The sequence below is a fragment of the Delphinapterus leucas genome, unplaced genomic scaffold (assembly GCF_059928025.1).
Source record: "Delphinapterus leucas isolate spDelLeu-1000000601 "Yukka" unplaced genomic scaffold, BTC_Dleu_Yukka2 spDelLeu_asBTCV2_sq31, whole genome shotgun sequence".
NCBI lineage: Eukaryota > Metazoa > Chordata > Mammalia > Artiodactyla > Monodontidae > Delphinapterus > Delphinapterus leucas.
The window spans coordinates 14,091,580-14,163,668 of NW_028322240.1; the positions used below are offsets into that span (position 1 = coordinate 14,091,580).

Below are 72,089 nucleotides of genomic sequence, written 5' to 3' on the forward strand. Positions count from 1 at the left end.
GTGGCTTTGGACATGCATACTGAAATCTACATGTTCTCTAAGGCCTGGCGAGGTGTGCATGATTGCTGGGACTTCTTGGCTATTGCTAGCATGCTGCCGTACTTTTAACAAAGGATTGGTAATTGGATCACCCAAGCTCTGAAGCCTAGCTTCTCACTGTTCCCCTAGCTCCAAAAAAAGGAAGAAAAAAAAAAAGGACAATTTAAGAAAAGGAACCAAATCCTACCTACGAATGAATGCTTTGGCTTTATAGTGTTGGTCAGTCCATTGCAAAGATGACTTAGGTTGGCGGTAGTAAGGAAATCCTCGCATCCCTGCCCCTGGCTTAATCATGGGAAGGATCTGCCCAGCCTAGCATCACTTGTGATTCCTTTCTGCCTAAAGAAAAAAGACCCCCACCATCACCTCAGCAAAAGGGATTAAATAGGGCAGAGTATAGATCTCCACTGTGCCGCTCTTGCCAACAACTTGATTTCTTGAATTCTGGGCGACCTATACTCCCTGCCTACTCCATCCCCTACTGGACTGGAACCTGCCTAAACCTCAGGTAGTCACTTGGCAGAAAACCCAGGACAACTCCAAAACCACCCATATATCCACATGATAAATGTTTCTTCTTGACAAAGAAAACACAGAATTCCAACCAAACGATGATAATATAAGAAGTGATTTTCAACAGTGAGTTCTATGAAGGCAGAAACCACTGTATTTGCTGGCACAGAAGTTGCAGAGATACTTTGGATATTTTGGATAGAGATTCTCCAAGGGAAAAATTTTTAATTATCTTATCACATAGGAGTTAAAAGTAACTCTAAATTGTAATTACAGAGGAAAATATTGTTTTGTTTTATAAATACATCATATTATATACAAGAATCCAGTAGGAAAGTACATATTCTGGGTTTTCAGTAATATGCTATTAACTTTGAGAAAATTATAATTCAAATGTCCAGAAAATTTACAGTGGTATCACTGAATATGGGCATACAGCAGGGTTATGGTAAAGAAAAAGGTCCTCATTTTCATATGATTGAGACTGGTAGTTGACCAATTTTTTAAGTCAGTTAATAATAAATAATTGCAAAGAATAGTATTTAGATAACAGCAATTTTTTTTAACTTTAGACATGTTAAGTGTACATTCGTTCATTCATTCATACATTCTCATTCACTGAGAATAGGTCTGTTGATTGAAATTGGTCATTTTCTTTTTTGCATAAACTAAACTCATAATGTGATGTCTACAATCTCCAGTTTAGGTTTCCTTAAAGAGTGATGAGATCTTAAATACATTTACAAAGAATCCTCCTTGGTCTTTACAACATCGTTACACCAATCGTTTGCAGCTATCTCTTACACTCCAAATTCAACAGCAACATACATAGTTTTAATGATCACGTTAATGAGCCTTTACAAAGTATCCAACCTTATCCTCACAAATACACTAACTTTATTTTTATACATATATCTCATTGTATTTCTCACTAGCAAACATGGATAATTTCTCCGCATTCCGTGAAATAGTACATGGAAAAAGAAAGGGCAGTTATATGTCAATTAAATCTCAATAAAACTGAAAAAATAAACAATCATGCAAGCACACAAACAGTACCCTTGCAGCCCTTCCTTAGAATGAGAAGAAAATATAATTAAACTGAAATGTGTGGTTTCCAAAGAAACTAACAGGAAGGCAAGTGTGGACTTATTTGTTAAAATAGACATGACAGTGTGAAGTAAAAAATGAATAATAGGGCTTCCCTGGTGGCGCAGTGGTTGAGAGTCCGCCTCCCGATGCAGGGGACACGGGTTCGTGCCCCGGTCCGGGAAGATCCCACATGCCGCAGAGCGGCTGGGCCCATGAGCCATGGCTGCTGAGCCTGCGCATCCGGAGCCTGTGCTCCGCAGCGGGAGGGGCCACAACAGTGAGAGGCCTGCGTACCGCAAAAAATAAATAAATAAAATTCAGCAGGTGAAAAAAAAAAGAGCAGAGTGCTCAGAAACATAAGATCTCATTCAAGAGCTTGCTCCACCTCTTTCTAGGGGTGTGACCTTGAACAACTCAGTGCGGCTTTCTGGAACTTGGGTTTTCCTTAATGAAAAGAGGTGGTCCAAGATCTGTAACTTTCAAACTATAATCCTAAGAGTTCTGTGTAGCTGCTCCCAGCTGACAAATGTTCTGTCCTAACAGAAGAATGAATGTGAGGCACACATGCACCCACATTCACATGCACAGCCGCTCAAGGTTATCTGCTTTACGTATCAGGCTTCAAGGTAAGATCGTCTTTGTTTTCTGGCCTAAAAAAAATAATTGGAAACCACTGGGAATTCAGGCAAGCTCTAAATTTCTCTGATTCTTCCTTCCATACCATCATTTGTGCAGAAGGCACCCAAAAATATGAGCTGTTGATGATGTCTATTGTGAGCACTGAAACACTGAACACTCAGCTATCAAGAGCTGCTGGAATTAAGCCTCTCTCTACACGCAAGATCCCTCACAACTCTGCACATGTTTAAGATTTAAAACGTGCAGCCTAATTAGCAGAGAGGAAAAAACAATAAAACCTGGCTGCTTTAACTTTGGTGCTGCCTTCAAATTGTATTCCCATTTGCAAATTTTACCATTGGATTTTTTTTTTTTTCCTGATGTATTTGACATTTTATTTCTCTGTTAAGACTAAGCTTAAGAAAAAAGAGAGAGGAGGAGAGAGAGGAAAAAAAAAAGAAAGAACCAAACAAGCAGCCAAGTAGGAGGACAGAGAACAGCTTGATAAAGATCACCGGAAGACTGCTGCCTCTAGAAAGTTCAGGAGCCTTGTAATAAATAACTCTGTATAAATCAAAAGAGGTTTGAAATGTTTAGCTAGTTTTAAAATGTAGGCAAATATATATACACACAGCAGTCGAATATGCTTTAGCTTCATATCCTGAACACTATAAAAATGTTCTATTATTGGTGTTCACAACAGTTTAACAGCTTGAATAGATTATATTCCATAGAGGCAGAAGGCAGTTACAATGCAAGGCTCAAGTTCCTGAAGTTCAGATTGGTTTAGGGCATTAAAAAAATTTCCCATAGGAAGAATTAATTTCTCTGAAGCAAAAAAAAAAAAAAACAAGGAGTGAGAATTTCTTCAATTAATCCCATGTTTTGGACAGAGACAGTGGAAATTTTCAGTTTCATAGGTGACTTTTGCAAAAAGGCTTAAACCAGCATTCTCCCAAGAGGCCACATCCAGGTCTGTTAGAAGTGTATAAGCACAAAAATATGTAGGACATTTGCATATTCACTGCACAAAGTTTACATAAACTGACCACGTCTGTACAGATGATTCTCAGGCACTGTTCAAGTTGACATTTTATTCCTGCTACCTTCAAGTTAGTCAGTTGGAAAGTTCAACTATATTCTTTTCACTCAGCTAATATTACTGTCTTGGGTCGCCAGACAGGAGGAACATTACTTAATTCACAGATTCATAGGTAAGATTATGAGATGGTAGAGTTGAAAGGGTTTTGTCCTCCACCTCTCTGACATACAGAATTAGGGACATATCGGCAAGGTCATCTGAAATTTTCCTTTGGCCCCTCAGAGCTGACAAACCACAGTTTGGAAAACGGTGACCTAAAGGGGGGAAATGCACAGAAACCCTCTAAGGGTGAGTTAGAGAGTAGGCTTTGGTGTCAAATAGTAATGGGTCCTTATCCCAGCTCTGCTTTTTGCTGATGGAAATCTGGCAAGTTATTGAAACTTTCAGATGCTTTATTTTCCCACCTGTAAAATGGGAATTATGTTAAAGACTGGCTCATAGGGTTGTACAAATTAAAGGAGATGCCTGTAAAGTGTTCACTGTAAGGCCTAGACCTAGTTCATTATTGTTTTAGAATCAATAACTCTATCCTTTGCTGATGATTTTGATGTTTAATAGCATCAAAGGGGTCCTTACAAATAGAAAATTTCTCTTTAGTAAACTTCCATAACCAAACTTTTCATGTTCCACATCAGCACAAGAACTAAGATTATTTATGGAGTAGAATTCATATACCCTAAAAAAAATTTCTTTTTTGCAAACTAAGGTTATAGGTCATTAGTCCAGTTGCCAATCACCAGCGCCTCCTGCCCATCATCCTTCAATAGTAAACTAAGGTCACCATGCCGTTCTGTACTACCTCATAGCCCCCCCTCGTACTTTTCATGGTCATTACCCTTACCCATACCCACTTTAAAAAAAGAACCACATGGATCTAAGCCATTTCAGGAACAAGAGTACAATTAGGCGTTATTTTCCCCTTCTCAGCTCTTCCATGTAAAGAGAGAGGATAAAGAAACTAAACTCAGCAGCTAGGAGGAGAGAGAATGTTAGACCCAGCCCCTGACTGATTTTAATTTGAGGCATTTCAGTATGGTTATTTCTCAGAGTCACTGAGAGCTAATGGTGCAATTCAATTTTGCCTAGATGAATTTCCCATGACAAACGATATTGGCTCATCATTTGTGGTCATGACTGAGTGCCAATATTTTTCTTCCTCCAAAGCTTGGGTAGGACAGCATGGAGCTCTTATGTTCCTTGGGACATTTGTTTCCAATTTTACAAACACTGTGAATGTGGTTATTTTTGTAGCTCTGTTAGGAAAGTGCATGGCATTTGGTTTTTCTTGTTGGAGTTAATTATAAATCATTAGGGTTCCAGTGCCCACAACAAAGGCCTTGGACCTTGAAGCTCAATCACTGGTGATTGCGATGGTCCTACCCACAGCCCTCCACCTCTTGCTTAATCTCTCATTTCTCATTATGGACTAGGAGGGAGGAGGGGGCGTTATTTTAAGATGTTTGTGTTGGCTTCTAAATGTGAGGCTTTGGTTTCAAGGTCTTCTTTTTTCCCAGAGCAAGATAAACTTCTTTGGGTTGTAAATCATGGGAGATTTGCATCACTTGATGGAGTCCATGTTTAAAAGTCATTCCAATCGCCTCTCTGATGACTTAGGAAGCAGAGAGAGTTGCCCACGCGTCATTAAAAAGACCCTTTCAGTAGCACTGGGCCTATGCCCAGATTTGTTGCTTTAGGACGATAAATTATTTCTATTTTCATCCCCTCCCCACCTCCATCACCCATTTATAGAAAAAGCATTGTGACCTAATTGGTAACTTTAGGAGGAGCCATTGGCAAAACTGGGAGACTCAAGTTGGGGGGCCCTTCCTCCACCTCTGAACTGACCCTTCTTCCTGTCCACAGCCAAGCATTCATATCCTTGGACTGCCCTAGGGCCCTGCTAATTACCCATCCTATTCTCACTCTCCAGAGTGGCACCCTTAGTCCCAAGTTTTTCTCATTAAAATATCCCTTTCCTGAATATCATTTTCCCATAGGGCTCTGTTTCTTGCTAGAGAGCAAATGGATAATCTAATTTTAAAACAAACAAAAAAACGAAAAACCCTGCTTTCATATATCAATAGGTGCCCACTGGCTAACAAAGTGAGGAGGAGACTTGTTTTCTCCTTTTTTTAACACCCAAACCCTCTCTTCACTCAAGGTCCTTTTGGTTGAATCAGAGTGGGCAGCTGACACTCTGCCTTGTTCACCTCTATCCTCATCGCCTGGAACGGCATCTGGCACCCGGCATGCTTCAAGAACTATTTGATGAATAAGTGAAAGCCCATCCTACTTTTCCTTCCTTCCCCTGCCCCTGGCTGACCTGGAAGGAGGCCTTCGGAGCAGAGCTTCCCCACCAGAACTCAATGAAATATATTCAGAGAGCACCAAGGACGTTAACTCTGAAGACCACTTAGTCCCAACTTGCCACTTTATAGTTAAGGAAACTGAGGCACAGAGAATGGAAGTTTCCTACCCAAGGTCACACAGCCTGTAAGGCAACTGTCTGCAGGTGTCCCACAGCAGGCTGATGTACCACCACCAAAAGCATATGCTGCAGAGAACAAACAGGTGATCAAAAACCACCACAACTCCAAAAAATGAGTGACTTACTCTTGAAAAAGCCCCGTGCAGAGTTGGAGGTGGAGTTTTAGAGGCACAAGGAAATCACACGAAACACAGCAAGCAGGAGGCTTCCCCCTTCCTCAAACATTAATCTTATTCCTAGAGGGCTCTCCCCTTGCTCATTCTTCACGACTCAGCTTTAAAACCAAAAAAAAGTGTGATAGGGAGGTCTTCCCTGACTCTTCTGCCCTTCCCCTTGGTAACACTCTTGCTTATAAACATGTATGCCATGTCCATCTTCCCCATAGACTCTACATTGTAAGTGCAGGAACATGTATGTCTTACTCACTTCCATGCTGCCAGCCCTTAGCACAAAGCCTGAACACAGAAGATGTCCAGTGAATATCTGTTATGTGTGTTGTTAAAGTTATATTGAATGCAACTGGATTGTGGGTCATATTCGCTTAGTATGAATGGATTGAGTTAGGCCTCCTGGTTTGTTTTTGCCTGTTTTTACTTGGTCAACTGAGCTTCTTCTCTTGATGGAAGGTGAAGCTGCTCCTCAAAGAAGCTTAAGTCAGTAAAAACTCAGGCGAGAGGATCTGATCCAGTTTCATTAAAGGAAATTTGCTAAAACTTCCTCCCTCTAACCTCTTTACTGTCAGGACCCATTTATATAGCACAGGGTTTCTACTATAAAGAAGTTAATCAGGTTTCCTCTTTTCCTGAGAGGATAAAAATTTAGCTTCTGTATAGAGTAAGCTGTATGATGTTATCACTGCCTGTTCTGGGAAGGACAAGCGTACTCCACCTAATGACTGGCATTTTCTCTAGCTTTTTTTTTCTCAGAGCCTTTCACAGCAGCTGGCAATAGCCATAGGGAGAGGACTGGCAGGTTAGCTGCCTCCAGACACAGTGGAGGGGGAAGGAACATCAGAAATGGAGAGCATGAGTCACTTTTAGGGGACCATCCTCCAATTTTCTGCCAGTGTGTTTTGGTCAAGACAATTAATAGTAACTGACTCATAATAACAGTAATAAAGAGTGGAGGTAGTTACTGTAAGGATAAAGAAATGTGTCATGGGAAGGCAGGAGAATGTGAACAACCAGGAATCAGGAAAGGCAAGAAATAAGGTAGTTTTGGGGGGGTTTGACCTCTTAACATGTGCTCCCTATTCTCTCTCTCTCCTTTTTTTTTTTTTGCGGTACGCGGGCCTCTCACTGTTGTGGCCTCTCCCGTTGCGGAGCACAGGCTCCGGACGCGCAGGCTCAGAGGCCATGGCTCACGGGCCCAGCCGCTCCGCAGCATGTGGGATCTTCCTGGACCGGGGCACGAGCCTGTGTCCCCTGCATCGGCAGGCAGACTCTCAACCACTGCGCCACCAGGGAAGCCCTCTCTTCTTCTCCTTTCTCCACATTCCCCTCTCTAGCAACCAGCTTGTGCATGGTTTCTGCTTGAACATAGCTATCATGTTTCTCTCTTCCTACATTAATATTTTAATTCTAGCTCCTACTGCTAACTGGCAAGTGGCTCTTTGTTTCTCAATTCCATATCCCCAGAAGAGGAACTGGATCTGCCCTGCTTGTTTGAATTGGGACAAACTCTAATAACAAGTCATAGGTAATTGGCAAGCCCAAAAACAATGCACACTTTGATTGACTCTGGTCCAATCGTGTGGTAGGAATGAGAATGGAAGGAGTGACTTCCAAGGTAAAGCACAGACCTGCCCATTGGGGAGAAGGTGAAGGCAGAATTTCCTAAGAAATCAGTATAGATGGTACAAACAACCCAAAATATTAACTGCCCTAATCCTTTCCCAACAAGGGCAGGCAGCTGGTGTCTAAGGATGCAGAAATTTAAGTCTTTCTAAGACAGTTTTATCAGAGCCTCTGCCTCACTGTTCCTATGAAGGCTGACCATTCCCATGCACCAGCATCTGTGACTCTCTGATTGGGCTTTTGCAGTCATAGATGCATGCTCAAGGCAAGCCAGAGGTGCCTGCGAGTTGATGGCACCAGAAGCAGCATTCAATCAACAACAAATGGGAGTTGGTAAATACCCCACATGCTCTGGCTCTTAGGTGGGATAAGCCTGAGGCACATTCTACCCTTTATGCCAGAGGTCCAGAGTATGACAGCCACAGTCGCCCACAGAGATAAGCCGCTCAGTAACAACCGTCTGTACTGGCTTCCCTCCTTCCTTGTCTCACTTCTCCACTCTAGTGTCCATGCCTCTAAGATTCACACATCCTAGTTCAGGACGTGCTTCTTAAAAACTCAACCTAAGAAAAGAATATTCCAGATATAAGAGTTTGAACCAACACTTTCTTCAAATCTATGCTCCCTCTGTGTCATAGTCTCCTTGTCCTATTCTATGAAGCAATCACCACAAACACTTAAGGATGGCAAGGCAGTGACAAAATTCACAAATTTATCATTCCCTACAGTAAGGTGTGTTTGCTCTGTGAATATCATAACACAAGTAAGTGGTTAGCTCCTAGACCTTCTGTACCTGTGGAACAGGTTTTACTCCAGGAATAAAAACAATAATTTAAGCCAGTTTAAGAAATGAACCAGGTGGTCAGTCTCAGAAATCTGTCACAGTCAGGAAACCTCAGTCAATAACCAAAAAGGTAACTTAAAAACAACACAAGTTCTTCAAATGGAAAGGAACACTACGCCCATGCTTTAGAACTCAACATTGACATCATAAAGATATCAGTTCTGCCAAGTCAATATATAAATTTAATACAATCCAAATAAAAATTATCAGCAGTGTTTTTGAACTATTTTCATATGGAAAAATAAACAAGTAAAACTAGCCAGAAAAGTCCTATTAAAAAAGGACTTATATGAAAAAAATAATGAGGACTAATTAGCCCTGCAGATATTATAATATGATATAAATGTACATTAATTAAAGCAACATAATACTGGCCCATAAATAAACATGGAATATTCAATAATAGACCCAAAACAATACAGGAAATTAATATATGATAAAGATGTATTATTAAAGTAATGGTGTTCACCGAATGGATAGCCATTTAGCAAAAAAATTGAATCCATTCCTCCAACCTTAAAACAAAATAAATTACAGATGGAGCGAACATTTAAATACAAAAACTGAAAACCACAAAATTATTAGGAAAAAATAGAAGAAATTTTTGTACAGTCTTGGAGTGGAAAGGCCCCCTAAGCATAATATATAAATCCGTGAATCAGAAGACTGCTCAATTTGACTACACAAAAATTTCTTTAATTTGCACAGCAAAAACCTCCATAAGCAAAGTAAAAAGAATACATTTAAAAATGGGGTAGAAAAAAAATGGTGTAGATTTGTGCAATTCATATCATAAATGCTTTGTTCCCTAGCATATAAAAAGCCCCTAAAAATTATTATACAAAATCAACAACTCAATATTTGCCAACAGATGTGCAAAGGATAAGTAGATAGTTCACAGGAAAAAATAGTACAAATATTCTTAAAATATGATTAGCTTCAATCACAATTAAGTCTAAAGGAAAAAAACACACTCCTATATGACTCTCACACTACTCTACTATACCTCACTTCTGACACCAAATGTGTGTGTTTTCCAAACATTAAGCAATTCTTCCACCCCAGTTGAGTGTCTTACAACATAGACTCAATTCTGACACTATCTACCTAGAGATAGTGTCAAATCCTACAGCTTAAGGGCTGAGTCCTACAAGACTTCAGACACCACTTCATCATTTCTGATGCCAATGTCGCCTGTACTTCTGACCCACTGGCTATAAAATCAGAGGGTCCCAAGAGCCCTTCCTTGGGTGCTATTAATTTACTAGAGCAGCTCACAGAATTCAGCAAAACTGTTTACTTACTAGATTACCAGTTTATTATAAAAGGATCTAACTCAGGAACAGCCACATGGAAGAGATGCGAAGGGCAAGGTATGGGGAAAGGGGTGCAAAGCCTCCATGCTGTCCCACCCAGCACTTCCCTGTGTTCACCAATCCAGAAGCTCTCCAAACCCCATTCTTTCAATTTTACTGAAGCTTCATTCGCTAGGCATGATTAATTGATTCAACCTCAATGCCCTCTCCCCTCCAAGGGGGGAGGGGGAGAGTGGAAGAGACTGAAAGTTCTAATCCTCTAATTCTGGTTGGTTCCCCTGGCAACCAGCCCCTTCCTTAAAGGCTTTCCAAAGGTCACCTAATTAACACAAACTCAGGTGTGGTTGAAAGGGTTTTGTTATGAATATTAAAAGACACTCCTATTACTCTGGAAATTCCACTGGTTTTAGAAGTTTTATGCCAGGAATGAGGGCCAAAGACCAAATATATATTTTATTATACCTACTCTCTAATACTAAATCTTACTACTAATAAGGTAAGTACAATTAAAACTATAGTGAAATACCATTTTCACCTTCAAATTGGCCACATGGAAAAGTGTGATATTACTCTGTGTTGGTGGGGATACTGGGGAGCAGACAATCTCATTCACTGCTAGTGCAAGTATGAAGGGAAGCATCTACTGAAATTTTCAATGCACATTTCCTTTGATCCAGCAAGTCCCCTTTTGTGGGCAGTTCAGAACCCTCTCTAGAATAGGGGTCAGCAATTTTTTGTTTTCTACAAAGGCCCAAAAGTAAATATTTTAAGCTTTGGGTCATGTGGTCTCTGTCGCAACTACTCAACCTTGTTAGTGTAGTGTGAAATCGGCCATTCACATTGCAAAAATGAATGAGCATGGCTTTCCAATAAAACTTTATTTATACAAACAGCTGTGGGTAGGATTTAGCCTGAAGCCCATAGTTTGCCAATTCCTGCTCCAGAAGGCAGTAGGTGCAGAAAAGCTGGGCACACCTTCATTGCGGCAGAGACCACTACTGTCCGCAAACCCCATTTCTTCCCCATAGTAAAAGATGTGCAGGCAGGACTTGGATGCCCAGTCAGTGATGGTATTTCTCAGCCCTACTGGGAGCTTGATGGCCAGGTAACTAAGCTCTCAATGAGGTGGGAGCAAAAGCTCTGTTTCTACCTCTGGCTCATTTGCTTAGGCAAGATTTCTTCAAAAGAAATCTCTGTTCTTTTCCCCTTTCTCACTGGCTGCTGCCAATGACCAGTATGGTATTAAAGCCATACACTGAAAATACTGAAACTGGCAGAGCTGCCTTCAACCAGACTGCCTGAATGACTAGAAGGGACAGAGCTGGCCCATGGTCCCACACATAAGAGAAATTGTTCCAAACATGGTCTGAGGGGCAGAACTTTTTGCTTCACAACCTCTTTCTGAGAAGTTAGCATTCCTGATAAAATGCTTAAGCAATTTTCTGTGAACTTTAATGGGATTAAGGTTTGCTCTAGGAAACCAATTACCCACATGCCCAATTAGCCACACACTCAGTTGCCAACTGTCAATCAAGGGTCTAGTGACCTTTACCAGACTTTCTTTTCTTTCTGTGTCTAGCCTAACAATGATTATCTAACTGAACTCTTTTCCTATCAAATGTCCCTGCCAAAAGTAAATTTGGGAAGTGGCCTTCTAGGGTCCATTTCCCTACTGTGCCTGATAGTAATAAAATTTTGATACACGCTCACAGCTAAATTGTCTGAAAACTTTTCTTTAACACTTGGAACACTCACCTGGTACAATAACATGAGTGAAAAATGAATTTATGTTTCTTTGAGCCATTAAATTTTGTTCTCTATTTCAGCAGCCAAATCTACCCTAATGTGTTCATATTTGATAAATGTGCTTAAATTTACTATATGCTTTCTTTGTACCAGAGACTATACTAAGCACTTTACATGCATTATATGTCACTAAACTCTATTTCCTTCCCATAGTAAATACCCACAGCTAGGATTGGATGCCAGGGCAGGGACCACCACCACTAATAATAATCGTAGTTGTAGCAGCAATAACAACAATAATAATACTAGTTAATACTTACTGAATGCTTTCTATGAGCCAAGCACTGAGCAAACTCTTTATACCTTATTCTTTACAACCTTATGGGGATTCTTCTTAGAAAAAACAAGCAACCGATCCAAGTTTTATCACTAGTGTTAATTCACTGCATTTAGAAAATGAAAGGAAATTTACTACTTTCCTAAGACAAATTCCTGACAGTAAAGCTCAAGACAATCACCTTGGCTGAGGAAGATCCAGAGAAAATGAAGCTCCTCTTAAAAGGGATATGATTCCCCAGAGCATATCAGCATCATTGAGACAGAACTGGTGGTGGGATTTTTTTTTTTTGCTTTCCTCAAAGGGACACTATTTTTATAGCCTGAGAAGCACCAGACACTTTTGTTGTTTAGGGCTATCTCACTGGTCCTTCCGAAGGCAAAAATTTGAAGGTGATCTTCAAGACTTTTCTCCTAAGTGCCCCTACCCTTCAGGAGAGAGAAATCATCAAATTCTGTCCCCAAAGACTTGACTGTGTTCTAAACCAACCTCAGATTACAGGCACAGGAGGAAGAATTCGATTTTGATTTGAAGAATGGGCTGGGCCTGGAATACTTTTCCAGCCTTTTTTCTAAGGAGGATTTAAGAATTGATATATTCATGTTGCACTTCAGTGGGGTTGAATGGATTTTTTTGGTTTTGGTTTTGGTTTTGGTTTTGCTTTTGTGGTTGTGTCCATGAACACAAGGAGAGGCTCAGTTCTGCAGAGCTCTGCACATGCACTCACCCTGGTCCTGAAGGAGTGGGGTGTCCTCCCTAGAGAACCTCTGTGGCCCTCTCTGGTGAACCAACCTCTTGAGACTGCACAGAACTCAGCTTCTCCAGTGACACACTCAGGCAACAAGAAAGAAACAGCTGAAACAATGTAGAGATGCCCCCCGCCCAGTGTCAAGAGAGGACTGATTGCCCCACCTGTCTTTTGAAACTAAGAAAAAAATCCTGGAATTTATAGACATTTTCAAGTTACGGAAGTCTCAAGAGAAAGATATTTGGAGTCCCTGCATAGGAGGAAGAGTTTAAGCAATATTAGAAAAAGAATTCATCCACCTATGCATCCATCCATTCATTTTACAAATAATTATTGAGGACTTACTATATGCCAGGCCCTGTTCAAAATCTAGGGGAGGAGGGAGAATCAGGGAAGTACTGGTCAAGGGTACCAAGTTTCAGTTACGCAAGATGAATAAGTCGTAGAGATCAACTGTACGCCACAGTGCCTATAGCAAGAGTGCCCAACCCCCAGGCCGCAGACCCATACCCGGCCGAGGCCTGTTAAGAACCAGGCCACACAGCAGGTCAGCGGTGGGAGAGCCAGTGAAGCTTCACCTGCCACTCCCCATTGCTCGCATTACCGCCTGAATCATCCCCCACCCCCACTCTCACCCCCAGGCCGTGTAAAAAGTCTTCCACAAAACCAGTCCCTGGTGCCATAAGGTTGTGGACTGCTGGTCTATAGTTAACAACAATGCATTGCACACTTCAAAATGTGCCAAAAGGGTAGCTCTTACGTTAAGTGTTTTTATCACAAAAATAAGTAAGTAAAGAGCGTGGGAGGAAACGCTTGGAAGTGATGGATATGTTTATGACACTGATTGTGGGAATGGTTTCACAGGTGTATATTTATCTCCAAACTCATCAAGTTGTATACATTAAATATGTACAGCTTTCTGTATAACGATCACACTTCAATAAAGTGGTTTTAAAAAACCCTAGGGATACAACAGTGAACAAGGTAGTCAAAGAGATGTGACTACATTTGTAACCCTTGTTGTGGTTCATGCAAGCATCAAATATAGATTTTGTACTGGCACATGTGTTTTTTTTCAGCTTCCACTTGCGTTCTCACTCACCCAGCCATCTTGAGAAGTGCATCTAGCCCTCACCCAGGAGTAGGGGCATCCACGTACAATGTTGGTTACGTGCAGCCAAGCGCTTGCCTCATTGGCCCTCCCCCAAGACTGAAATTCTCCTCAAGAGGTCATCCCTTAGGGTTCAGACTTGTGTAAATGTGGGGAATTCCCTGGTGATCCAGTGGTTAGGACTCCACACTTCCACTGCTGGGGGCCCAGGTTCACTCCCTGGTCGGGGAACTAAGATCCCACAAGCCTCGCAGCACGGCCAAAAATAAATAAATTAATTAATCAATTAATTAAAAATACACAGACTTGTGTAAACGTTAGAGTCCCCATTTAAATGCAAATATCCCTGCAGCCATGACACATTTACATCATTGTCATTCATTATCACCTTTCAAGTGTAACAGCAACTGGGAAGTCTAAGAAATCCTGGAGAGGGAGAGAACCTAAGAGTGCTTCCAGGAAGAAAGGGCTAACTGGTGGCCTCAGCAGGAATATAGGAAGGGGGTTGCCAAGAGATTGAAGAAAGGTGAACTGATCACATACTTCCACTTGGAGAGACCGAAGGACATTCTTGAAGGAGGTACCAGAAGGCAACAGGACAATCAGTAACAAACTGAATGATGTCTGCTATTGGACTATGTAATCAACTACTCATGTATATTTCCAGATATATCTGAACCTCTTAATGGTTCACAATCATTTTTGGAAGTAGGTGTGGTATACCTTATGTAACAATATAGAGAAATATCTACTTACCAGGAGAGCCCACCCACCACCAAAATTGTTTACTAGGATGAATAACTAAATTAGAAGCTTTGATGAGGAAGGAGGCCTCCAGGAGGTGCTTGATGATCACTCTGGGGCTAATTCCAGGGTTTGGTTTTGTTGACAAGGGTCTATAAATTGGGGACACAAGCTGAATAGGCTGGATAATAGTCTTCAGAGGCTGTTTGGAGTAAGAGGGGGGAATGACAATGTCACTGGCAGAGGACAGAATAGGGATGAGGGTTTTATTAGTTCTCTAATGTGTGGTCCCTGATGCAAATCATCTTCCCTATTTCCTCATGAAATCTTCAGTAAAAGTCCATTTTTCTTAACGTGTCCTGCTACTGGAGGTTCACCAAAGACCTTAGGGAATAGCATGAGCACCAGTCATCCACAGCAGTCTACCACACCTCACTTCCAATTATAAATACTTAAAGAACTGGAGTTGTACAAGGCCCAATGCATGCAGCCTGCTACATAATGCAGCATTAGGTTTGGAGATGGGATTTTTTTCAAATTTTATTTCTTTTATTGAAATATAGTTGATTTACAATGTGCCAATCTCTGCTGTACAACAAAGTGACTCAGTTATACACATATAGATGTTCTTTTTATATATATTATTTTCCTTTATGGTTTATCACAGGATATTGAACATAGTTCCCTGTGCTATACAGTAGGACCTTGTTGTTTACCCATTCTATACATAATAGTTTACATCTGCTAATCCCACACTCCCAATCCTTCCCTCCCCCACCCCTCCTCCCCCTTGACAATCACAAGTCTGTTCTCTATGTCTGTGAGTCTGTTTCTGTTTCGAAGATAAGTTCATTTGTGTCATATTTTAGATTCCACATATAAGTGATATCATATGGTGGTTGTCTTTCTCCTTCTTTCTTACTTCACTTAGTATGATAATCTCTATTTGCATCCATATTGCTGTGAATGGCATTATTTTGTTCTTTTTTATGGCTGAGTAGTATTCCATTGTATATATGTACCACATCTTCTTTATCCATTCATCTGTTGATGGGCATTTAGGTTGTTTCCACGACTTGGCTATTGTAAATAGTGCTGCTATGAACATAGGGGTGCATGTATCTTTTTGAATTATAGTTTTATCCAGGTATATGCTCAGGAGTGGGATCACTGGATCATATGGTAGTTCTGTTTTTAGTTTTCTCAGGAACCTCCACACTGTTTTTCATAGTGGCTGCACCAACTTACATTCCCACCAACAGTGTGGCAGCGTTCCTTTTTCTCACACCCTCTCCAGCATTTGTTATTTGTAGACTTTTTAATGATGGCCATTCTGATAGGTGTGAGGTGGTACCTCATTGTAGTTTTTATCTGCATTTCTCTAATAATTAGTGATGTTGAGCATCTTTTCGTGTGCCTACTGGCCATCTGTATGTCTTCTTTGGAGAAATGTCTATTAAGGTATTCTCCCCATTTTTCAATTGGGTCGTTTGTTTTTTTGTTGCTGAGCTGTATGAGCTGTTTGTACATTTTGGAGATTAAGCCCTTGTCTGTCGTGGAGATGGGATTTTTAATGGTGGTGAATGTACTCAAACTACAGTGCTTTGATGGGGCAATACCAAATCAGTGCTTTTTATTCAAAACCAGGTTTATACTTTTCAAGAATGAAAGTGTCTAATCCTCAAAGTTAGGAGAACATAGCAGGCATAATTTCCCCATTTTCAGGAGGCATGTGACTCTGGATTGACAAGGCTAGAGAATTCCACCAAGGTCACTTTTCCCAATGAAGACAAGAATTAGAGAACCTGGATCTCCACTGAGAGACAGACATAATCCATGGGTCCTGGGAGTCACATTCGAACATAGAGCTTCATGAAATTGATCTCCTAAAAGTAAATTCCATTTTCTTCTCCATCAAAAGGCTGCTGAGACACCATTGGGTGGCACTATTGCTTACACTTTAAAATTTCAGATAGTAAAGCAAAGCCACGTTTCAAACCCAGAAGCAGAAAGAATAGCAGAACTTTCTCCAAGAAGCTCTAGAAGACAGCATCCTACCGAGATGTATCGTCAATACAGCTCAACTACAGAAGGTTTAAAATAGGTAAAATATGATTTCTTGGAAAATAACCCAACTCACATAAAAGACATAATCTACCAGATCCAATGAGCATCAGTATCCTCATTACAATTTCCATGCAACTTGACATCCTAAAGAGCTCTTTTCTTCATCCGAGATGGATTGCCAGCAATTGTCACTCACTTCTGTTTAGGGAATAATGGGGGAAGGCATACTGTTTTGTGGCTTTTGCTTTCTGCAAACATGCTTAAGCCTTGGTTAGTCGATTACCCCCATGACTCCTATATCCATTTACAGTAATTTCTATTAAGAAAAGTTCCACCTCTTGCACTAATGAGGGCTCTGATGGTCAACTCAAGGTCCCTAGCTACTATGTTTAGCTGCTATCGCTGCTTGGACATCTAAGACCTTTCTCTGCACTACAGAAAAATGGATCTTTGAGGAATATAATGATTCTCATTACTCCTCCTCTGACACCCACGTCACCAGCAGACAGAAATCAGCACAGGGGACAGCCAGCAAATGAACACTGGGAACAGTTGTTACAGTTACCATTGTCTGGCATAACACACACAAGCACACATGTGCCACACACAATGGGATTTTATTCAACACAGCAGCCTTGTATTAATTACATTTTTCACCATTAATACTTTTTCACTAATTTAAATAGCTCCCTCCATGCTGCTATCCCAGAGTAAAACCAGACATGTCCACTGCTAATTGCATTACAATAAAAGAGTGCACTATCACAATGAATTACATGTGCCACCTTTTTTCAGTGGCACATTCCCAGCTCATGACAGCCAGAGAAACAACAGGAGAAAAGAGAGAACCAAAAACATAATCCATATATAAAATGAGAAGAAAAAGACAATAGAAAATTATCCCAAAGTTTGATGCAGTGGATATGACTGATGGTGAGAGTCCTCCCCATTCAAGCCCGGCTTCTAAGGAAACTGAGAAGAAAAAGCCCAAGACAGAGATTTTAAACAAAGTCCTTGCCTTGCTACTCAGTGTGCTCCACAGAGTAGTAGGAATGGCATCATCTGAGAGCTTGATAGAATGCAGGTTCTCAGGCCTTACCTAGACCTAATGAATCAGGTTCTTCATTTTAACAAACACGCAGGTGATACGCGTGCACATTAAAGTCTGAGAAGCTCTGCTCTAGTTCGCCGGGGTATGAGAAAACAGAAGCTTCCTAATGATGGAGGGCCAGTTCCTACGATTTGGCTAGGATGAACCTAGCAGAGAAGGTTAAGAAAGGAAGTAATGTTTTAATTTTTTTCAATGTGTTACAGGGCCTCTTGCCCATAAATTCTGAGACAGAGTCAACTAGACAATGTGTTGACGCTGACAAATTATTATTATTTTTTAACACCTTTATTGGAGTATAATTGCTTTACAATGGTGTGTTAGTTTCTGCTTTATAACAAAGTGAATCAGTTATACATATGTTCCCATATCTCTTCCCTCTTGCGTCTCCCTCCCTCCCTCCCTCCCTCCCACCCTCCCTATCCCACCCCTCTAGGTGGTCACAAACCACCGAGGTGATCTCCCTGTGCTATGAGGCTGCTTCCCACTAGCTATCTATTTTACATTTGATAGTGTATATATAAGTCCATGCCACTCTCTCACTTCGTCCCAGCTTACCCTTCCCCCTCCCCACGTCCTCAAGTCCATTCTCTAGTAGGTCTGCGTCTTTATTCCCGTCCTGCCCCTAGGTTCTTCATAACCATTTTTTTTTAGATTCCATATATATGTGTTAGCATACGGTATTTGTTTTTCTCTTTCTGACTTAAATACTTTCGATATCACCTATTCCTATATTCTAGTTAGTGTCACAGACCAAGGAGTGTCTGGAGAATGAGAACTGCAGTCATGAAACAAAGCATGGGTAAGAGAGTTCCCTTTCTCTCTGTCATACACAAGCAGGACCACCTTCCTTTCACGCAGATGTCAAAAGCAAGCATGGTAGGCATGTGTGTACCTGTTCTGACGTGAGGACGCCTGGAAGAGTTCAAACATATCTCCTTTACCCACTGTTTGCTTTGAGTCTCCATGAAAATCCGCATTTTGAACCTATATTTCCCCCTACCAGGCAAAAACAGTTAATAATAATAATAATGGCAACATCAGAGAAGAACAATGAGAAATACAGATTCTTTTCATTCATTTATTCATTCTACAATAGTCATTGCCCATCTTCTGGGTGCTAAGCAGGGTTCTAAGCGCCATAGGTACATCAGTGAACAAGAGAGACAAAACTACCTGCTTTCATGGGGTTTGCATTCTTCTCAGGGGAGACAGACAATAATCAATAAACTTAATAGTAAGTCATATAGTATGTTAGATGCTGGTAAGTGCTATGGAAAATAACAGAACAGAGAGGAGCATTGGGGGCAACAGGGAAGGGTCTGCAATTTTAAGTAGGAAGGTCAAGGGAAGTCTTAATTGAGAAAGACTTGCAGCTAAGCGGCGAGTGAGACATGCAGATTTCTGAGAGAGGAGCATTCTGACATCTTGAAGAAAAGAGAGGAAATTTATGGAGCCGAATGATCAAGTAGAAAAGTAAAAGGAAATAAAGTCAGCCAGGTAATAAGGGTATGAATTAAGTAAAGGCTTTTACTTTAAATAAAATTAAAGTTAAATAAAAACTTTAGCTTTTACTCTGAGTCAGATGGGAGGTCAATGGAGCTTTTTGAGCAGAAGAGTAGCGTGATCTTGTATGACTCTGGCTGCTGTTTGAGAATAGACTATGGGGATAAGCAAGAATGGAAGCACAGAGACCAGTAGGTAGGTTTCCACAATCACATACATCAGAGATGACAGAAGGTTGGACTAAGGTGGTAATAGCAGAAGTGGTGAGAAGTGGTTAGATTCTAGATACCTTTTGAAGATAGTACCTACAAGACTTGCTGATGCTTTGGATGTGGGTATGAGATACGGAAGGAAATCAAGGATGATAAAAGTTTATGGCCTAAGCAGTTGGAAGATTGGGAAAGATGTGAATAGGGCACGTTTGTGGGAGGAAGATCAAGAGTTTCTTTTGCACAGGTTGGGCTTGAGATGTCTATTAGACAGCCAGGTGAGGATCCCAGATACAGGAGCTCAAAGATGGGGTACTGAGCAAAGGATATAAATTTGCACGTTGACAGCACATGCAGCTGCTTAAAGCCATGAGATTGGACAAGCACCTCTAGAAGAGGAGTAGAGATTGCTAAGACTGTGCCCGAAGTACTCCAATAAGCGGTGAGGGAGAAGAAGGAGAACCCCCAAAAGAGAATGAGAAGGAGCAACCAGTGAAGTAGAGGAGAACCAAGATCTGACCAGGCAAAACAAATCATTCTACTTGTTCCTCTATGGCAAAATTACATTTTGGAGATTTAATCAGTAAAATATTTTACTTTTGTTTCTCTTTGTCAGAGCATGATGTTTTCCCCTTCATCATTCTTCTGTTTAAACAAGATCTTGGTCTTCTTTCTCTCTGGGAAAGGTAGACAATGAAGAAACACAAAGAAAGATAAAGGTCAACCTTAAGTTTCCAAAAGCAAAAGTCCTAACGCAAACAAATGTTTTGTGGGAAACAACTGTTTAGCTACTTTTTTACTGACACAATGAGAAGAAAAAAAAACTTCTCTGGGCACTGGGCAAGGAGAAGAGTTAAAGGGGATGCAAAAGATGTGAACACTTCCAAAGAGCTTTTATTTCCAGTTCTATCGCTTATTGGTGTATGACTTAGGGGAGGCATTAAGTTTTATAGGTCTCAGCTTCCCCATCTCTGCGAAGGAGCCCTGCATTTGGCCCCTTCCTGTGTAGTCCAAAAATGAGGGGATGATAAGACAGACAGACAGGCTGTCTGTCTGTCATGCACAAACACCAGATAAGTCCATGATACCACACGAGCCCTTCAGAACTTGGATGTCCTAGAGATAAGGAAGGAAAGCAGAAAATCCTGACTTGACTTAGTACAGCTAGAATGAACTAATATTGTGTTTTCTGCTATCAAGAATAGTCTCAAAAATGAGACCAATGATATCAAAACCTAAAGTGACTTTTTTTGCACAACTAACTATTAACTCCACACCTTTACTATTACTAGCCTTCAAGGTTCACTTCACATTTTCTCTCTTCCACGAAGACCTTCTTGATAGGCCCACCAGGCTATGTTACTCAGTTGATACTCAACACACAAAGTCTTGCATTGTTAGTTATCTTTTATGAATATAGCTTATGTCACCTCCTTGAATTCATCAATACTTTCAATTCAACAAGGCTTTTTTAGAGCACTGTATAGAATTCCTTTCAGCCACAAATAACAGTGGATATGGCTTGCACAATTTCACGATTTAATTCTGTTTCTGGCAATTTCAGGACTGACGCAGAGGTTTACCAATATCAACCAGTACCCAGACTCTCTCTACCTTTCTGATCTGCGGTCCTTACCATGTTATCTTTTTATATTTGGCCTTCCTTTTTCAAGCAATGTGGCTGATTTAGCTGCAAACATCACATCTTCACACAACCAAATTTAAGACCAGAGGAAAGGAGTTGATCTCCTTACCATCTCTTTTTATTCAGAAGCAAAAGCCCTCCCAGGAGACTTCTCCTTACACCTAATTAGCCACAGCTTGGTCACATGGCCACACCTAAACCTCCCTAGCAAATAGGAATTACCAAAGTAGGTTTAGACCCTGGACTCTGGAGTGGTTCATTATTTCCAGAGTATGTTGTAGCCTGAACAAAATTGGGGGTGGGGGAGTCTGTAAACTTAGGAAGAAGTAAGAAACAGCTGCTATGTAAGCTAAGCAGCTAACAGTGTTTGATACAAGCACCATGTTCAAGGCATCCTTGTAGTCCCTGTTTAGAATATAAGAATGAGTTAGGCAACTACAGGTTATGAGCCCAGTGGTTAGACACACAGATGCTGGATCCAGACTGCCACAGTTCAACCTGGTTCCTTTACTTACTAGCTGTTTGTCAGTAGATGAGTCACTTACAGACCTTGCAGCTTCAGCTTCCTCAACTGTAAAATGGGGGTAAAAATAATACTGACCTTAAAGGATTGCTGTGAGCATAAAACGAGGAGACATACATAAAGCACTCAGCATGGAGTATAGCACTCAGTAAGTAAATAGTCAGTGTTAGCTATTACTACTATTTCTCTATTCTCCATGGTAAGCAAATAACATGCTAGGTGCTCTTAAAGGTACTGGGACCCAAATGAGATATGATCTCTGCTCTCCCACAACTTGCCTTTCCCTGACCCCAAGCCCACTCCTCAGGTTGACCACTCTTGACAGTTTGATGTCTACCCATGTATGTGGATACCCCTCATTTATTTTTATTAAAATGCTATCATATTATCATTCATTCATTCAATAAATATTTACCAAACACTTACTATATGCCAGGGACTGTTCTAAGAGCTGGAAAAACAAGTGAATGAAACAAGTTCTTCAGAAGCATGGTCTCTTCACAATAAAGTTTTCTTCTCAGTCTTCTTAAAGATCTACCTCTTTCTTATTAATAGCTTTCTGCTATCCATTACATGATTCTGCCAAAATGTATTTAACTATTCCCTTTTTAACAGACATTACGGTTCTACTTTTCTACCATTAATTACATGCAAGATCTTGATGAACTGCCTTTAAATGGATCCTACGAACACACAGGAGTTTTCTGTTGGCTAGCTTCCTGAAGCAGCATGCTATATCATACTTCTTCCCTTTTCTCAACACTCGGTACGGTGTTTTACACGCAAAGGGCGTTTCAACAACATATACTCAATGATCATTCTCCACAACCGTCCCTACGGTTCAAGAATCCCTTGAACTTTCTGTATGACTTTTTTTTTTACGTTTCAATGAGAGACTGAATTCTTGCATTGAAACAAATAAAAATGTAAAATCCTAATTCTATTTTGTAGGATTTAAGTTATAATTCACTCCAGTTTATTAAAAGACTGCTTTGGGGCTTTCCCACCAACAACGTGGCATTTTTAATATATTCTCATTATTCATTTTTTTAAAAACTGTTCTTTTAAGGAACAAATTTTCAAACTGGCTTTTGAAAGGGTCCCCAGAGGACTGCTATGAATTGCTACTGGCGTGAAGAAAACCAAATATTTACCATGTGGAATTATCATCTGTATATCCACAGGAGCCCTTCCCGGAGGCTGTCTGGGGACCAGCGCCCCTGAATTGCATTTACACTATGTGACAAACAGCAGGGAAGATGTCTTCTCCTGTGTCTTGCCCGTCTGATGTGGGCACCAGTAAGTGACAAACGAGCACAAATAGTCTGTTTGTGTTGAATGGGATCGATGTGGGCTATCACTTATTAAAGCGCTTAATAAATGTGCACTTTTTTACGTGTGTGTTATTTAATTACAAAGGGGAACGGAACTTCAAAGGCATACACCCTGCAATTTTGTAAAATTACATGTAGGATCAGTCAGTGATGGCTATGAAGGGGTAAAAAAATGTCGTACTTCAGTAATTTGTGAACTTGGAGGATAAGAGGATGTTTGAGAGTGAAGAAGGCAGCAAAAACTGCTTAGGTGCATAAAAGTTCAAATGTTCAGGGGGGAAATGAACCTGAGTGGCTTAGAGCATTTTTTCAAACTCTTTTGACTGCAACCCACAATAAGAGATACATTTTATGTCATGACCCCATGCAGACACACATATACGTGACACACACACATGACAAATGAAAGTCTCATAAAATAATACCCTTACTACATGATATTTTCCATCTTATTCCATCCATTTCCATTTTTAATGAGGTTTTTGACCCACTAAATTGATTTCAGGACTGACTGATTGAAAGTTTATTATTATTGATGGTCAGTAGCTATCCACGATAATTAGGGGGAAAAAGTCAACTTCATGAAAGATAGGAAACTCAGGCACATAATTGTCACATACCTCAAGTTTTAGAGTCACTATGACCTGGGTTTTAGTCCTAGCTCTATCACTAGTCTATCACTTGGGAAAGGTGCTTAAGTTTCATAAGCCTCCATTTCTCCTTCTGTGAAATAGGGATAATAATGGTATCTATTATATGATAGGCTTTCAAATGATAGCTACCATCACCAACATCAGGAGGGAGATGATGATGGTGATGTACTCACTCAGCTTGAAATATGTCCCAGAAATGTGAACATAATCCAGGGGAGAGCAAGCCCTACAAAATGCAAGAAACTTCTGTGGTGGTATCATTCTATTTACAAATTATACAGTCACCCAAATAAAGGTTTTCTACAAAAAGAGTGATCGTGTTTTCCAAATCCTAAAAGGCACAGTTTATAAGATAGTGCTAAGACAAGTACATACACAGGCATGTTCATAGCAGCACTATTCACAGTAGCCAAAAGGTGAAAACAGCACAAACGACCATCAACAAATGAATGGACAAATACACGGTGGAACATTATGCAGTCATAAAAAGCAATAAAGTACTGAAACATGCTACAACATGATCCTCCAAACCATGCTGAGAGAAAGAAGCCAAACAAAAGTCACATACTGTATGATCTCATTTATATGAAATATCCAGAATAGATAAAGCCATAGAGACAAAACGCTGATTGATGGTTGCCAGGGGGTAACGGGAAGGAGGAGAGGGAGAAAATGCTCAGCGGGTAGGCGGTTTTACTTCAGAGTGATGAAAATGTTTAACTAGACAGAGGTGGCAGTGGCACAACATTATGAATGTACTTGCTGCCACTGAATTGTTTGCTTTAAAATGGTTCATTTTATGATATGTGACTTCCATCTCAATAAATTATTTTTCATAAATAAGAAACCCAATAATTATTAGGAAATTTTATTACCAGCTCCCTTCATATAAATATAATATTATTATTACATTGTTATTCTTTTTTTTTTTGCAGTACGCGGGCCTCTCACTGTTGTGGCCTCTCCCATTGTGGAGCACAGGCTCCGGATGCGCAGGCTCAGCAGCCATGGCTCATGGGCCCAGCTGCTCCGCAGCATGTGGGATCTTCCCGGACTGGGGCACGAACCCATGTCCCCTGAATCGGCAGGTGGACTCTCAACCACTGCGCCACCAGGGAAGCCCCTACATTGTTATTCTTAAAAGATTGGTACAATCCAGAGGCATTAAGTCTGTCTTAATAATATTCTGACTAAAAAAAAAAATTCACAGATTCTCCTCAAGAGACAGAAAGAGAAGGCAGCATCTAAAGAAAGCAATGTATTTAATAAAATGCAAAACTCCCACAAGAGCCACACAAATAGATGGAAGACGGAATACCCAGTCAAACTTAAATGCAAAAACATGGCACAGACCTAAAGGAAGAAAGTCGATATTCATGAATATTTTTAAAAGGCAAACTTACTTATTGAATCTGGAGATGATACCTGTAAATGGGGAGACCACTCTCACGGGACCAACAAGCTGGAGGAGAGAGAGAGAGAGATTAAGAGAAAATACATTTTTTCAATTTTTTCTTATTGAGATATATTTGACATACAACATTTTGTAAGTTTAAAGTACAACGTATTGCTTTGATATATTTATATTGCATTATAATTACCAATGTAGCGTTACCTAACACCTTTACCCAGTCACATAATTATCATCTCTCCTAGTGTTGGGAACAATTGAGATCTCATTTCTTGGCAACTTTAATTTTTTTTTTAGTTTATAATAGAGTTTTGTGTCTATAACCATTGTACTGTATATTAGGTCTCCAGGACTTACTTATCTATTAGTTGCACACAATAAAAAATTAATAGGAGCAATGTGACACTCTATTATTTAGGTGTCTTAAAACACCTATAATTTGGTGTTTTTAAAAAGGTATAAAATTGGACTTAGGAGCTATCCATTAAAAAAAAAAAAAGATGTGGGTTTTCAATTAAAGAACTGCTGTGTGGCTGCTTAAAAAAAAGCAAAGTTAGATTTCACTGATAGAAGTACAGTGCTCATATCCAAAGAAAAGGAAGATAACAGTCCCACTATAATCACTGTTCCGAGTATCACATTTTAAGAGAGACACTGATCTACTATAATATATTCAAAGGAGAACACATTTGGTTGGCAAATGGTCTAGGAAAATATTCCAACAAAAACTGGAGGTATATTGCCTAGGGGAGAGAAAGCAAAAAGAAATACAAGACAAAGAAGCTTAGCGGTCACATTCTAAATGAACAAATAAGAAATGAAAAAAATTACAGCGAAAATTATCTATTGAAAAACTCCTCACAAACAACAAGAATTTACTGTATAGCACAGGGAACTATATTCAATATCTTATAATAAACTACAATGGAAAAAATTTAAAAAAGAATATAGATGTATACATATATATATATGTATTGCAATGTAACCGAATCACTTTGCTGTACACCTGAAATGAACACAATATTGTAAGTCAACTACACTTCAATTTTAAAAAATCCTCTAAACCACCTACAGAATACATACATATATATATATATATATACACACATATACTTTTGTTTATATACACTGAAGTTTGAAAACCTCAGAGGGAACAAACAAAAGGAAAGCATCTATGCAACTGAATGGGCTTCAAATCTTTAGGATAATTTATCAACTCAAGAAGTGAATGGGAGGCTGTATTAGTTTCCTAGGGCTGTTGTAACAAAATACCACAGACTTGAGGGCTTAAAACAACAGAAATGTATTTCCCCCACAATTCTATACAGATGCTAGACATCTGAAATCAACATGTCAGCAGGACCACACTCTCTCTGAGACTTGGGATGGACTCCTTCCTTGCATTTTCCTAGTTTCTTATAGTGGCATCAATCCTTGGTGTTCCTTGGCCTTGTAAAAAATTAATAAACAGAAACCTCAATTAAATAGAGTCAGGAAACCAGAAGGGGGAGCTCTCGTGCCCTGGGATGATAGCAGAGCCCACGAGGAGGAAGAAAGACCTCCTCTTCTCTCCTGGCAACAACTCAGCCAATGAAAAGCTCTTTGTTTTTCTGGAGTCATTGTTTACTATAGCCGTCCAGACTTCCTTTTCCCCTCTATAAAAATGCTGTCCTTCCCTTGCTGTGCTGGGACTTGCACACGGCTTGCCATGGTTGTAGACCCAAAACGGCAATTCTCTCCTGATCCTGAATAAACTCGTTTTTGCTGGAGAAATAACTAGCAGTGTATTTGTTTTAGGCCAACAGCCTGCAGCTGCATCACTCAAATCTCTGCTTCTGTTGTCATGTGACATTCTCCCTGTGTGTCTCTGTCTTCACATGACACTTTTCTTTTCTTATAAGGACACTAGTCATGTTGGATTAAGGCCCACTCTAATAATTACATCTTAACTTGATTACATCTGCAAAGGTCCTACTTCCAAATAAGGTCACATTCACATATACCTATCTTTTTGGTGCACACAATTCAACCCATAATAGAAGAATAAGCAAAATAGATTCTAAAGTAAATTTGCAAACAGCAAGGTGTCCACCATTAGGTTTCATAGTAAGCCCTTATAACATCAACAGATGTTACAGATGTTTGTTGATGTGATAATTAATGTTTGCTAGGCTTCCATCTAAATTTTCCTTGTTCCAACCCACATGCATACCATATGAAACTGAAAACTTTGGAAAGTTTTGGGAAGGAACTTGGCCAGCTGTTTTCTGTCTTTCTAAATTGACATTCTTCTGTGCTGACCCCAGTAACCAGCTTTACTTTCCTGCCCATGGGCAGCTTTCTGGGGAGGTCAGGTTCTAAAGCCACCAGGTAAGTACATTCAGGTGAGATGGAACGGTCTTGGCCTCACTACTTAATAGCCACAGGCTTCAGTCACCTCATATATAAAATGGAAACAGTAACATACCCCCCTCACAAGGTCATTGTGCATAAGTGAAGTAATATCTGTGAGAAATACAGTGAGAACAAATGCTTGTCCCTTGCAAGTGCTCAACAAATGGCAGCTATGTTCATTGTAATTATTTAAACAAGCTCTATCGTGTGAAAAGAGATTTAGTGAATTCTACAGTGATTTTAAGTGAATTCTCACTTACAGTAGTAAGTAAGCAATTATAGGGATCCATAAGTGGTCTGGTCTGCTTTGCAAAACAGAGTTCCCCATTGACAGATATGTGTAAACGAGGCTGTACCCATCTGTCAGGGATGCCACAGGAAGTTTGCTCTTATCTGGACATAGAGGGATAACACCTACCTTACAGCGTTATTGTAAAGACTAAGAAAATCACAAAGGAAAAAGGCGTGACTCAGCAGTTGAAATATAGCGAGGCGTTCACAGGTGGTATTACTAATCACGTTTGTTACTAGGTCATTGTTAGAGAAGATTCTTGCCCAGAACAGAAAAATCAATTGAAAGACTCCCTTCCAATTCTCAGCTGACATAGTTTTACAGGAAGACCTGCTGCTGAGTATATTTTCTAGTTTATTTAATATCCGCCTTGTGAATAAAGAAATAAACCTAGGGGTCTAAGGGCTGAGATTTTGAGGACTCATAAAAATGTTTATTCTGAGATATTCATGGCAGCATTGTTTTTAAAAAGTTAAGACTGAGAAATAATTAAAACACACAAAGTTAGAGAATTGGATAAATAAACAGTAGTACATGACTAAGAACACAGGCTCTGGAGTCAGCAGGCCAGGTCTGAAGCTCCACTCAGCCTTTGGCAAGTTGAACTCTCTCAGCCATGCTTTACTTTTATTCAGAGAGTGGTTGTGAGAATTAAAGCAGGTAAAGCATTTAGCATAGCACCCGACATAATAACAAGCCTTCAGTGACGGCGATGATGCTGTGGGTCTATCTCTTCTTGCTTCGTAAATAAAACTAGTATATGTAGCTAAATTTTCTTTAAGTAGGTCATACAATAGAGAAACGACAATACACTAACCCAATGATGAAAATTAGCATTACCAATGGTCATTGTGTACCTCCAGATGTGATATGCTAAGACAGATATGACATCACCAAGTAGAATTCTGACCAGGAATATGTAATCTGAGCATAGTCAAAAAAAGCAACAAATAAACCCAAATTGAGGAACATTCTATAAAATAAATGGCCTTTATTCCAAAATGTCAGTCATGAAAGGCAAAGAAAGGTTAAACACACAGTTCCAGATTAAAGGAGACCAAAGAGACATGACCACTCAGTGCTATATTTGATCCTGGACTAGACCTTGGGCTAGAGGCAAAAAAAATGTTGTAAAAAACATTATTGGGGGAGCTTCCGGGAAGATGGCGGAAGAGTAAGACGCGGAGATCACCTTCCCCCCCAGAGATACACCAGAAATACATCTACGCGTGGAACAACTCCTACAGAACACCTACTGAACGCTGGCAGAAGACCTCAGACCTCCCAAAAGGCAAGAAACCCCCCCACGTACCTGGGTAGGGCAAAAGTAAACAGAATAAACAGAGACAAAAGGATAGGGACGGGACCTGCACCAGTGGGAGGGAGCTGTGAAAGAGGAAACGTTTCCATGCGCTAGGAAGCCCCTTCGCGGGCAGAGACTGCGGGTGGCAGAGGGGGAAAGCTTTGGAGCCGCGGAGGAGAGCGCAGCAACAGGGGTGCGGAGGACAAAGCGGAGAGATTCCCGCACAGAGGATCGGTGCCGACCGGCACTCACCAGGCTGAGAGGCTTGTCTGCTCACCCGCCGGGGCGGGCGGGGCTGGAAGTTGAGGCTCGGCCTTCGGTCGGAGCGCCGGGAGAGGACTGTGGTTGGTGGCGTGAACACAGCCTGCAGGGCTAGCCGTGCACCACGGCTAGCCGGGAGGGAATCCGGGAAAAGGTCTGGACCTGCCGAAGAGTCAAGAGACTTTTTCTTCCCTCTTTGTTTCCTGGTGCGCGAGGAGGGGGGATTAAGAGCGCTGCTTAAAGGAGCTCCACAGACAGGCGCGAGCCGCGGCTAAAAGCGCGGACCCCAGAGACGGGCATGAGACACTAAGGCTGCTGCTGTTGCCACCAAGAAGCCTGTGTGCGAGCACAGGTCACTCTCCACACCTCCCTTCCGGGGAGCCTGTGCAGCCCGGCACTGCCAGGGTCCCGGGATCCAGGGACAACTTCCCCGGGAGAACGTACGGCGGGCCTCAGGCTGGTGCAACGTCACGCCAGCCTCTGCCGCCGCAACCCCACCCCGCACGCAGTGCCCCTCCCTCCCCCCCGGCCTGAGTGCGCCAGAGCCCCCGAATCAGCGGCTCCTTTAACCCCGTTCTGTCTAAGCGAAGAACAGACGCCCTCCGGGGACCTACACGCAAAGGCGGGGCCAAATCCAAAGCTGGGCCCTGGGAGCTGTGAGAACAAAGAAGAGAAAGGGAAATCTCTCCCAGCAGCCTCAGAAGCAGTGGATTAAAGCGCCACAATCAACTTGATGTCTGTGGAATACATGACTAGACAACGAATCATCCCAAATTGAGGAGGTGCACTTTGAGAGCAAGATTTATGCTGTATAGCTTTGCTTCCCGCATTTGTCCTACGGTTCTAACCGTCCGTTTTTTTTTCTTTGTTTTTTAATTATTTTTCTTAATAATTATTTTTTATTTTAATAACTTTATATTTTATCTTATTTTATTTTACTTTTCTTTCTTTTTTTCCTTCCTTCCCTCCTTCCTTCCTCCCTTCCTCCCTCCCTCCATCCCTCCTTTCTTTCTTTCTTTGTTTCCTTCTTTCTTGCTTGCTTTCTTTCTTTCTACTTCTACTAATTCTTTCTTTCTACGTTTTCTCCCTTTTATTCAGAGCCGTGTGGATGAAAGGCTCTTGGTGCTGCATCCAGGAGTCAGTGCTGTGCCTCTGAGGTGGGAGAGCAACTTCAGGACACTGGTCCACAAGAGACCTCCCAGATCCACATAATATCAAATGGTGAAAATTTCCCAGAGATCTCCATCTCAGCACCAGCACCCAGCTTCACTCAACGACCAGAAAGCTACAGTGCTGGCCATCCTATGCCAAACAACTAGCAAGACAGGAACACAACCCCACCCATTAGCAGAGAGGCTGCCTAAAATCATAATAAGTCCACAGACACCCCAAAACACACCACCAGACGTGGACCTGCCCACCAGAAAGACAAGATCCAGCCTCATCCACCAGAACACAGGCACTAGTCCCCACCACTAGGGAACATACACAACCCACTGAACCAACCTTAGCCACTGGGGACAGACACAAAAAACAACGGGAACTACGAGCCTGCAGCCTGCAAAAAAGGAGACCACAAACAGTAAGATAAGCAAAATGAGAAGACAGAAAAACACACAGCAGATGAAGGAGCAAGATAAAAACCCACCAGACCTAACAAATGAAGAGGAAATACGCAGTCTACCTGAAAAAGAATTCAGCATAATGATAGTAAAGATCATCCAAAATATTCGAAATAGAATAGATAAAATGCAAGAAACATTTAACAAGGACCTAGAAGAACTAAAGAGGAAACAAACAATGATGAACAACAAAATATATGAAATTAAAAATACTCTAGATGGGATCAATAGCAGAATAACTGAGCAGAAGAACGGATAAGTGACCTGGAAGATAAAATAGTGGAAATAACTACTGCAGAGCAGAATAAAGAAAAAAGAATGAAAAGAACTGAGGACAATCTCAGAGACCTCTGGGACAACATTAAACGCACCAACATTCAAATCATAGGGGTTCCAGAAGAAGAGAAAAAGAAAGGGACTGGGAAGATATTTGAAGAGATTATAGTTGAAAACTTCCCTAATATGGGAAAGGAAATAGTTAATCAAGTCGAGGAAGCACAGAGACTCCCATACAGGATAAATCCAAGGAGAAATATGCAAAGACACATATTAATCAAACTGTCAAAAATTAAATGCAAAGAAAACATATTAAAAGCAGCAACGGAAAAACAACAAATAACACACAATGGAATCCCCATAAGGTTAACAGCTGATCTTTCAGCAGAAACTCTGCAACCCAGAAGGGATTGGCAGGACATATTTAAAGTGATGAGGGAGAAAAACCTACAACCAAGATTACTCTACCCAGCAAGGATCTCATTCAGATTTGATGGAGAAATTAAAACCTTTACAGACAAGTAAAAGCTGAGAGAGTTCAGCACCACCAAACCAGCTTTACAACAAATGCTAAAGGACCTTCTCTAGGCAAGAAGCACAAGAGAAGGAAAAGACCTACAATAACGAACCCAAAACAATTAAGAAAATGGGGATAGGAACATACATATCGATAATTCCCTTAAATGTAAATGGACTAAATGCTCCCACCAAACGACACAGATTGGCTGAATGGATACAGAAACAAGACCCATATATTTGCTGTCTACAAGAGACCCACTTCAGACCTAGAGACACATACAGACTGAAAGTAAGGGGATGGAAAAAGATATTTCATGCAAATGGAAACAAAAAGAAAGCTGGGGCTTCCCTGGTGGCGCAGTGGGTGGGAGTCCGCCTGGTGGCGCAGTGGGTGGGAGTCTGCCTGCCGATGCAGGGGACAAGGGTTCATGCCCCGGTCCGGGAAGATCCCACATGCCGCAGAGCAGCTGGGCCCGTGAGCCATGGCTGCTGAGCCTGCACGTCCAGAGCCTGTGCTCTGCAACGGGAGAGGCCACAACAGTGAGAGGCCCACATACCGCAAAAAAAAAAAAAAAAAAAGAAAGCTGGAGTAGCAATTATCATATCAGACAAAATGGACTTTAAAATAAAGACTATTACAAGAGACAAAGAAGGACACTACATAATGATCAAGGGATCGATCCAAGAAGAAGATATAACAATTGTAAATATTTATGCACCCAACATAGGAGCACCTCAATACATAAGGCAAATACTAACAGCCATAAAAGGGGAAATCGACAGTAACACATTCATAGTAGGGGACTTTAACACCCCACTTTCACCCATGGACAGATCATCCAAAATGAAAATAAATAAGGAAACACAAGCTTTAAATGATACATTAAACAAGATGGACTTAATTGATATTTATAGGACATTCTATCCAAAAACAACAGAATACACATTCTTCTCAAGTGCTCATGGAACATTCTCCAGGATAGATCATATCTTGGGTCACAAGTCAAGCCTTGGTAAATTTAAGAAAATTGAAATTGTTTCAAGTATCTTTTCCAACCACAATGCTATGAGACTAGATATCAATTACAGGAAAAGATCTGTAAAAAATACAAACACATGGAGGCTAAACAATACACTACTTAATAACGAAGTGATCACTGAAGAAATCAAAGAGGAAATTTAAAAATACCTAGAAACAAATGACAATGGAGACACGACGACCCAAAATTTATGGGATGCAGCAAAAGCAATTCTAAGAGGAAAGTTTATAGCAATACAATCCTACCTTAAGAAACAGGAAACATCTCGAATAAACAACCTAACATTGCACCTAAAGCAATTAGAGAAAGAAGAACAAAAAAATCCCCAAAGTTAGCAGAAGGAAAGAAATCATAAAAATCAGATCAGAAATAAATGAAAAAGAAATGAAGGAAACGATAGCAAAGATCAATAAAACTAAAAGCTGGTTCTTTGAGAAGATAAAAAAAAATTGATAAGCCATTAGCCAGACTCATCACAAAAAAAAAGGGAGAAGACTCAAATCAATAGAATTTAAAATGGAAAAGGAGAAGTAACAACTGACACTGCAGAAATACAAAAGATCATGAGAGATTACTACAAGCAACTACATGCCAATAAAATGCACAACCTGGAAGAAATGGACAAATTCTTAGAAATGCACAACCTGCCAAGACTGAATCAGGAAGAAATAGAAAATATGAACAGACCAACCACAAGCACTGAAATTGAAACTGTGATTAAAAATCTTCCAACAAACAAAAGCCCAGGACCAGATGGCCTCACAGGCGAATTCTATCAAACATTTAGAGAAGAGCTAACACCTATCCTTCTCAAACTCTTCCAAAATATAGCAGAGGGAGGAACACTCCCAAGCTCATTCTACGAGGCCACCATCACCTTGATACCAAAACCAGACAAGGGTGCCACAAAGAAAAAAAACAACAGGCCAATATCACTGATGAAAAGAGATGCAAAAATCCTCAACAAAATACTTGCAAACAGAATCCAACAGCACATTAAAAGGATCATACACCATGATCAAGTGGGGTTTATTCCAGGAATGCAAGGATTCTTCAATATATGCAAAAGAATCATTGTGATAAACCATATTAACAAATTGAAGGAAAAAACCATATGATCATCTCAATAGATGCAGAGAAAGCTTTCGACAAAATTCAACACCCATTTATGATTAAAAAAAACCTCCAGAAAGGAGGCATAGAGGGAACTTTCCTCAACATAATAAAGGCCATATATGACAAACCCACAGCCAACGTCGTCCTCAATAGTGAAAAACTGAAAGCATTTCCACTAAGATCAGCAACAAGACAAGGTTGCCCACTCTCACCACTCTTATTCAACATAGTTTTGGAAGTTTTAGCCACAGCAGTCAGAGAAGAAAAGGAAATAAAAGGAATTCAAATCGGTAAAGAAGTAGTAAAGCTGTCACTGTTTGCAGATGACATGATACTATACATAGAGAATCCTAAAGATGCTACCAGAAAACTACTAGAGCTAATCAATGAATTTAGTAAAGTAGCAGGCTTCAAAATTAATGCACAGAAATCTCTGCATTCCTATACGCTAATGATGAAAAATCTGAAAGTGAAATCAATAAAACACTCCCATTTACCACTGTAACAAAAAGAATAAAATATCTAGGAATAAACCTACCTAAGAAGACAAAAGACCTGTATGCAGAAAATTATAAGAAACTGATGAAAGAAATTAAAGATGATACAAACAGATGGAGAGATATACCATGTTCTTGGATTGGAAGAATGAACATTGTGAAAATGACTCTATTACCCAAAGCAATCTACAGATTCAATGCAATCCCTATCAAACTACCACTGGTATTTTTCACAGAAGTAGAACAAAAAAATTCACAATTTGTATGGAAACACAAAAGACCCCGAATAGCCAAAGCAATCTTGAGAATGAAAAACGGAGCTGGAGGAATCAGGCTTCCTGACTTCTGACTATACTACAAAGCTACAGTAATCAAGACAGTATCATACTGGCACAAAAACAGAAAGATAGATCAATGGAACAGGATAGAAAGCCCAGAGATAAACCCACTCACATATGGTCACCTTATGTTTGATAAAGGAGGCAGGAATGTACAGTGGAGAAAGGACAGCCTCTTTAACAAGTGGTGCTGGGAAAACTGGACAGGTACATGTAAAAGTATGAGATTAGATCACTCCCTAACACCATACACAAAAATAAGCTCAAAATGGATTAAAGACCTAAATGTAAGGCCAGAAACTATCAAACTCTTAGAGGAAAACATAGGCAGAACACTCTATGATATAAATCACAGCAAGATCCTTTTTGACTCACCTCCTGGAGAAATGGAAATAAAAACAAAAATAAACAAATGGGACCTAATGAAACTTCAAAGCTTTTGCACAGCAAAGGAAACCATAAACAAGACCAAAAGACAACCCTCAGAATGGGAGAAAATATTTGCAAATGAAGCAACTGACAAAGGATTAATCTCCAAAATTTACAAGCAGCTTATGCAGTTCAATATCAAAAAAAACAAAGAACCCAATCCATAAATGGGCAGAAGACCTAAATAGACATTTCTCCAAAGAAGATATACAGACTGCCAACAAACACATGAAAGAATGCTCAACATGATTAATCATTAGAGAAATGCCAATCAAAACTACAATGAGATATCTCACACCAGTCAGAATGGCCATCATCAAAAAATCTAGAAACAATAAATGCTGGAGAGGGTGTGGAGAAAAGGGAACCCTCTTGCACTGTTGGTGGGAATGTAAATTGATACAGCCACTGTGGAGAACAGTATGGAGGTTCCTTAAAAAACTACAAATAGGACTACCATATGGCCCAGCAATCCCACTACTGGGCATATACCCTGAGAAAACCATAATTCAAAAAGAGTCATGTACCAAAATGTTCATTGCAGCTCTATTTACAATAGCCCGGAGATGGAAACAACCTAAGTGTCCATCATCGGATGAATGGATAAAGAAGATGTGGCACATATATACAATGGAATATTACTCAGCCATAAAAAGAAATGAAATTGAGCTATTTGTAATGAGGTGGCTAGACCTAGAATCTGTCATACAGAGTGAAGTAAGTCAGAAAGAGAAAGACAAATACCGTATGCTAACACATATATATATGGAATTTAAGGGGAAAAAAATGTCATGAAGAGCCTAGGGGTAAGACAGGAATAAAGACACAGATCTACTAGAGAATGGACTTGAGGATATGGGGAGGGGGAAGTGTAAGCTGTGACAAAGCGAGAGAGAGGCATGGACCTATATACACTACCAAACGTAAGGTAGATAGCTAGTGGGAAGCAGCCGCATAGCACAGGGAGATCAGCTCGGTGCTTTGTGACCGCCTGGAGGAGTGGGATAGGGAGGGTGGGAAGGGGGGAGACGCAAGAGGGAAGAGACATGGGAACATATGTATATGTATAACTGATTCACTTTGTTATAAAGCAGAAACTAACACACCATTGTAAAGCAATTATACTCCAATAAAGATGTAAAAAAATAAAAAACAAAAACATTATTGGGACAATTGGCAAAACGTGAATATGAACCATAGATAAAAGTACTGTATTAATTAACTTCTAAATTTAATAACTGTACTGTGGCTATGTAAGAAAATATCTTCGTTCTTAGGAATCGGGCACTGAGGTATGATGAAATAAAGGGGCCTCAGCCATGCAGCCTCCTGTCATATGGTCCAAAAAATTAAAATTTATATATATATATGTACACATACATACACACATGCAGAGAAAACAAGAATGAGAATGATAAAGCAAATGTGGCAAAATGTCAAAAATCAGTGAATTTGGGTAAAGAGTATTTGGGTATTCTCTATACTAGCAATTTTCCTTAAGTTTAAAATTATTTCAAAGTTAGTTGTTTGTTTTTTTAATCTATAGAGAAGGGAAAGTACTGGGAGTAGAGATGAAACAAAATTGGCCACAAGTTGACCACTGTTGAATCTGAGTGATGAGCACATGGGGTTTATTATACTCTTCTGCCTACTATTGTATATATTTTTAAATCAAGTCATAAGGTACCATGATAAAATGATTGTTTTGTAAAACGTCTGTGTGCTCATACATGTAATAGTGGCATATGTGTGCGCAAGTCTGTGTATATGTGGCTGATTATGGTGTGTGCACATTTGTACACACACATGAATGTGAGCAACTGTGCACACATATGTACCAAAGACTATTTACCAAAGGGTCCAGAGTGCCTCTTTCTCAACAAGGCTACACAGAATTTGATCTTGAGAAACTTAACACTCTCTTCCTCAACTTTCCCTTCTGTAAAATGTGAATGACAGTAGGAACTACCTCCTCTGGTTATTAGTGAAGTTTAAACATGTTAATATATGTAAAATGTTTAGAACAATGCCTTACACTGCTTTTACTATTATTTTTTAGGTAGTAGCATCATGGGTAATTTTTGCTGTCTCCTTTACACCTTTCCTTATTGTCCGAACTTTCTTTTTTACAGTAACTTCATAGTCTGGAAAAAAAAAAAAAGAACTTTTTTTATTTTAGCAAAATAACAGAGAGAAGGAAGGAAAGAAGGAAGGGAGGAAGGGATAAAGAGAGGAAGGAAAGAAAGGAGGAGAGAAGGGAGGGAGGGAGGGAAGATTTGCCCTCTAGGGCTAATTCCAGTTTCTCCTACAGCTGAACTCTTCATTGGATCATTTTTTTTTATAAATTTACTTATTTTATCTATTTATTTTTGGCTGCATTGGGTCTTCGTTGCTGCAGGTGGGCTTTCTCTAGTTGCGGCGAGCGGGGGCTACTTTTCATTGCATTGTGCGGGCTTGTCATTGCGGTGGCTTCTCTTGTTGCGGAGCACGGGCTCTAGGCGCGCGGGCTTCAGTAGTTGTGCCACGTGGGCTCAGTAGTTGTGGCTCGTGGGCTCTAGAGCACAGGCTCAGTAGTTGTGGTGCATGGACTTAGTTGCTCTGCGGCATGTGGGATCTTCCCAGACCAGGTCTCAAACCCGTGTCCCCTGCATTGGCAGGCGGATTCTTAACCACTGCGCCACCAGGGAAGCCCCCATTGGATCATTTTAATCGCTATTATTTGAATAAGACTTGAGGGGATTTTTCCCCCCCTGGAAAATTAAAAATTATTTTGTAATGCAAATGGTCCTTCTCTGGTGTATTTGTCCTATAATTAGGGAATTGGAAGTTTCTTAAAGGCAATGCAAACGTGAGTGCCCATTCAGATAAGGGCAATCTTTTCTCTTTTCCTAATTTTAATTTTGAACTTTTTTTAAAATATAAAAAATAAATAAATTTATTTTAAAATGTAGTTACCCAGATCAGTATATAATTACAAATGTGGTGTCATAAAGGAAGGTGTCACACTGTATATACTTCAAATTTACTTTTGATTATCTACTACTAGTAATAACTTTGACTAACACTGGTTGTGGTATTAATTAGGAGATTTCCAGTTGTGACAAAAACCCAACTGAAAGTAGCTTAAGAGAAAAAAGGAATTTATTGGTTCACCCTTGGCACACCCAGAAGCAGAAGCTTAAATGATAACTCCCTTTGAATTTCCAGACCCCACCTTCCTCCTCAGTGTTAATTCTCAGGTAGCCTCTCTCAATGGGGCCAAAGAGATGGTTACTGGCAATCCAGGTATACAAGGATCTATAAAATTCTAGATCCAGGGGAAAGAGAAATGCCCTCTGTCCCAAGGTCCCTGTATCAAACCCTTAAAGAAGACCTGATCTGCCCAATTTGGACCATGTGCTCTTTCTGAACCAATCCTTCAGGCCAAAGGAATGAATGCTCTCATTGGTCAGCCTGGATCCTATGCCCACGCATTTTGCCTGGGGTACTGGCAGGATAGATGCCATCCAAACTCTAAAGAATGGTTGTCGTACCAGCATAAGAGGTGTTGGATGGTCAAAAGCCATCCGGCCACCCCATGGCAGTGTCTGAAATTCTGTCTCTTCACGAAGCCTTCATAATAGAGTGCACACTCCGAACCAAATTCAGGCAGGTAGGGATAGAAGGCAAAGGCTTCCAGCTTCCAGCTTGGTCAATGTCTTAGCAGGCTGAGTCCACCAGAGGTCAGGGCAGAGCACAAAGCAGGAATGGTCCAGGAGCTGGCTCTTCAACCCTGCTCAAATCAGCAGCTCACACCTCAGTCCCTGGGAACACCGAGACTGCAGTCATCAGAAACAAAACCCAGGCTGCAGCAAGGGACCAGATTTCCTTCAGAATTGGCTACCTAAGGGACAGGTCTAGACGGGAGCAGGGACAGACAGGGAGAGAGAAGTGATTTCTAAAACATTCTATTCTGCAGCTGCACATGTTATGCTGAAGAAACACAGCTACAGTGCCCCAGAATCATGCAAAATGAAACACAAAATGTATGAGGACAGAATCGACCAGAAAAGCTAGATTCTGGTCTCTGCCACCACCTGCCTCTCTCGACTCTCCTTCCACCACACTTCTGCCTGCTCACTATGTCAGCCACACTGAGTGACTTTCTGCAATTCAATCATACCAAACTTGTTTCCTCAGAGCCTTTTGCCTTGTGGTACCCTCTGTTCAGAGAGTCCTTTTCGTAGATCTTGTCCCTTCCTGTCAAAGAAATTTCATATGAAATGTTAGTACCCATCTAAAGTAATGTCCCACCGAGTAGCACTAACACATCACCATGTTTATTTCCTTCATATCATTCATCACCCTTTCAATATGGCTGTTAATTTGTTAACTTGTTGTTTTCCCCACCCCACAACAAAGCACAGGAAACTCAGGGACTTTCTTCTGAAGTTTATCCAGCACCCAGAATAGTGCCTCCTCAGAGCATAAGGGCCCAGGAAACATCTGATGAATGAACAAACTAATGAATGAGCCCTAGTTTCCCACATAAAAAATTAGATGGTTAGATTATGCTATATTAGCAATGGCTACCATACATTGACCATATATTGCATGTTGGGCACATTGGTAAGGGCTGTGGGTAGCGCTGTAGATGGTTGACTTTATATTTTTTTCAGCCCTAACAAGATCCCAAATATTCTCAGGCAGGACCTCAAATATCCAAAATGATGTTTCTGATGCCAAAATTCCTCACTTGGCCATTATGTCTTTGGCTTAGTTCAGAACCTTTCAAACTAACTTTTTTGCTGAAGAAACATTTGCTCAAGTGAAATTTCACCTGGAAGTCCTATATGAAAAACAATTGAAAAAAAGTGTGCGTGTTAGCCCAATAAAAAAGCCTCCAACACATTTCAGGAAAAGGAATCATAAAGACCATCATCAATGACCACAAGGTAATTGAGCTAATTGGGAGACATTTCTCTTGCAGAAGTATTCCAGCTAATAAATGAAGGGATGATAAATTTAGTATTTTGCTACTTGTCATGATTTAATGGATCTCAGCAACGAGCATGGAAGCCTACTAACCTCACAAAAAGAAAGACCATCAGCCTCCTGATAAAAGAACACACCACCACGCATGAAGGAGTCTCACCAAAAAGATCACATCTAAATCTCATCAGCCTTGCAATTTTAACTATCAATTTACAGGAAGTAGAGAGGAACTTGTTAATGTACACCACAGGAATACAATCAGGAAAATCCAAACAGTAGGAAATTAACAACATGAATTCATCAAAAATAAATAACAAGATGGGGAAGGAAGGAGATGGAGTAGAAAGTGACAGACTGAAAGAGGTTTAAATTCATATGAACCAATCACAAAATATAAATGATTTTTGGATCCTAATTCAAGCAGATAATCTGAAAAACCAAAATTTTCAAAATGCATAAGACAATTAAATTTTAACACTGACTAGATGATGGTATTGAGGAATCAGTATTTTTAGAATGGCATTTAAGTTATATTTCTTATAGAGAGTATTTTTATAGATACAAACTAAAAAATGAATAAAATGAAAAAAGAAGTTAATAAAGAGACAAATTAAAAATCCCCACATATCTGGACATTTGAAAATACACTGAGCCAAAAATTATTACAACTTTTCAAACTAGAAATAAAAAAGCCATTGAAACATCATACAGGTTTTAAATTTTAATAGTGTAAATATTGATAGCTATATCCATATAAATGAAAAGCTGTTTGGGATTTTCAATAATTTTTTTAAGTCTAAAAGGGTTCGTCAGACAAAAAAAAAAAAATGAGGAAACCACTGTGGAGTATCACTAACCATAATAGGTCCCTTTCTTGCTATGTCCTCATAAGGAGCCATTGTTATGGAATTCTAAGCACCTATACAAGTTCCTGGTTGGCCTAGATTTGTGGTCCTTCTAGCTTGGGAAGCTGCTTTTCAGTGACCTGAGGGATTTTGACCAAAGTTAGCTTGTTTTCTCCTTTACATTGTAGGTTGTCTGTATATTCCATTTGGGTTTTTTTGGGGGTTTTTTTTGGTTTTCTTTTTCATTTTATTTTTTTCTCTTTTTAATTTTTCTCACTGTTTTCCATTTTTCTTTTTCTCTTTTTTTTTTTTTTACTTAATAGTTTTATCTTTTTTCTTTCCCTCATTTTTTCTTTTTTATTATTTTTTCTCATTTCTTTTTTACTTAGTTTATTTTAGTTTGTCATTGTGGTTTTCTTTTCTTTCTTTTTTTTTTTTTGGCTGCATTGGGCCTTCGTTGCTGCACACAGGCTTTCTCTAGTTGCGGCGAGCGGGGGTTACTCTTCGTTGCAGTGTGCAGGCTTCTCATTGTTGCAGAGCACGGGCTCTAGGCGCACAGGCTTCAGTAGTTGTGGATCTCAGACTCTAGAGCGCAGGCTCAGTAGTTGTGGCACATGGGTTTAGTTGCTCGATGGCATGTGGGATCTCCCTGGACCAGGGCTCGAACCCATGTTCCCTGCATCGGCAGGCGGATTCTTAACTACTGCGCCACCAGGGAAGCCCCTGCCATTGTGTTTTGATTCCATTATAAAGATCAGGTAGTGTGAAAAGTGATTTTCTTTTGAGGTGACCTGGACCAATCTCACCAGCTTTTCCCACGTTTAAGCTGATCTTGGGACACCTTGCCTTCAACCCCTGCAGCGAATCTAACATGCTGCAGGGCTTTCCACCATCTCTGCTGAGGAGGAGACCCATGCTGGCAACAACCAGCTCCTCAAGACCAACAGCAAGGGTACCTTTGCCAAGGTGAAGTTGGCCTGACACATCCTGACTGGGAAGGAGGTAGCTGTGAAAATCATTGGCAAGCGTCAACAGGATTCCTCCAGTCTCCAGGGACTATCCCACAAAGTAAAATTCATGAAGGCTTTGAATCATCCCAATACAGTGAGGTTAATTGAAGTGATGGAGGCTGAGGACAAGACTCCTTGTCATGGAATATGCTACTGGAAGAGAGCACCTAGTGGCTCTTGGCAGTTTGCAAGAAAAAGAGATCCAAGTCAAATTCTGCCAGATAGAGTCTGCTATAAAGTACCAGCACCAAAAGTTTATTATCCTGGATGCTGACATGACCACCAAGATTGCAGACTTTGGCTTCTGCATCAAATTCACCTTCAGCAATAAGCTGGATACCGTCTGTGGCAGTCCCCTGTTATGCTGCCCTGGAACTTTCCCAGGGCCAAAAGTATGACGGACCCTCCATTGCTGTGTGGAGCTTAGGAGTCATCCTTTATACTGGTCAGTGGATCCCTGCCTTTGATGGGCAGAACTTCAAGGAGATATGAGAGGGAGTACTGGGCAAAATATACCATATTCTCTTAGAATTGTGTGTGGAATATGAAAACCTGCTCAAGAAATCTTTCATTTTCAATCCCAGCAAGAGAGATACTTCAGAGTAAATCATGGAGGATTCATGAACGAATGTGGGTCATGAAGATGAGAAGTTAAAGCTTTATGTAGAGCCACTCTCTAACTACAGGACCCTGCAGACTGAGCTGATGCATCCATAGGTTACACACAGAAAGGGATCCTAGGGCTCACTTAGGTTAATTGCCAAACACTGCAGCCCAGCACAACCTCCAGTGTGTCCCTGCGGCCTCCTCCTCCACCCAAAACTTTAGCACCGATGCTGGGACCCCAGATGGAACAAATCTCCTTCACAGTTTATCCAAAGGAAATTCCCTACACACTGGGCAGTACATTTGGGATCAGCAGATTTTTGCCCCAATGTGATCCCAGCCTCTCCCTCGGGCGATAACCACAGCTAGCACTGGGCCACTGGTGGCTTCTTTAGCAAGTTCTCCCTCAAGTTTATATGAAGGTATGCTTATTTCAGGTGTGCCAGAAGGAACCTGCATAAACCTGTAAGCAAACAGCATATGGAGATACTCAAAGCTAGGGAGGCCAAGCCACACACTGCACTTTACATGGAGTATGAAGATCACAAACTCCATGGAGTCCTTTAACATGGCATCAAAATTCAGCAAGGTGCTCGACACAAAAGCTGCCAGTATGAGGTGAATAAGCAATGGTGCTACTGTGCATGCATGGCACCCCAGGGCCAAGAAGGCTTCCTGCAGTGGGAGGCGGAGGTGTGCAAACTCCCACAGTGGTCCCTCAACAGGGTCATTTAAACACACAGCCAGCACCTCCATGGCCCTCAAAAGCATTGCCTCTAAAATAACCAAGGAACTTAAGCTTTAAAAGGCTGCCAGATTTTTAGCACAGTGAAACTACTCTATATGATACTCTTAACCATAGATTCATATCCTTGTACATTCATCTGTCCAGAAACATAGAACGTACAACACCAGGAGTAAATCCTAATGTAGACTATGGACCTTGGGTAATAACGACATGTCAATGTAAGGTTCATCAGTTATAACAAATGTACCAACCTGGTGGGGGATGTTGACAGTGGGAGGGGCTATACATGTGTGGGGACAGGGAGTATATTAAATCTCTATCTTCCTCTTAATTTTCCTGTGAACCTAAAACTGTTCTTTTATTAAAAAAAGTCTTTTTTTAAAACGCTGCCAGGAACCACCTAGGAGACAGAAGGACGGGCCAGCTGGCTCCATCTGCCAGCCTGCCACCTAGCCCCACCCCAAAGGCAGTGACTGGACTGGTCTGTTTCCCCTGGGGCACTTATCCCCTCCCCTGCCCTTCTGGGTCTTTTCTTCCTTGTTTGTGAGAGAGGGCAGATTGTTCTGTAAAATAAAGATAAAAAACAAAACTCTTCCTCCTTCCTCCTTCCTCTTTCCTCCTTCTTCCTTTCCTTGCCCCTCCTCCTCCCCCTCTTATATTTTGGCCTACACAGAAAAAATTTGGTTACATACAGAGGGAACTGAGCAAATAGTTAAATACATCAAGGATAATGAAAACCAGGTTTCTCCATGGAAAAAGAGTTACAAATATGGAAAAGGATAGGATAGGATAGGATAGGATAGGATAGGATAGGATAGGATAGAATAGAATAGAATAGAATAGAATAGAATAGAATAGAATGCTCAGAAACAAAGCCACACACTTATGTAATATTGATAGATGACAGAGGGGACACATCAGTAGGGAAAGGAGTAACTGTTCATTAAATACAGCTGTAAAAAAAATTGCAATCCACGTGGAAAAGGAAGAAATTGGATCCCTGCCTCACATTATAACCAAAAATCAATTCTATTGTATTAAGGGCATAAATATGAAAACAAAACTTTTATTTTTATTATTTTTTATTGAAGTATAGTTGATTTACAATATTATGTTAGTTTTAGGTGTACAGCACAGTGATTCAGGTTTGTTTTTTTTTTGCAGATTATATTCCATTAAAGGCTATTACAAGATAATGAATATAACTCCCTGTGCTATACAGTAAATCCTTGTTGCTTATCTATTTTATGTATAGTTGTTTGTATCTATTAATCCCAGATACAATCTGTTAATTCCACAGGGGGAGGAGGGACAAATTAGGAGTATGGAATAGACAAAACTTTTATTTTTAAATAGAAAAAATTAAGTGGATTTTTTTTTTTTTTTTTTTGTGGTACGCGGGCCTCTCACTGTTGTGGCTTCTCCCGTTGCAGAGCACAGGCTCCGGATGCGCAGGCTCAGCGGCCGTGGCTCACGGACGCAGCCGCTCCGCGGCATGTGGGATCCTCCCGGACCGGGGCACGAACCCGTGTCTCCTGAATCGGCAGGCGGACTCTCAACCACTGCGCCACCAGGGAAGCCCCATTAAGTGGATTTTTTTAAACCTTGAGGTAGGGAATGATTTCTAATCAGGACATAAAAAGCATTGACTATGAAAAAAAAGATTTATCAATTTGACTGTTTAAAATTAAGAATTTATTAGTTATCAAAAGACACCTTAAAATATGTGAAATAAATTACAAACTTGGAGCAAATATTCCCAGTACATGCAACTAACAAAGAATCAGCATCAAGAAAACCTCCTTTACAGCAATCAGAAAAGTACAAACAATTCATTGTAGGGGTCAGCAATTTTTCTTAAAGGATCAGATTGTAAATACTTCAGTCTTTGAGGACTATCTGGCCTCTGTCACAACTACTCAGCCATTATTTTTCAAAAGCAGCCATAGAAAATACATAACATAATTACTTTTTTTTTTTTTTGGTGTGGTGAAAAAATTTAAGATTTACTCTCTCAGCAACTTTCAGGTTTATAATACAATATTATTAACAGTCACCATTCGGTACATTAGATGAGGTGATAGAGATGATGTGAACTTACCCTATTGTAATAATTTTGCAATATATACATGTATATATATATATATTGCAATATATACAATATATAATATCAAATTATCACATTGTACACCTTAAACTTACACAATGCTGTATATCAATTATATCGCAATGAAGCTGGAAAAAAATGCATTGCAAATTAACAGTGCTCCAAAAAAAACTTTAATTACAAAATGGGGGGCCAGCCCCATGGCCTTAGTTTGCCAATCTTTCTCATAAGGACTGGGGTTGAAATTTGAGTTTGTATCATCTTTGCTACATGATAAAATACTCCAAGCCACTTGGTGGCTTAAAACAGTAAATATTATTTCTCATGATCCTGTGGATCAACTGGGCGGTTGTTCTGGTCTAGGCCAGCTTGGCAAATCTCTGTTATCAACTGGCAGCTTGGATGGGACTGGAGGTTTTAGGCTGTATTATAGACTGAAGGTTTGTGCTCCCTCAGAATTCATATGTTCAAACCTAATCCCCAATGTGATGGTATTTGGGGGTGAGGTCTTTGAGAGGTGACTAGGTCTTGAGGGTAGACCCTCATGAATGGGATTAATGCCCTTCAAAAAGAAACCTCTTGAATGTGCACCTCAAAGCTCATCTGCTTAGCAAAGCCACAAAACACAAACCTCTCACTTTTTACCTTTGTTTCCACCTAAAAACAAAAACAAAAAACCTACACCACACAGAACTCAGATTTGCTGAAAAATACGTTTCTAATCTCAAAAAATCTCTGTGTGGCAGATGGCCTACATGCCTCTGTCACCTGGTCCATTTAGGAGCAGGGGTCAGAAGGGAGACTTCCTATTGGCTGCAGGTGGGAAACTGCGTGGACTCATGGAAAGTGAAAGCAGAACTTGGCTGCAGAGCTGGGGCTGGATATAGCTCTTCTCCCGACAGCCTGGGAATGGGAAGGTCACGTCGACTCATGGGAGCTTCAGGGTCAAGCCAACCAAGATTTAGGGACAACCCAAGAGGTTTCCAATCCCCTGGCATAATTTAGACACGTTTGGGGAAGAGCGCAAGTTCCCTACCTGAGATGACTTTTAAGACTTTCCAATGCAGACGGTATAAGCATTTCTTCAGGGTCCCCTGGAGGCAGCTCATTCACAAGGCATCACCTCTGGGGAGGGGCAGGGGGCTCCAGACAGTAAGCATATAGCACTTAAGACAAAGCAGATGGCACCAACTTTTAAAGATGACTCTTTACTACTTAATCAATGGCTTCACCTCTAAATTATATTTTTACAGATATGTACCTATGCAACTTAACGTGGCTCTTCTAAGCAGGTGAGGACTTCCTCTTCAATGCTCTATAAAAATAATTTGTGTTCTTATAGTGAGTTTTTCCAGTAAATGTGGCTTAATATTTTAATTCTTAGAATGTGTCTTCTCGGGGCTTCGCTGGTGGCGCAATCGTTAAGAGTCCACCCGCCAACGCAGGGGACACGGGTTCGAGCCCTGGTCCGGGAAGATCCCACATGCCATGGAGCAACTAAGCCCGTGCGCCACAACTACTGAGCCCACGTGCTGCAGCTACTGAAGCCCGTGTGCCTGTGCTCCACAACAAGAGAAGCCACCACAACGAGAAGCCCGCACACCGCAAGGAAGAGTAGTCCCGGCTCTCCGCAACCAGAGAAAGCACGTGCACAGCAACAGAGACCCAACACAGCCAAAATAAACTAACTAAATAAATAAATTTATAAAAATAAAATAAAAGAATGTGTCTTCTCTATGTGATGCAACTAAATTCTGTTTTGTTTGTGGAATGACTAGCACAGGCCAACTCCCTCTCTTCACTTAACAAAAGACCAATGAGCTGTTAATCAAGCTGTTATCTCCACGGTGCTACTTGCTCGATGCACTGATTTCTTAAGTATGTGGAATCCTTTTTCTTTTGAATCTGTATATCATATGTAAGACTGAATCTACTTAATAAACACTGAATAACCAAAAAAAAAGAAAGGAAAAGAAACCTCTTTAGGGAAAAATCTGAGTATCTCCTCTCCTCTCACACCTACACTTCCTTTGCCTTCACATCTAACACCAGATGTGTGGGGCTTTTCCCCACACCGAGCAATTCTGTGACACCGGCCTGGTGCCCTACAATTTAATTAGATTCTGATACCATCTACCTGGAGTAAGCATCAGATCCTCTGTGTTAAAGGGCTCAGTCCCACAAAACTGCCCCCTGCCCACCCCCAACTTCGTTTGGATGCTAAGCTCAAATCCAGGTTGTTACCTGTACTTCTGACAGAATGGCTGTAACTCAGAAGTTCCCACGACCCCCTCCTCAACTTTGATTAATTTGCTAGAGTGGCTCACAGAACTCAGGAAAACAGTTTACTTACTATTGATACATTACTGGTTTACTACAAAGAATATTAAGGATGCGAATGAAGAGCCAGATGAAGAGATACATAGGGTGAAGGCCGGAAGCGTCCCAAGCACAGGAGTTTGTCTCCATAGAGTGTGGGGTACACTGCCCTCGGGGCATGTGGGTACATTCTTGTTCACCAACCTGGAAAATCTCCGAGCCTCATCCTTTTAGATTTTTATGGAGGCTTTGTTACATAGGCATGATTGATTAAATCACTGATGATTGGTGATTGAACTCAATCTCCAGCCTCTCTCCCTTCCCCAGAGGTAGAGGGGTGGGAGGGGAGGCAGAAAGTTCCAATCCTCTAATACTTTAATGGTTCCCTTGGCAACTGACCCCCAACCTTAAGGGCTATCCAAAAGTGACCTCAATAACATAAATTCAGGTGTGGTTGAAAAGCGTGCTCACATTACTTAGGAAATTTCAAGGGTCTTAGGAGCTCTGTGCCAGGAACAGGATGAAAATCGACTATATATTTGTTACAGATCACAAGACCACAAGAGAGCTCCCTTGTTCCTTCTATCATGTGAGGACATAGCCAGAAGATGGCCATCTATGAACCAGGCCCTCACCAGATGCTGAATCTGTTGGCATCTTGATCTTAGACTTCTCAGCCTTTAGGAACGTAAGAAATAAATGTCTGTTTGTTTACAAACCACTCAGTCTCTGGTATTTCATTATAGCAGCCCAAACAGACTAAGACACAGTGGTTCACTTACATGCCTGGTGGTTGGCAGAACAGTCAGGATAGGGGCCTCCTCTTGGCCCCTTGTCTTTTCTACCATGTGTTTTCATCTTCCAGGATGCTGATCTGGATTTTGTCAGTGGTGGCAAAAAGACTCCTAGCAGCAAGAAAGGGCAAGCCCAAAGCATAAGCAGTTTTCAGGCCTCTGCTTGCATCACATTTCTTAACGTTCCTTTGACCAAAATAGGTCATATGGACAAGCCCAGATTCAAGAGGTAGAGAAACAGACTCTATCATCTCTTGACAGAAGGATGAGCAAAGTCACATGGCAAAGGGGAATGCAATCTGGAATGGGAGGAATTTGCAGCCATTTTACAATCAACCTAACTGTAAACATTTAAACAACATGATGTAAATACATACTCTAGGTAGTGAGTGACTGCAAATACATAAATTACTAACTTCTCATGTTAGACTTCTCTGGCTTTTTATTCCTAAAGGAAAGCTTTTCCACCAATAACAAGTTTATAGAACAATCCATGATTTTGCTTTCACAAGCTCTCTTATGCCAATCTCTTATGCAAATGGGTCAACTGAGACATTTCTATAAACTATTTATATCAATGATTACCAAGAGAACAAGCATTCCCTCCCCTTGAACCTCGCTTAGAGAGACTTACCAGACTTGAGGTGAAAACACTCAAATAAACCACACAATTCTATAGCTAAAAAATGAAAAATATGTATAACTAATTTTTATAATACAAACTACAGACTGTATCACATTTATAAAATGGAGGCATGGTTTTTAAATTTGAGAAACACCAACCTGATACTAAAGAGATTCCAATTTCCAAGTATACCCTGAGCTCTGTAGAGGCCATTTCTCTTCAAAAGAGACCCTGTGGTTACAGGGTCCAGAGAGAGAGCATCCCTGGAACAGCCACAGGAATATTCTTCTCCTGGCTGAATCCACCCCCTGGCTGGTTGGCAGTTGGCAACCTGACAAGTGTTTTACATTCAAAAGGTCAAGCTCTGAGTGAATCTGCCCAGAGCCTCTGGTGAAGAGGGCCTTGCCAATCACGCCTGGATGCCCAGGCCTGGCATCTGTCCCTTGCCCCTGCCATTCTGACAGCTGTGGAAGAAGGGACCCAGGCTCCCAGCTTGGGCTGTCACTAAGTGATGGCAGCCCTTTTGCTGAAGGTCAAACTCTAATTCTCACTCCAGGGAGACTTCCTTCTCTCTTTCTCTCTTTCAGCCTGTCCATCTTCATAACTGTTTGCGTTCTTCTGCTGCTTTATAGTCTTCAAAACATTTTCCCTTTCACACTCTCATTTGATCCTCCCCATAGGAAGAGGGTGTCACAGCAATCATGAATTTCCCTTTTGTAAGAACAAGCAGAGAGACTAGGCAATTGAGTGTTGGAAGAACATACAACGTAGCAGTTAAGAACAAAGGCTCCGGAGTTAGATTCCTGCCAGTCTCCTTCCATGTAACCTCGGGCAAACTGCATAATCTCTCTCTCCCTCTCTCTCTCGCCCTCGGTTTCCCTGTATATAAAGTAGAGATAATAATCCTTCCTATTTCATAAGGTTTTTGCAAGAACGAAGTATAAGAAGAAATGTCTGGCATAAAACAATATCGCAATAAACCATAAGGATATGTTTATTATTTGTACAGCTTCTGTTGTTATCACATAGCTAGATTACAGCAAAGCAAGGACTAGAATGCACATCCATGGGCCTGAAAGCCACACTATCTACATCCACCTTTCAATAAAGTGAGTGGGGGTTCTGGCTGTTCTGCTTTCCTACATGAGAAGCAAATTATCCCATAAAGGAGTAGGCTAGAGGACCTATCTTCTTAAAAGAAAACCTTTTCTTCCAGCTTGCTAAAACTTCAGAAAGGAGCCTGAGGGTCCTGAACTGTTATAGTTACCTCCAAAAAACAGGTATTATAAAAAACTGGGTTAGTCTCAGAATACTGTTAGCCTTTCCCTCCACAACCTATTATTCTAATCCAGGAAAGTCAGTATGTCCAGGAATATCAGTTCTACTGACAATCAAAGTTCTTGCTTTTAGCCAGGAGTTTCAAATCCTTCCCCAACAAAACCTTTCATCAAATTTGCCCCAAAATCACCAAATTTTAATTGTTTGAGTTCCTTTTCCTCCTTCATCCCTGGGTAATTATCAGTGAATGTGTTAGTGAAAGGTTATAAAATCATAAACAGGAAGAAGAAGGTGACCTAGCAGCCTGGCTACTAACCCCTGAATAATCCTCAGTTGACTTTACCCACCATAAAGAAGATTAGAAATGTGTAGTTACAGGATGCAGAAACAAAAATATGTAAGCTTAGAAGTAGAAAAGAATTGAATTTCAAATTTAATAGTGACAACAAAAAAATCAAATGGGAGAGAAAATGAAAAGAATAGAGTCGGAATTCCCAGGAAATACATTAAACCATAGCTTTGAAAGACAAAGAAAATAGAAAGAGAGAAAAATAACACAGAAATCTACCTTCATTGCACTGTGTCTGACCAAAGAACATTATAATGAATCTCCCACTACCATTAAATTAAACACAAATTGCTTTTGTTTCTAATTAACGTCGGCCTAAGCCAATGTGATGTGTGAAAGTCTTCTTTTTTAATGCCTCTGCCATGCCACAGAAATATATTACAACCAGAATGAAAGATTACGGATGCTTTCCAATAGCTTCCTCTAAAATTTAGGCCAAACCTTATAGAAGGTATATGTGAGAGTCATTTGAATTCCAAATGCATTTAAAAGAACCAGCTCTATTACAGTGCATAGCAAATGAATCCATAATGAGGAGATATTCCAGACCAATTGTTTCCAAATTATGCTTTAGATTATCTTCATTTCTCTTTTGAAAATATGCCTTGTTATTTTTAGCATGGCATAAGAAACCCTTGACTTTTCTGGCATCAAATGACATCTCCAGTTTCTGTGCTCTCCCTTATTCCTTTACATACCAGCTTGGTCACATCGGACTTAGACCCTTGTCATTCCCAGTAAACTCCGATCATCCTTCAAAGCCCAGCTCAGATTTCACCTGCTCTGCAAAACTTTTGCCAGTACTCCCAGGTGGAGTTAGAAATCCCTCCTGGGTGTTCCCAACACCTTATATCCATGCAACATTTGTTCTACAGGTGGCCTTCAGCAAGAATCCTTTCTTTCAGTGTCTGAACTCACCAGGTTATAGGTATAGGTACAGTGCCTGCATAGATGGATTGTGTTAACAATGAAGTAGCAGAAATCTATAGGAGCTAGCTTAAATTTAAAAGGGTAGGGAGATGGGGCGCATATTAAAAGCATACATGGGAAGCTCATGGAATCCAAGCCAAGATTCAGGAAGAGACAGATATAAGAAATGGAAAGCCATCTGGAATCCAAAGGTCACTCTCTCCCACATTTCATCACCCATTCGCCCCTACATCTGCTTTGCTCTTTAATCACTAAGACTGACTTTTCTGTTATCAGCCTACACAACAAAAGGGCAGGGTGGTGGTGAAGGGACTCAGTTCCATCACAGTTTTTGTACCTATAGGGCAAGAGTCCAGTCATATAAAAAGAATCCCTTGCTGTCTCCGCTTTGGTCCTAATTCCAAATTCCAGGGGAAGAATCAGATTGCCTGACTTGAATCAGGTGTCCACAGTGACCCATCTTGCTAAGTTTAGATGGTCAGGGCTATGTGGTTCAAATTCAACTAGTGGGGGCACTGCAAAGGAGGCAAAAGAGAAGGGAGAATCATTGTGAGCTAAGAGACAGCCCAAAAGGTGACACCTATACATACATTCTGTTGACTAGAACAGAGGGAGGGAAAGAAGGAAGAAGGGAGGGAAGGAGGGGGGATAAATCCAAATACATTTGGAGGGCTTCCTCATGGTGATAAGAGTCAAACTAGAAGATTAGGAACTTAGTGTCTTACTGGGGATGCTCATGAAATCCAGTGGTAGTGACATCATCATTGTACATAAGCATGTGTTGAGTATCTACAGGTAAGTAGCCACTGATATAGACACTTACCTTCAAAGAACGTGTATGTCGATCAATAGCAGGGATCTGAAGCTCAGGAAAAATTAAAAATAAGCAGAGTTCACTGAAGAACCCCAAACCAAAAAACCATGTATCTGTCAGTGGCATCTGCTCCAAATAACCTAAAAGTCTGTGGTCTGCATGTTTAGTAAGCATTAAAACCTCTGGGAGGCAGAAGAGAAACCCACATCTATTCACACTAAAGTGTAAATGTGTGGTTACAGCAGACAATTAACTGCCCTTTGGACATCACACAGTCAATAATACTAAAGCCTTGGTATAGGGTCAAGGTTTCCCAAAGTGTGGTTCACATTGGAAACTTAGCCAAGAAGTCTGCATACCTAACAAGCTTGTGAGAAACTTCTCATGCACAGCACCACTATGAACTACTGGGGTAAGCAGCCTCTAAAGTGACCCCCGGAAATCTCCAAGCTACACCGTTTTTGTAGGCCCCTCCCACACTGTTCCAGGTTTGGTCTGTATGACCAGTAGCATATAGCAGAAGTGACAGTATGTCACTTCCAATATTAGGTTATAAAAGGATCGCAGTTCATGCCTTGAGATTCTCTCCCCTGAACCCACCCCCTCTCCTTCTCACTTTGCTTCTCCCCATTCTTCTCCCTTTCCCTATCACGCTATCTTTTCTTAGATCACTCATACTGGGGGAAACGATATGATGAGCAGCCTTGTGGAGAGAACTCTGTGGCAAGAAACTGAAGCCTCCTGCCAAGAGCCACATGAGTGAGCTTAGAAGTGGATATTCCAGCGCCTTCAGAAACTGCAGCTCGACTGCAACATCATAAGAGACTGAAATCAGAACCACTCAGCTCAGCCATTCCTAGATCCCTGACCCTCAGAAATCGTGGGATAATAAATGTTCATTGTTTTATTTTTTTATTTTTGTTTTTGGCCGCACCGCGAAGCTTGCGGGATCTTAGTTCTCCAACCAGGGGTTGAACCCGGCCACGGCAGAGAAAGCGCCGAGAACTGGACCACCAGGGAATTCCCAAATGTTCATTGTTTTAACCTGCTATGTTTTCAGATAATTTGTTACACGGCAATAAATTACAGATAGCTAGTCTACAAAGACTGCCCCTTCCTGTCCCTGAAAACTGCTTCTCATAACAAGAGATGGAATTTATTTCTCCTCCATTTAAATCTGGTCTGGCCCTGTGACTGGCTTGAGTAATAGAAGGCTGCAGAAGTGACATTCTGCAGCTTCTGAGCCCAATTCTTAAGAGAACTAGCAGCTTCTACTTCCTACTGCTTGGAACCCAGACACATGCTATGAGCAGCCAAAGCCACATGGAAAGGATATATGGAGGAGAAGTGAGGTGCTCTGTTTGGCATCCCCAGCTCACCTCCCAACCAACACTGACTGTGTGCCAGGTGAGTGAGCCATCTTGGATGTCCCACCCAATTGAGCCCTCCAGATGACTGCAGCCTCTCCCAATACCATGTGAAGCAAAACTGCCCAGTCAACCCAAAGAATCGGGAAAAATAATAAATGGTTGCTGTTATTTTAAGTCACTAATTTTAGGGGTAGTTTCTATGTAGCAGTAGAAACCAAAATACACTGTCTTAGGCTAATGAATTTATTCATTAATGATTGGATTCTGAGCATCAGTCTATAAGTGAAGTATAGATATCTGTCCAAAGAACCTTTCTGGGCAAAGAACTTATGCATGTAAGATAGTCCTACACCTTGCATCTCCTTTGGATCCACCGTGATACTGGGTATCTACTAGAGGCTCACATAGGCTTTTTGACATTGGCTCCCCCAGTTTCTTTCCTGTTTCTAATAACATCATGAAGAACTAACATTTCCTGAGCTCTAATAGGTGACAGGCACCACCCTAAATAGTTTACTTCTCTTAACTTACTAAAGTATTGGGTTGGCCAAAAAGTTCGTTCAGGTTTTTCCATAACATCTTACAGAAAAACCTGAACGAACTTTTTGGCGAACCCAATATTACGACAACACTAAGAGATAGGTCCTGGTATCTCCATTCTCCATATGGGGAAAGTGGGCCTGGAAAGGTAAAGGACTTGCCCAAGCTCACCCACAGCTGATAATTGATGGAGCCCGGAGAGTCCAACTTGGCATCCATACTCTTAACCACTGCTCTACACTATCCTCAGTCCTATGAGGTAGATGCTGCTATTACCATTTTAAAGACAGGGAGCCTGAGGCTTAGGGAGTTCCTGGCACAAAGTTCACACAGTTAATAAAGAGAAGAGCTACAAGGAAAACGTCCTCTAATACCAACGTTCTTAAACAAAATCCTATTCTTCACCCCCACGTTTGAAGAATGTGCAGATTGTAGCAGGGTCTGGTCCAGTCATGTATTCTCAGCTCTCCTAGGCTCCACCTTATCAGGTATTTTAAGAACAAGGGTCAGTGAATCATGCACCCGTGAGGTAAACTCAGCAGCTCCTTAATCTTCCCTGCCTCCCTTTTGGAGATCATCATAACTTAGAAATATTCCCTTGAGTTCTTTAAATACTCTGCAAACAGCTGGCCCATTTTCAGGAACTCAGAAGACACACACCATATTTAGAGTTCAGAGAGGGGAAAAAAAAAAAACTCACAGATCTGCAAGAGAGAAGTATTTCTTCTGTAACTCCTCTCATCCTGAAAACCCTTTTGCTCTCTCCTAGTTTTAACTGTGAACCTCACCCCCATCCAGGAAATGTACTTTTCACCTCCATGCCCTGCAAACAATGAAGAAAAAAAAGAAACCAAAATTTCCCACACACTATTTCACTTGATTCTCATGAGTTTCTTTTAACAGCAAAAGGTATTTCACATATGCAGCATGATAATTTATTGAGAATTTACTGTAGAATGATAATCTACTGAGATATTTCTCTGTGTCTATTTCTTCTTATCTATCAGGAAGGAATGAATGGTATTTTCTCCTTCCCAGAAGGCCTTTCTTCCAGGGCCAAAAAGGAAAGCTGTCTAAAAGGGATGGGGGTGGGAGGACCCTAATTACAACCCAAACCATATTTGTCAGTTCTGAAGGCTCTACCCAGGGTCAGGCCTTCAGGAGAGACAGACTTTTTCTAGTAGGGCTGTAAATACTCAGCCAGTTGGCCAGAGGGTATTTGGGCAAAACATTCTAGGGGCAACTAGCTTGCAACTAATTAGGTTGTTCCAGAGTGAAGAGTAGTCACTTGATGTTTTGGTGCATTGAGGGTAATCTGAGGTGAGATTCCTCAGGCCTGCGGCTGGGGGATGAGGAAGAACTGGCCCTCCTCACACTCACAGTCTCTGAGGCACTGGTCTGAGTCCCCAGTGCTGTGACCTTGGGAACCTCAGCCGCAATCCCATAGTAGGGCTTGGCACCATGGTGACCACTTTGAATTGAGGGCCAGAAACCTTTGCCTTTTTCCTGGACTGCATAAGCCAACCAGGCTAGGAAAGGGAACCGCTGCTACCCCCATACCCACATATACACACAAATGACTGGTACTGTCTGCCTAGTCAACCTTGACAAGTGGGGGCCTGAGCGAGGCTTAATATTTTTAGGATATGTAAAAACACGGCATTGCTTGCGTCCCACTTCATGAAACAAATATACTTCCCACAACACATTTCCTATCAGCACACAGGGAAAATAAATTTACTTTAATCTCAATTTCTTTAACATTAACCTTTTCCTCTCTTTCCTCCCCTTGGTTCTCTGATATCGTTCCAGTTGCATAGGCGACACTTGAGGCAAGTCACTTCTTGTTTCTTTTACACATTTGCTTGTTTCATCCCCTCTGGTCCTCCAGAAAATCATTTCCATTATATAGCGTTTTTCCTTTATCAGACCATTTACAGAATGTCAACTAGCTTCTGAGCACTGATTGGCAAACTAAGACCCACAGGCCAAATCCTGCCCACAGCCTGTGTTTGTAAATAAAGTTTCATTGGGATACAGCCACTCCCATTCAATCATGTATTATCTGTGGCTGTTTTTGCACCTTATCAGCACATTTGAGTCTTTGCAATAGGGACTCTCAAAGCCTAGAATGTTTACTACCTGGTCTCATTCAGAAAAGGTTTGCCAACCCTTGGTCTAGCAGAAGAAAAATACATGTTGTACTGCATATTATTAACCAGTACTCTATCCATCTTTGGGTGATGCTTTAAATAGAGGTCAATGCAAAGTGTTCTGGGGAGCACCATTAGATTTTAAATGGTCCCATATACATGGTTTATAGCTGCCATCTATATGAAGTTGAGGCTTCATATTGCAAATAATAAACTATTCAAGCTATATTTAGTCAAAAAGAATTTTTTGGGACTTCCCTGATGGCACATTGGTTAAGAATCCGCCTGCCAATGCAGGGGACACAGGTTCGATCCCTGGTCTAGGAAGATCCCACATGCCGTGGAGCAACTAAGCCCGTGTGCCACAACTACTGAGCCCTTGCACCACAACTACTGAAGCCAGCGCACCTGGAGCCTGTGCTCTGCAACGAGAGAAGCCACCGCAATGAGAAGCCTGTGCACCACCATGAAGAGTAGCTTCCCGCTCGCGACAACTAGAGAAAGCCCACACACAGCAACGATGACCCAATGCAGCCAAACATAAATAAATAAAATAAATAAATTTTAAAAAATAGGCAAACTGAATTATACCATTTAAAAAAAAAAGAATTTTTTATAAAATAATATGATGTTGGTTTCTTCTCTACCAGTCAGAATTCAATTAGGTAACAGAACCACTATCAGTATTATGGAATATAAAATTTACTAAGTTTATTATAGAAATGATATTTTGCACAACTGTGGGAGATGCAGGGGAAGAAAGGGTCTGGAAAGGGCAACTGGAGGACCAGGGGAAAATCACTAACCAGCCTTCCTTTAAGCCTGGCGTGAGGGGACAAGCTGGAACAGAGTAAGGAAGCAATGAGGGTACAGAAAAGCTTGTGTCTACTAATGTCTACATTGAAATTGACTGCTATACCTCCTCTCCCTCTCCCTTTATAAAAGTCCCACTTGCACCCATTCAAAGAACAGAAATGCACCCCAATATTCTACCCTTTGGAGGAGTTACAACCCTTTGCCTTACATTGGAGTGAGAACTCCCCATCTTTATCCCTTTATGTAAGAAGTGATGATGATATTCGAGTTTTACTTCTCTGCGGGAGTTTCTGTCTCACTCAGAGTAAGTGTTAAGTCTGAACTTTATTGATATCGCAAAACTTCCAGAAAAGTGACTGGGTGAGTGATGTTTTGAAACATGTTTGCAAGTTCGTTGACACTTCTCCCAGGAGATGTGGAATCTAATTCAACCTCCCCTTGATTATAGATAGGCTGGCCTTGGTGACTTCTTCAAAGGGATAGAATGCAGTAGACATGACACCATGAGATTCCTGTGGCCAGGTCATAAAAAGCAATACACTGTCTACTTGGCTTTTCTTCTGTCCTTAGAACATGCACTTCTGGAGCTCTGAGCCATCATATACAAAGTCCAATTACCGTGAAGGCACCATGCTGAAGAGGTTATATAGAGAGACAACAAAGAGATAGAGAAAGGTATCTGATGAGCACTGGTAGACCAGCCCTCAGCTGTTTAAGACTCCTAGCCTAAGCTAGGAGCAGCTTTCAGATGAATCCCCTCTCCAGCCTCCAAGCTGCCCGAGCCCACACCAAGTAGAGCAGAAATGAGCTTTTTCCACCGAGCCCTGTTCACACTGCAGATTTGTGAGCAAGTTAGATGTTGTTGAGGGGTAAAGTCATAAGTTTGGGGGTTGTTTATTGTGTAGCCATAGTAACTGAAATAGAATACAAAGCAATCTTCCAAATAAGCTATGGAGTTCTAACTAAGAACAGTTAGGCAGAGCTGCCAAAGATAAAAATGCACATATACCCGTACAGCACTATGGAAGTTTATTCATCCACGTCATTCATCTATCCATCCAACGAATATTCATGAAGCGTCTACTTTGTGTGCTGGGGATTCAGTAGTAAAGACAGAAATGATCTCTGCCCTGATGGAGAATTCAGGCTACTGTGGGTTAAGAGAGACAATGAAGGAGTAATTCATGAGTGTTCCAAAAGGGGAAGCCCAGGATGCTTTGTCAGATAATAAGTCAAATGTCTTTTCTGGGAATTTCTTAAAGATACATTCCCCTTAATTACTAAGAGTCTTTTAGATTCTGGCTCTGTTCCAGACATACGGAGCAAAAGAAAAGATATAAATTTACAGGTTCAGCAAACACAGGCTTCTCTGGGTTACAGGGGGTTTTGGTGGCTGCTTTCAACTGTGGCAGTCAGCTGTCCTTTCTCTGGATCAAACATACATAGACAAGATGCTAATTGTATGCTTTGTTCTGCACCTACTTTGAAATTAGTTATAATGAAACTATACGTCATCTTGTCTAAGAAACATTGCTGTTCAGAGTGGCCATAGTTTGGTTGCAAATAGAAATTACTCACAAGATCTATATCAGAAGCTAAAAGCTTTCTCATCAGGCTGCTGATAATGAAGCTTGCTAACTATCCTGGTGCAGAAAGTAGAATTATGAAAACTGATTCAGTCTAATTATCAAAGTGTTGGAGTTTTTCCGCTATTCTCAAAATGTAGCCATTGAAGCGGCTTGAAAACTCGTTGTCCAGAATTTAAATTGCCTATTGCCAAGGCTCAGTGACTGCTCCAGGAGTGAACGAAAGTGCTTAAAATCTCCGGACTGTTTGATTACAGGTACCCATCCATCGTTTGCTCAGTCATGTACAACTGTGCAATTAAAACAAATGGTGGCACATAAAAGGCTGCCTGAGGTAGATCTGGCCTGTGGGCAGAGTGCCAGCCTGTTAGAAGAAAGTGCCAGGCAGAGTGGGGGAAACAGTGAATAAAAAAGACACAGGCCCCCATGCAACATGCATGCCTTCTTGGAGCTCACAGTCTAGTAGGGGAGAAAGACAAGTAAATGGGCATCAGTAACACAATGCCTAAGAGCTGTGTTTCAGAATAGTGTGGGATCAGGGAAAGCTAACCCAGGGATGCAGCCTCTAAGATGAAGGTTGTGTAGGAGTCGGCAAGGCCAAGGTGGAGGGAACATGGGGAAGAAGAAAACATGGTTCAGGCTGACTCAGGTACTGCTAAGACACTAGAGAGACAGAATGTCAGAGGAACTAAAAACATTCAGAGTGGTTGAAATATTAGGAGGTAAAATGATGAGAGATAAGGCTGGACAGGTAGGGAAAAGGGTCAGTCAGGTCATGGAGGGCTGTATAAGCCATTTTAAAGAGGTTCAACTTTCTTTTCCCTAGATTTTATTTTTAACACAAAAGAGACAAGTTCAACTAGCCTCAGAAATGTTTTTAAGAGATTCACTTTTATGAAGATCTAGAATAATGAGAGAATCAGTTCTTCCCTGGTCTTACATCAAGAAGACAGAGAACATGGAGTTCCCATTCTCATGCTCAAGTGTTTTTCTTCTGAAGACCAGTAGCTATTTACTCATTTACCCACTTAGCCCTGATCTCTCTGCCAGGCAGATTGGAGAGGGCACAGAGTGAAAAATATCATTGTTCATTCTCAAGAGAGAATTATCCAGCAAAAAGGATAAGGATTACTGTTTCTAACAAGCACCAGAGGAGGTAAACATTGAGAATTCAGAATTGTCAAAGATTTTCTTTTTAATGTAAGAAAGATCCCTGTGTAGAACATTTATGCCTTTTCTCCAAGTGTCAGAAAAATCACATACCTTATAGTTTAGTAATGGGCACATGTGACTACACTACCAGCATTTGGTAGTGACCATTTTTACTATAGATGAAGTGGTTACACATATGAAAATTTACTAAGTAATAGAATGACCATCATGTCTAAAAGTTGCCCTGTTTCAGAAGGGACTCAAGCCAAGTATAGGATGTCTCCTAGATTGAGTGCTAGGCATTAAGTATACCCAGCATGGTGCCAGGGGGTGAGAATTAATGAATGAATTATGATGGTTTAAATAATGATGAATTAATGAATGAAATATGATGGATTAATTATGATGAGTTAAATACAAGTTACAGTCTGTTTAAGTTCCGGCACAGGCCTGATGACATGAGGCAGGCAGGGCTTCTAGAGCAAACACAATTCTGTGTTCTGAAAAAACTTCACACTTTCCTGAACCAACCAGGCAAAACTCACAGTTAAGAAACCCCTTAACTTAAAACTGACTAAGCAAAAAGACAAGTGTGTTAGTTTTCTATTGCTGCTCTAACAAATTACCACAAACTTAATGGCTTAAAACTACCCAAATTTAGTATCTTACAGTTCTAGAGATCAGAAATCCAAAATGAGTCCTACAGGCTAAAATCAAGGTGTGAAGAAGGCTGTGTTCCTTCTGGAGACCCTAGGGGAGCATCCAATCCTTGCCTTTTCCAACTTCTAGAGGCTGCCCACATTCCCTGGCTCATGTCCCCTTCCCATCACTCTGTTCTGTTGCATCATCTCTTTTTCTGACTCTCCTGCTTCCCTCTTTCCCTTATAAGAATGCTTGTAATGACACTGGGCCCACCCAAATAATCCAAGATAATCCTCCCATGTCAAGATCCTTAACTTAATCACGCCACAAAGCCCCATTCTGCCATGCAGGGTAACACAGTCACAGGTTCCAGGGATTAGGACATGGACATTTTGGGGGGCCGTTATTCTGCCTCCCACAATAAGAAGAAAACAGACTGTAAGATCTGAAGGCCAAATTTCATCTGATTTATTCAACATCATCTCCAGCAAGGTACTGGCTCATCATCAGTACTTAGTCACTAGCTGTTGAATAACTGAGTAAATGAATAAGAAAATATAAATGATGTGCTATTTCTGCAATAACTCCTCATGTGAATAAGGTATGGATGGTTTCAAAATCTGTAATTTGCTGTCTCTTACAAATGAAGGATTGAATGGATACCAAGTTTCAGTTTGGGAAGATGAAAAAGTTCTGGAGATGGATGATGGTGATGGTTGCACAACAATATAAATGTACCTAATACCGATGAACCGTGCAGTTAAAAATTGTGAATGTTACATAATATACACATTTTTACCACAATAGAAGAATCTAAAGGACTAATTCAAAGAGTATATAAGTCAAGAAAAAAGTTACACAATGGCCCTTGACCAGAACCATACATCTGACTTAAATAAATATCCTTCTAATAATAATTCCCAGAAGAGAAAGGTATGGAATATCCTCAGTCTTAGGGCTGAATCCTCTTCTCATTATTTTATTTGCCTCCTAAAGCATTAGAATTTATCACAGGTATGTTCATTAAGCCAAAATGTTTTCACTATGCTTTTTAAGTTAAACTGATGCAAGAGAGATCAGTCAAGCAAGCAGATGTCTACTTGGGCCTTTGGTTGGTTTATTTTTCTAAGTGTCCTCATTTGTCTGCATCATGGTTTTAAACTCTCTCTAAAACACATTCTAACACACATACATGCACACATGCACACACCTGCATACAAAGTCAGCGTCCATATGGTGCCAAAATACTCTGTGGGTTCATAGATGAAATCCAGCCAGACTGCTTGGGTGGGCTTTCCGCAGACTCAACAATCAGGATGTGGAGTGAATCTTTCACTTATTTATCAGTTCATTTGGGCAAACTGTGGACACAGACTCAAACAGATCATTCTCAGAATAGATGGTCAACTTTTAACCCAAAGCAACAACTAGGAACCAATTAGAGCCATTCTCTTCAATGGAGCTTATTATTGGTGCTAACCTGTAAATAGAAGAGTCCAATTGTGAGGAAGGTTAGCAACCCCAAATAACACTCCCATAAGGTTTATTAGGCTTCTGCCAACAACCTTTGGGCTGCCTTAATTGCTCCTTCAGGGCTGGTTTCACACAGAGAATGGAGTCTTTTCCAGTGCTCTAGTCTAGTTCTCCCAGCATCAAATGTAGAAGATGGGAAAGAGCACAGAAAACTTGGGTCACTCTACTAAACCTAGAAGAGAGATATTTTTAAGTAACTTACACAATATTACACAACTAAGATCAGTAGAATAGAACCCGGAGCCCAAATCTGTCTTAAAGTCTACCACGTTTCTAGATTCATCACACACTGACCCACAGCTATAGAGGCAGCCCTCAGGAAAAGAACTAGCCAATATTTGTCTTTAACAAATATTGAGCAGTTCTTCCTGTACCCTGCCCCCCTTTCAGCAGCCATGTCTCTCATGCTCTTAAGGGAGTCCAGTCCACACACCACACACCCTTATTAAGGAAGAAAACATTATGGGGAACAAACTTTCATGCCAACTACAGCTAGAATTTACTGGGTGCTTACTCTGTTGCCTGGACCTGTGTCAAATGTCTCACGTGCATTATGACATGTAAAATCTTTTTCTGAGATATGATTGGATGAGGCTGAAGACTGAGAAGTCATTAGCAAAACCAAAGCCTGAACTTATGATGCCAGACTGAGTTCCAGGCCTTTGGGGCCATGACTGCATCTTCCCTACCTTAGTGAATGTCAGTAAGTGGAGTACAATATTGACTTTATCATCTAAACAAAGCAGGGCAGAGAGGCAGTGGGGATAGCAAAAGAACAAGGAGCCCTTAGCCAAGGGAAGAAAGGACTTTTCTACAAACAATGCTCTCTTACATTTTGCTTTCAAAGAATTTCTTTATAGCAGCAAGGACTGTATGAAATACATTTGTGTTGGAAAGCCCAAGAATGCATCAATATTTCTTCTGTGTTTTCTATGCTTTGGGTTGAAGGAGCTTGTTAGAAATTGTTCCTTCCAGGGTAAAGCTAACCCTGATGCTAAGAGATACGGAAGGAAAGACAAATCCAAAGTCAGTCTTCATAGCATCCCAGGGCCCTCTCACTCCTCTAATCACCATCCAACATCTTAGAAAATTAGGCTATATGGTTCCTAAGAGATTTGCTCACAAGAGGTTCATTATTTTTTGAATGAGCATGGAGTAAAAATCCTCTTGTGAAAACTGCCTTCCCTTGGACAGCTTAATGTTTTTTCCTGTCTCAAGATCTCCAGGGCAGAGAGCACCCCTTTGCAAAGTCAGGGAGGGATGTGGAGTGCAGGGAGAAAAGACTTTTTATAGAGACTCAGGTCAAAGAGCAAGAGAAAATTCAAGCTGGATCTTGATTTTTCTTCTTTTCTTTTTGTTTTTTTTCTCAGCCAGTAAAACCATCCAAGACATTGCTGAAATCCTTCTACAGGCCAAAAGACTGAAGTTTGAAAGGAGGGATTCTACACTCTTAATTTTTAGCTTTCTGAAAAGAAATCTTTTTCTCTGAAATTAAGCAGAGAAGCAAGGTAATGCCACACAAACAGTGCTAAACAACCTTGAAAGAAACTGGGGCAAATCAGTGTGGCAGGGATATTTCTTCTCCTTTGAAAGGGACAGAAAACCATACAGTTGTCAGATAGTACGTCTCTAGCCTACAACACAGGACAAGGGAGGAAACTTCTCATGGGTGAAATTAATACATAGAAAATCCCTTGGTGGGCAGTACATACTTTCCGGGGAAGTTGGTGCCTGAGCTTAGAAAGAAGCAGAGTCAAAAGCAACGAACAGCTCCAGGACAGAGCTAAGCTGATCAACAACATGGCTTTTGCTTGAACTTGTAAAATTTAAAGAGTTGAAGAGTTCAGTCTTCCAGTGGCAAGCCTCCTGGAGAGCTTGTTTTTGTTCCCCTGCTGGTTACAGCATTTGAAATCCCCCAAGCTGAGTGGTCCTAATGGAATGTGTAAAGAAAATTCCACTTCATCTAACTGACACCAGGCTAAGGTCAAGTTGTGAAGTTAGCCAAAGAGTTATGGTAAGTCTAGAAAATAAACCACATGGGTTTCCTGCCACCACCTCCACAGGGAAATCAATTCTATACCTTAATTTTCTCCTCTGCAAAATGAGGGTTTGATTAGATCATTTCTAGCATTCCGTTAAACCTTCACAATCTAGGTTTCTAAATTTATCTCTGGTCCCTTTTTATTTCCATTTCAATTCCCTCTCCCCCAGTTTTGTCACTTGCCTACACATTCCAAGGCAAAAGCCTGTTGCAGGCACTTCTGTAAATGACAATGTTTGTAAATATTATCCAATTTAAAATACACACACACACACACACACACACACACACAGTCAAAAGGATAAAGATGAGTACCTTCATTTAGTAGATGCAGAAACTGAGATTCAGAGAGATTAAAGCACTTGCCTAAGATCAAAGATCAAGAAGAACTCTTGTGTCTGGATTTGAATCCAGGACAATCTGACTCTTAAACTCACATTGTTGCTACACTGTGCAGTCTCCCTGTGGGCCTGGATCTCTTCTATGAATCCCATGGCAAATGGCTCTTTTACTCAGCTTGAAAACCCTAAGTAGCGAGCCTCTGTTCTCCATCAAAGTTTACTTGTCCTAGCTCCCATTTCCTCCAATGCCTATCACTATTGCATTTTCTTTCTAACTGACAGAGGACTTAGCACCTATTCCAATCCACTTATAAAAAAAGAGGAAGAAACCAAAGACAGAGGGGGCAGCTTGCACAATCTCACAGAGCATTTACAGGTAAGGCCCAAATGTAGCCCATTAAAACCCACCTCTTTTTAAGCTATCACATAAAATCATTGACAACTAAACTATCACTGAATTCTCTTAATGTATTAACTCTCATGGATATTTTCTTTTAACAAAAAGATATGTTTTCTTCTTAATAAAAAGAATATGAGTTTATTTTGGACAATTTTGAAACTAAAGCAAAATAGGACAAGAAAGAAATACATTCATAATTCACCCAGAGAAGAGCACTATTAATTTTATCAAATTTACTTCCAGTACTTTTTCTTTTTCTTGTCCTTGGCATCATTTCAGTTTTATTTATTTTTAAATAAAACCTATTATTTTATGATAATAAATATGTAGTCCACAGTGAGATACCACTACATACCCATCAGAATGGCTAAAATTTTTTAAAAGACTGACACCATCAAATATTGGCAAGGATATGGAGCAACCAGAACTTGCTTACATCGTCGGCAAGAGTACAAAAATAGTACAGCCACTTTAGGAAAATGTCTGGCAGTTTCTTTTTTTTTTCTTTTGAAAGAGAGATGGGCTTGGGAAGGACCTTCTTTTTTTTGTAAATTTTTTGGTTGCGTTGGGTCTTCCGTTGCTGCACGCAGTCTTTCTTTAGTTGTGGCGAACGGGTGCTACTCTTCATTGCAGTGCATAGGCTTCTCATTGCGGTGGCTTCTCTTGTTGTGGAGCACAGGCTCTAGGCGTGCAAGCTTCAGTAGTTGCAGCACGTAGGCTCAGTTCTTGCAGCACACGGGCCCCAGAGCACGCAGATTTCATTAGTTGTGGCACATGGGATCAGTAGTTGTGCCGCGTGGGCTCTAGGGCATGCGGACTTCAGAGGTTGTGGCTCAAGGGCTCAGTAGATGTGGCCCGCGGGCTCTAGAGCACAGGCTCAGTACTTGTGTGCATGGGCTTAATTGCTCCGTGGCATGTGGGATCCCGGACCCAGGATCGAACTTGTGTCCCCTGCATTGTCAGGCGGATTCTTAACCACTGCACCACCAGGAAAGTAGTTCTGGCAGTTTCTTACAAAACTAAACATAAACCTACCCTATGACCCAGAAATCCTACACCCAGGTATTTATCCAAAAGAAAAACATCTACACAAAAAAGAAAAACTATAACATCTTTATTTATAACAGCCAAAAACTGGAAATAGCCCAGGTGTCCATTAATAGGAGACTGGAAATACAAACAGTGGTGTAGTCATACCATCCCCAGCAACAGAAACAAACTACTGATACATGCAACAGACTGGGCAAATCTCAAAAACCTTATGTTGAATAAAAGAAGCCCTACATAAGACTATATACTATATGATTCCATTTACATGAAATTCTATAGCAAGCAAAATTAATCTATGCTGGAAAGAATTAGAACAGAAGTTGATTTTGGGATAGGGATTGACTAGGAATGAGGGAACTTTCTGGGGTGATGACAATGTTTTTTATCTTGATAAGGATTTGTCAAGTGGATGGATATGTCATCACCCACCCACTGAATGCTACATAGGATTTGTGTATTTCATTGTAAGTGAATCTCATAAGAAAAAAGTACACAAACAAATATTGAATTTTAACAATATGTATGATGAAGTAGTTGGGAAGAAGGGTACTGATGTCAACAACTTATGGTGAAATACATCAAAAAATAAGATGAATTGGGCTTCCCTGGTGGCACAGTGGTTGAGAGTCCGCCTGCCGATGCAGGGGACACGGGTTCGTGCCCCGGTCCGGGAAGATCCCACATGCCACGGAGCGGCTGGGCCCGTAAGTCATGGCCACTGAGCCTGCGCGTCTGGAGCCTGTGCTGCACAACGGGAGAGGTCTCAAGAGTGAGAGGCCCGCGTACCACAAAAAAACAAAAATAAAAATAAGATGAATTAAATAAAAGACTGGATAGATATGTGATAAAGCACATGTAGTAAAACGTTGATTGTAGAATCTAGATGGTGAGTATATGAATACTCACTGTAAAATTTTTCCAAATTTTCTGTAGATTTTGAAATGTTATAATAACATGTTAGGGAGAAAAGTTTAAAACATTGTAGAAAGTATGGAAAATTCGAAAAGTTCAAAGAAAATGAGACTCTCCCAAAACACTACTGCCCAACAGCAATATTGAAAACAATAGTGAACTGCTTTCCAACCTTTTTTTTCTATATTTATGGGTGTGGGTGGGTGTTTCACAAAATTAGTATCAAACAGATTTATATCTTCCTATTATGAAGTAGCGTTTTATCAATGGCCCTTTTCCAGATGATTAAATATTTTTCAAAAGTATTGTATTATAATTTATTTAAACATATTTCAAATATTTTAGGTTATAACACTTGGATGAACACACGCAAGTAAATATATATTTTGCCCAGGGCCTGACAGCTACCTAATGCTTTTACCAAAGGAAGTGTTTTTTTAGGTCAGTACAGCGTTGTGGTTTAAAGAGTGCGTATGAGCCCAACTCCCGCACCTACTCCACTGTTACCTTGGGAAATTTGCTAAATGTTTCTAGATCTATTTCTTCTCCTGCTCTCTGAGGTAGTTTGTGGGAAGTGCCTAGCACTGTGCCTGGCACATAGCTCCCAGTAAATGGCAGCTATTATTATTTCACCCAGCCATGTTACTTGTGTACTGTGACAGCTAGTCAAGAATATTTCGGACAAAGGAAATATTCAGGGTTACAAAGAGAACCATAGATATAACAAGGACCATATCTACTTTGACTTAGTATCACTATGCCTTGCATGGTTTCAATCACATAAGAGGTGCTCAATAAATATAAGCTGAATAAATAAAGAATGAATGTATAAATAAGAGGGTAGCTACCTGGCTTTAATTCATCTAGGCATGAGGCCAGCCTCAACCTCCCTTGTAATTTTATCCTGCCTCATCCCCTGGAAGCAGCTGAACACATCTCCCCTTTGTTGGCTGAAATTGTATAATACACAATTAACTAACTGGGAGACCAAGGTTCAAAGTCTTGCTCCATCTCTAACCAGTGGTGTGCCAGTGAACCAAAACATTAGTAACAACATTCCCATTATTCTATTAGACTCTTAAAATAGTCTCCAGTGAGGGAGGGGAAGCAGAGCATGTCATTCTACCCCCTGTTCAGAGGAAGAAACTGAGGCCCAGAGAAGTGAAATGATTTGTCCAAATACCCTCCTCCAGACCAGGAGGCAGTCAGGTAAAAAACCTCTACTGGCTGGTTTGGCTCTATGGGTCTTAAAGTGCAACATTTCCTCTTGACCACCACCTGACTGCAAATAAGTTCCCTGATTGTATTGTCCTTTCTGCTACAACCTTCGTTTTTTTTTTTTTTTTTTTCGTTTTTAACTCCCCTCGGGGCTCCCTTCCCCAAAGCCAGCTGTGCCAAGCTGCGCTAGGGATTTTTGACAGCAGAGGGGGTTGCTGAACCAAACCGGGCTTTCTCCAAATAAGGAAGGGAAAGAAGTATGCTTGCCTGCTGAGATGCACCCTGACTTCCTCATTCTAACCTGAGTGCTGAGAAGACTCATAGGTCGCAGTAGTACAAAATACTCTAGGGATCTGTAGTACAAAATATAATCCATGAGGAACATGTGCTCTGGTCCTAGCTCTGCCAATAACAATTTGTCACCCCAGGAAAGTCCCTTCGTTGAAATGTAAAAAAGTCCTGGCTCAGGGGTTCTCAAACCCTGAGCTGCATATCAGGATCTCCAGGGCTGCTTATTGAAAATACACCATCTGGGGCTCCAAGCCAGGCCTACTAAACCAGAATCTTCAGGGGCGGAACCAAGAAATCTATCATTTTACAATTTAAGATCCCGGGATTTTCTAAAGCACAAACATGTTTGGGAGCCACTAAACTAGATACATTTGAAGGTTCTTTTTTTCATTCTAAAACTAAAAACTCAAAATGTGTTGATCTCTTTCCCACTTCCATAAAACATGACTGCTTTTATTTCTGGTTTATTGGTAATTGACTGCCTAAAGAACTGTCTTAAGAATGATTTGAAGGCAGGACCGTACTCTAGTAATAAAACACGAGCCACAAGTGTGAGTACCACATACAATTTTACATTTTCTAGTAACCACTTTTAAAAAGTTTAAAGAAACAGGTAAAATTAATTTTAATAACATATTTTGTTTAACCTAATACATGCAAAATATCATCATTCCAACTTGTAATCAATATAAAAATTATTGAGATATTTTATATTTTCTCTTTTGTGCTAGGTCTTCATGATCTGGTATGAATTTTACCTATAAAACATACGTCTATTTGGACTAGCCACATTTCAAATGTTTGATGGCTGCATGTGACCTGTGGTTACCAAATTAGACAGAGCTGTGAAGCCACATCAATAGGAGAAAGTGGGGCTTCCCTAGTGGCACAGTGGTTGAGAGTCCGCCTGCCGATGCAGGGGATACGGGGGATACGGGTTCGTGCCCTGGTCCAGGAAGATCCCACATGCCACGGAGCGGCTGGGCCCGTGAGCCATGGCCACTGAGCCTGCGCGTCCGGAGCCTGTGCTCCGCAACGGGAGAGGCCACAACAGTGAGAGGCCCACATACCACAAAAAAATTTTTTAAATAAAAAATAATAATAGGAGAAAGTGCAATAATCAATTAGAAGCATCCACAATGAGCAGGGAATTGGAGGGGAGGCACTAGTGCCATATAGTTGTCATCGCCGGGTAGTGGACACCAAATGGCCTAATTACTAGTCCTCTGAAGATCAGGAAAAATAAAGGAAAGATCAGGGGTGACTCGGCCTAGGATTCAATCATGAGGAGGAAACAGGAAATTCCACACTAGTAATTAGTGGTTAGGAGCACTGTAATTGAGTATAACATTAAATTAAGAAAAAGATTTAATCAAAACAAGTGTAGAATAGACCCAAGCACCAGCACTTGAGAATATATGTTTTATTCTTTCTATGAAAATGATCTTCCTGACTGTCAGTGTCAATATAACGGGCCTATTGAAGGGCTAATATTGATTGATTTATAAGGAGCGTTCACAGTGTGGTTGAATCTCCACTGTGAGAAACAGCCAACTGATATACTACAGAAGAAGTAGGGGAGGAGGGTATCTATGGCCATGAAAATAATCATGTAATCAGTAATAATAATAGGTCATATTTAAAATTTATGATTTTAAAAAGCACTTTATCCATTCTCATTTGTTCCTCATGACATATGGGACAGGCAGGTGAGATGCATGTCCCCTTTTAGACTGGGGAACTGAGATTCTGAGTGTTTGCCTAAGTCTCATAGGCAGAGAATGAGTAGCATAGTTTCTCCACATGAAGCTCCCTGGTCCCTATGGGAATTCAACCTTGCCTTCATTATCAGCGAGCTCTTTCCAGCTACTTACCTGATGCAGCTATAAATATCGTTAATTCACTTTTCAAAGGCCTTTCCTCTTCTAACAGATTAAGTTCCTGTTAGCCTCCTATCCACCCCCTCTTTTGTGTCTGTGTCTGCATCTCCTCTGCCAGTCTCTAATCATATGTGTCCCTGGAAGGTGTAAATGTCTTTGCCTCGGGCGAGGATGCCTTTTCTAAAGCACCATGTGGAGCCGCCAGCAAGCTTCTAATGTGGGAGCAGCACTTTTCTCTGATGGCATAGTCCAGATAACAACTTGCAAAGTCACTCAGGAGGCATGGAAGGGTTTCAAGCTTGAAAGTGATGTGATGAGACAGGATGGTACGTGAGGCAGGTGTGCTCACCTGCCTCACACACCTACATAGCACTAGAGCACTGTTGTTGAAGTGGAAAGAGAGGAACGGAAATAAAAAGAGGAAGAAGAGAATCATATCATCATCATCAATATCGGCTCATCTTTCAGCTCTCAGTTTATATCAGTTCCTCGAGTGCAATCTACCTGTCCAACCCACCTAAAGTAGCCATCCTATCACTCTCTATAAGATCATCATCCTTCACTTTCTGCACAGCATCTGTCACTCTCAGATGTTTTTGTTTGTTATTACCTGTCCCCACTCCAGGTTGACTATCGGGTCCATGAAAGCACAAACTCTGCTTTATTCACTGGTCTTTCCACAGATAATACAACTACACCTGGCCCTAGTAAACACTAATTAAATGTTAGTTTAATGAATTAATGAGGGGCTGAGCTAAGTACTTAACATGGTTTACAGGTTGCATCACTGAATCCTCACATTAATCCAGGGAATTACGTCTTAACATCTGCACTTTACAGGTTCCTAACCTAAGTGTGAGATGATACGAGTTTATAATCTGCATACTGTAAAGTCACTAGGAATTGTCTAATCCCCAAATCTAAAATCCTTTTCTCAATGAAGCCTTTCCTCATTCATTCCAGCCTTGCTTCGACATTGGAGACTGTCAACCCTAGGTTTCTCCTAGAAAATCTCTTTTGGATTCTACTCATTCCGTCATTCAACAGAAGTTTGTTAAACACCAATTATGTACCAGTCACTATTCTATCGGCTGTGTATGCAAAGTTTTGATGGCCAAGCAGGAATGGGGAAGGGTCCCAATGTGGCGATGCTGCTTTTCTCCCCATCGTTTCTTCTCAACCTCCTCTATTTTTCCTCTATCCCTCAAATGTGAGTGCCCCCAAGGTCCAGCTGTAGGCCTCTCTCTGTGTACATTTCCACCTGTGATGGTGATTTCAATCTACCATAGCCTCTTAAACAGTCACCTATGTGTAAATGCCTCCTAAATCTATAATCTCTAACATGGACCTTTCTCCTAAACTCCAAATCTGCAACTCTTTTCTACCTGGATATCCCATTACCACCTCATCTCAACTCAACGACCCTAAAATGGAATCTATCCATGTACCTCACCCTCCCAAACTAGCTTGCATTCCTGGCACCTATTCTCTCAGAGAAGTCACAAGAAAGAAACCAAAGGGGCAAACTATTGGTAGGAGTATTGACCTCACAGGATGACAGATTGGGAGAGTCTGAAGTAGAGCGCCCTAGAAATCAGGGCTGTAAGTACAATGGACATATTTTCAGCTGCAGCTAAGGGTCAGCAAAAGGTCTAAAGGCTTCAGTGTAGAAGGTGGGATCAAGGGCTCCTACAAGAATGTTCAAATGCTTGCAATTAAGTCATTATA

General features: G+C 40.8%; 1 long non-coding RNA gene and 2 pseudogenes across 2 annotated transcripts; 2 read left to right on the top strand and 1 right to left on the bottom strand.

Moving 5' to 3' along the window:
* Positions 1-13,290: 13,290 nt before the first annotated feature.
* Positions 13,291-55,388, bottom strand: LOC149743981 (uncharacterized). Of its 2 annotated transcripts, XR_016391603.1 has the most exons (4): positions 48,429-55,388; positions 46,364-46,493; positions 24,943-25,001; positions 13,291-20,061 (listed from the first exon to the last, which is right to left on the bottom strand). It is a non-coding gene; the product is annotated as an uncharacterized LOC149743981 (long non-coding RNA). The 2 variants fall into 2 exon arrangements; XR_016391602.1 differs by having other exon boundaries at positions 46,364-55,388.
* On the top strand, positions 41,695-42,707 carry LOC149743982 (serine/threonine-protein kinase MARK2 pseudogene; annotated as a pseudogene).
* LOC149743983 (serine/threonine-protein kinase MARK2 pseudogene) lies at positions 42,782-43,277 on the top strand (annotated as a pseudogene).
* Positions 55,389-72,089: the final 16,701 nt, after the last annotated feature.